The following is a 72,089-nucleotide window of genomic DNA, read 5'->3' as shown; positions in this document are numbered from 1 at the left end:
TTTCAGTAGAACTGGCTAATAAATTATTAAGTACTTGAATTAACTGATATTGTTTAAGTTTAGTGTTTTCTTTTTTCCCTGGCAAGAGAAATTATTTAGTCTGTTGAAATTCTAATGAAACTTGAGTGTTGTTGACCTTTGAGAAAACAATTTAAATCTGGAAATGACGTCCCAAATGAAACCTGAGTATTGTTCCTAAATATTCACTGCTTACTGGTATTCTTTTGCGAGCAAATCCTGGGCAGCAAGCCTGAAAGTCAGCTACGAAATTTGAGTTAGTCTATGACACTCTATCCTAGTCTTTCTATGACTCTTTATCCTAGTCTCCTACGATTCTCCTTGTATATATATATACCTATGAGCTGTACATTTGTAATTATATTCATTCAATACAATTCTATAAGTTCTTATCAGAAACACATATAAAAGTATTCTTTTTTATTATTTTTTGTTTATCATAATTATCATTTTTTTTATAATTTTTAAATTTAAAATCTTATAGATAATAGTATTTTCTATATATATATATATATATATATATATATATATATATATATTGGTTCCTGTACGAACAGGTCTTCCCATGCGGTCAGTGCGGCATACACCATTAGGTATGCATAAATGCATCATACAGTGTTCGAGAATACACCAGAATGAAATGCCAAAAAATGCACCGCATTTATGCATACCTAATGGTGTATGCCGCACTGACCGCACGGGAAGCCTTGTTCTCACAGGAACCTGACCCTATATCTATCTACTATATATATATATATATACTATACTAATAAGAGCCCAAGAGAGTTAGGCCTATAATGGGTAGAAAAAATGGCGGTCACAGATTTTAATTAAATGAATGGCTCAGATTGATTAAAAGATTGATAAGATTTAAATTTTACACTAAAATTTCCTAAAATACCCACACGCCGTTACTAATTCCGTTAAAATTTTAAGAATTGCCGTTAGTTCACCGTTAACTTACTCATTGATTTCAATTAAAAAAAAAAAAAAAGGTCTTAGGTTCGAACCTCATCCCAATCAAAGTTGGCATAATTAGTACTCTATTTTACTCTTATTAAATTATATAAATAATAATTTAGTAGCTACAACAAAAAATTATAGATATGCATTTATTTAATTTAGAATTATGTGTCCACAATGCCTTTATTCAAAAAAAAATTATTCATTATCAATAAATTAAATAAGAGAAATAATTGTATTAGTTATATTGTCTTTATTTTTTTACAATATAAAAATTCTTTATATTCAAATTTATTAATTGATTATATTCGCTACATTGTCCTTACAATGTCTTAATTCAGTGAAAAAAAAATTATTCATTATCAATAAATTAATTAAGAGAAATATTTTCATTAGTTATATTGTCTTTATTTTTCTCAAATGTAAAAATTTTTACATTCAAATTCATCAATTGATTATATTCACTACATTGTCTATTATCTTTTTTTGTGCACTATTTTTCTAATTAAATATCAAAGTTATAATACAAAATAATGCTATATATTTATTTACCAAGTATTTTATTAATACCATGAAAAAATTAAAAAAAAATATATAATTAATAAAGCCAACCATATTAACTACTTGAGAGATTTTGTGATAAAGAGAGTATTCAAATCACACAACAAATTGAAGTGAGAACTACCTTGCAATGTCCTTGTTTGACAATTAGCAGTTAGCGCGCGGATTATATTAGCGGATTTGACCAACGAATTTATTTAATTATTAACATTGGGTAGAAAAAAGACCGCCAAATTATTAAATCAAATGAATGGTTCAAATTGTTCAGGTTTTAAATAAATCACTTCAATTAGTAACTACCACAGTTTTTTGACACGTTGAACTAGCATTATTGTCCTTGAATCACAATCTCGAGTATTCTCAACCACACTGTTGGACTACACATGCATAATTAATTTATGTCGTACTGATGCTACACACCTACTCATATTTGTTTATATCATTTCTTTCTTTTTAATTTCTCTATAAAAAATCAATATATGTAACATGAATTTTATTCCTTAGAAACTGCATATCATTTTACTTATGCTATTCACATTCCTGAATGCAATACTTGTAAGTTAATAAGTCATGTTGATTCAGTGCATTTAAGAATAATTAAGCGTATTATTACTCTTTAATTTTTATTTATCGAAGTAAAAGTGAGATAATAGAATTTTAAAGTACATTAATACAATTCTATATTGAATCTCAGCTACACATATAGCTATGAAAATCAGCACGTGCTCTTATTATTATTTTTTTGGTGTAAACTGCAATGTGGTTCGAGTCTTTCTCTGTCCGTATAACAGTTCAGGTCCACCTAGTTCGCTTCGAAAGACACAGAAGTGACCCAAAAGAAATCATCACTTGTGAAAATTATACCTGAGTTATCTCAAAATTCTTTTTTCACACAAAGAACTCATTTACCATTTGAGCTGCACTGTTGAGTTACACGTGCTCTTTAAGCAACCAAAAGTCACTCCATCCATTCATGTATGAGTTGGCACTCAGCTCGACAAAATTATTTAATTATATGTACTATGATAATGACAATTTTTATATTATTTTAAATTTAAGATAGTAAAAAATCTAAATATATTTAAAATGATATAAATTAGTAGTAGATATCACTCCGAATAATTCTTCAAAATAACTATTCACACGTCAAGTTTTCAACGTATATAATATGTATGTATAGTAGCTCACTAGCTCCCAGTTCTATCAGTACTATAATAATATAATGGTATTTAATAATAATATAACACTTATATGCGCGTATTTCACAATTAAATTATTCCCCAACACTAATATTAAAATAAATAAATATTTAGTATAATTTTTAAATATTAAATAATTAATAAAAAATATTTATTTTTAATGTAATTAAATTGAGTATTTTCAATTTGTAATAAAAGTAGTCATAAAGATGAGTATTGTTGTAGATAATTATAATTGACAATAAAACGATGTCGTAATAATTTCATATTATAATAAATTAAGTGTTCTTATTTAATTCGATATTGATGAGTCAGTAAAACTTAACTTATTTATTTTTTAAAAAAGTGGCATGATTATAATAGGCTTACTAATGTTGTCGAATAGTAACTAAAGTGCTATGCAATTAAGTTATAACATATGAATCCATAAGTTTTTCATGTGTATATGATTATGACCTCAATTGTTGTTACATATGAACTCTCATTGCTCTTTTGCAATTTTTTTCCTTATAAAACTGATTAGATAATAAAATTATTGCATTTAAATTCCTAAATAGAGAGAAATTATTTTATCTCATACACAGTATAGATTAGCTTGAAATAAAATGTACATTTTAATTATAGAAATATAGATTTGGAATAAAAAAAAAAAAAAATTGTGCTACAACAATAAACTTTGATTTATGTCAAGAGAAAACAATCTATTCCTAGAATAATTATAGTAAGACATTTATATTCTTTTAAGATGAAGATTTAAAACATAAAAATGTTTACTTAATTTGATTTAAATCAAACTAAGTAAATATTTATTTTGTTTTAATTTTTGCCACAAAGAACAAAAGAGTTGAAAAATAGAATAGAAAAAATTGACATGAATATAATTATTATTATTATAATATAAAAATAAAATCTCCATCATTATTGTTGTTATTATTATTATTATTGTTATTAAAAGGTTAGAAAATATTTTGCAATGAGTAATTTAGAATTATAAATAGTTAACTTTCCAATTGTACTTAGAAATTAGAATGACCCATAAATTGTGTTAATGGACTTATTTTGGGCACGTTTGCACTTTGAATGGGAAAAAGGACCATTTCAAGGGTAGTTTGGTCAAAATGGAGTGAAAACGAGAAGGAGACCAATTTTGTTGTTGTCTCGCATAAGTGCACGAGCATGCTAGGTTTCGTACTGGTGATTCCAGAGAGTTGCTTCTGCCGGAGACGAGCAACTGCACGAGTGTGCTAGGTCTCGTGCTGCCAATTCCAGAATGTCTACTTTTTATACCACGAAGGTTGCATGCTCATGGTAGGTCTCGTGCTGCCAATTCTAGAATACTATACGAGCCGACGTCGTATTTAATTATTTTTTTATATTAATAATAAATAAATATATACGGCGTCGGCTTTTACCTAAAAGCTGACGCCGTATGTTAATTAATTTAATTTAAAAAAATATACGATGTCGATTTTTTAATCGACGTCGTATCATTTATTTACGACGTCTTTAAAGTTGACGTCGAAAGATAACCGACGTTAAATGGGGTATTTTAACCGACGTTAAAACTGTTTTTTGTAGTAGTGTCTGCCGCAATCATGGCTTTTGGGAACCACTATCTTACCGACTCTCCTACTGGTGGCTAAGTGAGAATCCACTACCAGTCAGTTCGGTATGGATTCCGAGTGCCCCTCCAACTTTCTTGACCTTATTCTTTTGTTACTTCAGTATTTTGCCCCAAGATCCACTCCGCTTGCTCAATTCCACGCCACAGCATTCCCCTGGCCAGTAGAGGAACAACTTCTGCTGCTAGCCTGGCTGTCGTCGGCCGAACATCGCGCCCGTTCGCTCCCTTAGGCTCCAAGTGCTTTGCTGAGCCGACCAACGCCCCACCCACTAAGAAGATTAGGTTGGGGTTGGATGCCACCGTTGACGCTCCCTTAGGCTACAGTCAGTCGCATACCACACCTACTAGGTAAGCCTTTACTTTGGTTCGCTTACATATTTATTTACTATCTACTAATGCATTTTCAGTATTAAAATAATGTACTTTATATATACACAAATAATATACTTTTTATTTATTGTCCAGCTCCACATAGGCTCTATGAAGACCTTGGGCCCTGCTTCACTACCCACGTCTTATCATCTATTTTCGTAATGCTTATAAGGGGGAGAAATGTTTTAGTTTCTGGCATTAGGTGGTGGCAGGTGTTATACTGTGGACCATGGTGCACAGTTCTAGGTGGACCATTGTCGTCAAATGAAACTATAGTAGAATTAAAATGCTACTTTAGTGTTGCTATAATGAAACTAGTATGTGTAGAAAATGAAACTAAAAAATAGACCTCATTCAACAACGTATATTGTCAAATGAAACTGTTGTATAATTAAAATGATCCTTTAGTATTGTTATAATGAAACTAAAATTCAGAGTCAATACAATAATATATATTGCTAAATGAACCTAGAGTGTAATTAAAATAGTACTTTAATATTACTATAATTAAACTAGTGTGTGGAAAATGAAACTACAAAATAGAGCTCATGCAATAATGTATATTGTCAAATGAAACAGTAGTAGAATTAAAATGATCCTTTGGTATTGCTATAATGAAACTAGTGTGTGAAAAAAAAACAAAACTGAAAAATAGAGCAATATTGTCAAATGAAACTGAAGTGAAATTAAACTGATACTTATTTCATGGACCACATTGCTACATGCACCATGGTCCACATTAAAATTTGCCAGGTGGTGCTACAAAACTTGTTAATGTAAATCCTTTGTGATATGATTTTAAATTAATGGTATAAAAAATTATGAAGTGAAACAGTCTGCGAATCAAGTTTTCTATAGCATTGCTAGGGAGGTTGTTTCTATGTCTGACTGTAAGGAATGTTTGACCATTCCATCGATCTTTACTGTAAACGTTTCAGACTATGATTAATGAATTAATTTCTTTATTTTAAAAAAAAATTAAAAAAAAAAAATGAAGTGATATTTAAACTTTGATAAATTCTATCACTTATTAAACTAGTTTTCTGGATAAATTTTTCTTTTGAATTGAAGTTGATCTAAGTATCTATTATTATCATTCGGTGCTCATATATCACCCATAGACGATGAGCACTAGTATGAATTTTGAGTTTTGACTTTCGAATGGTACGATAATTTTGTCAAAATTAAAGTAGTTGTATTTAATTAATGACTGAACCCTTGATCTTATTTATTATTACAACACTCATTACAAGAGCGTGCTTACATTGGGATGATGATTTGATAGATTTTGATGATACAACAACTCATAACATTATATTATTGAGCAGATGAGAGGTCAAGGGATAGTCTGCACGCATTTGGTGATCTACGAATTCAGCACACCGCGGAATGAAAGGTGGTTCATTTTCTCCGGCGCTGTAACCCAAAGAAAAAGAAAGAAATTAAAGTAAGAGTGAGGTTCAATTCCACTGCAGTTAACACATTAATTTCTAGCTTATTAGCACTTTAGTACATGAAGAAAACTTACCCGGTGTTACATTCTTTATTGGTAAAGTGACAATTGAAGGGCATTCACCTGAGCTTGACTTAGAGAGCATCCCACTTTCAGTAGTTGGGCAATCTTGAGGCTGTACATAATTAAGAAGATTTATTATATTATATTATATTATATTATATTTTCATGATAAAAGACATAATGATCTGAGGTCCCAACCACGAGCGTCTTATTGAAACATAGTTGAACTTCCTTCACAGCATTGCCATAGCATGACACTACTGGGGTTGCCCTATAAGCATTTTTAATGGCTGAAGTGATGCCTTCCAATGGATATTCAGCGGAGTCCGATGCTACATATCCAGATCTCGACAGAGTTCCCTATTAATTAGTTAAACTCAATTCTTAATGAATAAGGTAAGGTAATATTGTAATAATATAATATAAAATTTAATGTTTTTCAAGTAATCCGAGCCGAGCCACATACTTATATGTTTTATACAAAACAGCAACAGCAACAATATTTATGTGATTAACTTACCGTAACATCTAAAGTGGCGTAAAACAATAGAACCGTGGAGAAGTAAGTATATTGGGTTGATAATACTGGGGAGGCACATGTTCCGTGTTTCACTGTAACAATCAAATAGTACTTGTAAATTAACATCTTGTACAAAATAAAGTATAAGTAATGAAAAAGAGTGAAATTAGGATTGTTAATTACCCCACTGAGCAATTGTTTTCCCAATCATCCAATCAAATGGCAAATTAAAGGCAAGGAGATTAAGTTAGATTCATACTCAATATAATTAATTAAGAAATTAAGCTATAATATAATGGTGGAAATTAATTAATGAGAATTAAAACAGTAGACGGGTAGGGTATTAGTACCTCATAAGCCCAAATTGATCCTTTGGGACTGCCACAAGCAGAGGATAAAGTGCAGTAATACGATGGCCAATACCTTTCCAAGTGTCGCATTATAGGTGCGATCTACATCATGGAACAATACAAAATTATTAACTCTTAGCTTACCATACATATATAAAACATCACCATATCCGGCCATTATAATTGAGCGAGTTCATTACTTTATTTGTATGCTTAAGATGTGTGATTTTGTGATAACTGTATAACCGCACGAAAAGTTATCTTTACACATGATTCACTCATTACTGGAAATTATGCAATTTCCGACCACTTGAAAGTGATCAGTTGAAAGAAAAAAATGGTCGGAAATAGCAACAAAGTTTTTTCCAAATACCAAAAGTGATCGGAACAAGACTTTCGACTGATTTAAGATCACTTTCAGGTGGTCATAAATTCCATAATTTCCAGTAGTGGTACTCCCATATATATACCTCATCATTTTCGTTAAATGTGGTACCATTACAGCAGGCGGGCCAAGTCCCATCATTGTAATCCGGCCAGAATCCACCTGCATGCATGCAAATAATGAAGCTAAGCTAAGTACCTCTAATATAACATTGAATTGCTATAATACAGAAAGTATAAATAAGGAACAATTGCGCGGCTTACGGATTGTGAATTCACTTCCAATGTCGGGGCTGCACAAATCCACGCCAAATGTTATTTTTATTAGAAAGCAAGAAAAGATAAAAAAATAATTATCTAAGTACGTTTTTATATATCTAATATATGTTTGTGGGGTAATTAATTAATATTAATTACTTGCAGCAGCCATTGGTGGGACAGCACTCCTTAACATTCAAACACCTGGTGCCAGACCAAGAAAGAGAGAGGGTGAAGTAATCAAACTCTTTCTTGGGTTTGGGTTTCAGGGTCTGGGCTTTTAGTGGCGCAGCTGCAATGCCGAGTAACAGTAGAAGAGAGAGGATGAGTTTGGCGGGGAGAGAAGCCATGGTAAGAGAAAAGCAACAAGTAAAAGATTGTTATGCTTGGGGATGGGATGGGAAACCAGGTTGCATAAACACCACTATTTATACTGAGTTAGAGATAACCACCTGGTCCCGCCAATCGTTATACCCTAAACCACGGTGCACATAGCACTGTGGATCCCGCGCCTCCCAAAACGACGTCGTTTTGATAAGTTGTGTGAGAGGTTGACGCGACAGGGTGTATGTGTATTATGTTATATAATTATGTACATTCTGGTATACAATTATGTACATTTTGGTATACAATTATGTATAATTTTTTATACAATTATGTACATTCGAACATGCGATTTTTTTTTAACAGTTAAAAGTTTATGTACATTCTCATATACAATTATGTACATTTTAGTATAAAATTATGTACATTTTCAAAACATAATTTTTTTTTGAGTAAATACCCAAAATGGTCCCTCGACTATAGCTAAATTCACAAATTGGTCCTCAACTTTTAATTTCAACCAATTAAGTCCTTAAATTTGTAATTTTAACACAATTTGGTCCTCCGTCTATTTGACCGTTTGTTGACCGCGATCTTTGAGGATATATATGTAATTTCACGTACAAAGCTTAAAAGAAATTTGACCGATTCAGCTTGCCTACATCGCTTGGAGTCACGGCTTTCTTGAAGAGCCGCTCCAGGGGACTTCGTCGATCTATCTATCAAAAGCTATAATCTCTCCGGCATGGGGTGCAGCTCCGGCCTGATCTCGATCGATCTCGCACGTGACCTCCTGTACGTGCACCCCAACTCTAACGCCCTGGTGGTTAGCACGGAGATGATTACGTCCAACTATTACTAAAGGCGACCGAATTTGGTAGATTGCTTTCGGCAGTGGATTCAAATGTAACATTGCGATCTGAGAATGCAACCGGAACCTTAAAAAAACAACGATGGACCGTGAAATTACTTATATATCCTCAAAAATCACAGTCAACAAACAGTCAAATAGACGGAGGACCAAATCGTGTTAAAATTACAAAGTTAAGGACTTAATTGGTTGAAATTGAAAGTCGAGGACCAATTTGTGAATTTAGCTATAGTCGAGGGACCATTTTAGGTATTTACTCTTTTTTTTAAACAAGTTAACAGCAAACACGGAAAAACAAAATTTAAAAAATATATATAAAACGACGTCGTTTTGTACTAAGACGCACAATGCAATGAGCGTCCTGGTGCATGATATAAATTGCCGGGTCCCGCACTCCTGTTGTCTCTATACTGCTGTTCACATATATTATTCAACCTCAGCACCACATATAGCTAGGAAAATCAGCATGTGCTCTAATTATTATGAGCAAAAAAAAGTCACTCCATTCATGTATGAGTTTGACACTCGACAAAATTATATGTACTATGATAATGACAATTTTTATAACATTTTAAATTAAAACTACTGAAAAATCTAAATCTATTTGAAACGATCTAAATTATTAGTAGTAGATATCACTCCAAATAATACTTCAAAACTTAACTTATTTGTTGTTAAAAGTGACATGATTATAATAGGCTAGATTACTGATTTTGTCGAAAAATAACTAAAGTGTTATGCAATTAAGTTATAACATATGAATTCATAAGTGTTCCATGTATATATGATTGAGACCTCAATCGTAGACCTCAATCCTTGTGAATTCTCATTGGTATTTTGCAACCAAAAAAAAAAAAAAAAATTCTAAAAGACTGATTAGATAATGAAAATTTTGCATTTAATTAAATTCTTAAAATATATTGAAATTATTTTGTCTCATACATATTATATTAGCTTATAATAAAATGTACATTTTCATTAAAGAAATTGAAATAGAAAAATAAAATTTGTGCTACAACAAATAAAGTTTGATTTACGTAAAGAGAAAACAATATATATATATATATATATATATATATATATATATATATATATATATATATGTGTGTGTGTGCACTAATTTAATTATAATAACAATAATAATATAAAAATAAAATCTCGATCATCGTTATTGTTTTTGTTGTTGTTGTTTTTGGTATTATTATTATTATTATTATTATTATTATTATTATTATTAAAAGGTTAGAAAATATTTTGCAATGAGTTATTTGTTCGAAAAAATACCATAAAATTGTATTTTAAGTGGCTATTTTGTGGTATAATTATTAGTGAAATTCACTTTCGATTTGGGTAGAGTCAAAGTGGATTCGGGTTCTTCGTAATGAGATGAAGAGATTGATGTGGTGTACCCTTAAAATGGATAATGAGTGAATGAGATATTGATTCTCAAAGTAGACCCATTTGAGTTGGAAAATGAAGGGAAAATGATTTAAAGTAGCCTTTGTCCCACATTGGTTTGGAAAGTGGGTTTGCAACACAATTTATACAAGAGCCTTTCTAATGTTTATTGAATTATATATCATAGATGCTCTCTTTCTTGACTCATATATGCTGACCCTACGAGCACGAATGTTTAATGTCATCTCGTATACGGTGCGGGCACGAATGTCATGGCAACATTCGGGGTGCGGGATCTACCTTGACTCGTATACGGTGCAGGCACGAATGTCATGGCAACATCCGGAGAGGTGGAGGCAAATCCAGAATTAATCTACCTTACACACACATATATATATATATATAATTATTTTATCAAATTAATTATGTTTCATATTTTGTTATAAATATTTCTATAAAGTTTTGATGTGCTTTATTTTTCGCTTATATTTAACAATATTTATGGCTAACTTCTTTTGAGTGTTTCACTTTTTTTAACCTATTCATTTTGTTTTAATGTTTCGCCCCCGCTGAGAAAATTTTCTAGGTCCGCCAATGTATATATTTATTTATTTATATTTCATTCTCTACAAATAACTAATGCTCCATAATTTGTTGGAGTTGGTAGAACATATATACAAGGAAAATTATGTATAAAACTACTCTTAAAAATAAAGCTCTCTCATATGTCCTTGTTGAAAGAAAAGGAAAGGGAAAAAAACTATGCTTTGTAGGATTGTACTTTATTCTTAAAATATAACTCCTAAAGCACAACGTACAACGCCGAATGCAGATTAAAATACAATATTAGTATTCTAAAATTTTATTAAAAATTATAATTAATTGAAACATGTCGTGTTATTAAATGGCAAAAATGCACTATTAATTAAGAATAGTGCTACATGTCCTTACAAAAATCATCTATTTTTATGACACGTACATGATGAGACAACTTGTGTAGTAAGTTGAAATTTGAAAAGAAAAAAAAAATACTCTCTCCATTTTATTTGTCTAGTTCAATTAATGAAATTTGACTAAAGTTACTTTTAATCTAATTTTTTATAATATTAATTTTAATATTAATATACAAAATTTATATATTTAGAGACTACATTAAAAGTACTATTAAACACAAAAAATTAAAATTAAAAATAAATAAAAAATACTAAAAAGATAAATAAAAAAATTTAAAATTAATTTAATCAATAAATAGTAAGTAGGACAAATAAAATGGGACAGATGGAATAATAAACTAATCTCGTAAAAATAGTCACATCTGTGAGTAACAAAGTTTGGTTGATTTTTGTATGGTGGGTAACATTTCTCATTAATTAATTAATGAGTGTCGGTAAGAGTTATTGAGGGGGGACACGTGAAATGCATGTGAATTAGCATTGTCCAAATCATCAAACTTAATTATTTGTCTACCTTCCAATCTACCATGCATAATTTATCTGTCTTCTTTAATTCTTTGGTTCTTTTCAGCATTTATTACATATTTTGTTATCTTCCACAATAGTATTAAAATGCATTTTCGATTATCTCTTCACATCAATAATGTAGTGTAAGAGATGTTTTAAAAATTTATTCCATCCATTTTATTATATGCATCTAATTCAATTATCGAGACTTAACTATAATTTTTTATAATTTGTTATAATATTTAATTTACTGTTACTATCAATATATTTAACCATTATATTAAAAATATTATTAAGTACAAACAATTAATTTTAAAAATATACGAAAATATGTAAATAAAAAATAATTTATTTGACCAACCTGTACCTTTTTTTTCTGAATGCAACCTGTACCTAATTAAACATAATATTATGATGTGTCATTTTTAGTAGAGTAGATATACTAGAAAATAATATTATATGTCAATTATTACTATGTAATATGATGATGCCTATGTTACTATTCCAAATAGGTGGTCACAAGATCCAATCCCGATGATATGAGTTTTAGATTCTTTGAACTGAAAATAATTAATAAAGTATAGAACAAATATTATCCTGTAAAGAACTATCTGAGTATTAAAAAAATAATATAAAATATAGAACTTATGAATGATTAATCATTTGGCTGACTTAGCACCGCATATTTGTTTTGGAAGTTTATTTCGAGTGTTGAGTAAATGAATAAATTTTCTACTTAATCTCAATTATGATAATATTTTAATTAAATTTAGAAAATATATTTAAAATACTATTAACTATCAAATGTTGAATTAAATGCTAAATAAAATAAACCAACAAATTATTTTTTTACCAAAAAATAAAATAAAATTACTTCATATGTCTAAGTTTATTTGCCAAACTTTAGTTCATTCTAAACTGATTTCTACTTTTATAATTTAAATACTATTACTGTTGTACTTTAGGGGATGTTTAGAAATCTGGAAAATAATTTTTGAAATGCAATCAAATATTAAAAATGAAAATCTTTTTTTAAAATTAACTCATGTTTTAGAAATCATTTTCCTGATTTTCAACACACCCTATTAAATTTATCATTCGTTCTTTTTAACTGTTATATGTGTTTCTAAAATAATGACAAAGTAATTCATTCTTCATAGTGTTTTTACATGAGATTTTATATTCCCCAATAATCATCCAAGATTAACCATCCTTAGGTTTTAACTTTTAAAGGGCTCCATATACCATTTTAATAAGCAAAATTTTGAAAAGGATATTACATCTTATATGTTTTCTTGAAAAGTTGAAATCATATCTATTCGTAACAAAATTGAGTGAAACATATCTATTCGTCACAAAATATAAACGGAATAAATAATAACTGCCCAAATTTTTCAGACATAATATTATATTCTTTATCAATCATCCAATACCAACCATATTTTAATCGTAACTTTTTTAATGGGTGCAACAAATTAAACCTTCTTTTAGAAGGATAGTTTTAGACGATGTGAAATATGATTTATTTATTAAAAAATAGATGAAACAAAACTACCCATCACATACTAAAATGGAACTACCCCACTAGACTAGCTAGGAGAGTTAGTTCAAACAATCATTTTAAAGTCATGTTCAAGTGACTATTAAGAATTCTGGACTAATCAAAGGAGATGAAGACCCTTTGTCCGCAGAAAAATAAAACGGAGTTGTCTTATCTTGTATGTCATGTTTAATTTATTATTAATTCGTCAAACTAACATTTTCTTATTATAGTTAAATGGAATAAGGTTCAAATTGGCCATTGAACGTAACGTGAAAATGCAATTAGGCCACTGAACGGAAAAAAAAAAAAAAGTGTAATTAGGCCACTGAACACTCCAAATCTATGCAATTTCACCTAATAGCAGATTATCATCAATTTTAGTAGGTTACCTGCTTACGTGGCAGCTGAATTGGCATTTTTAATAATTTTTAATAAATTTTAAAAAAATGATAAGGGTAGCCGGCGGCCACCCCGTCGTTTTATTATTATTTTTTATTTTTTTATTTAATTTTTTTTAATTTTTAAAAAATTTATTATTAAAATTATTAAAAATTTCAAGTCAGCTGCCACGTAAGCAGGTAACCTGTTATCCGATAAAATTGCATACATTTGGAGTGTTCAGTGGCCTAATTGTACGTTTTTAAAGTGTTCAGTGGCCTAATTGCACCTTTTTTCGTTTAGTGGCCTAATTGCATTTTCAGGGGTCACTATATCGTGGACCGCGGTCAAAACGGCGTCGTTTCTTTAAGTAAAGAAACGGCGCGCCGTTAGTGTTAATGGAACGCGCATTTTTTGTATGTTAATTACCAACTGACACTACAGTGTATTTAAACCGACACTGCCTCATGTATTATTTTTATATTATCAAATGAAACTACAATTATATCAAAATGATACTGTAGTTGTGCTGAAATGAAACTGCAGTGTATATAAAATGAAACTGGATAACATTTCACATATTTGAGTGTATATTGTACAATGAAGCTGTAATTATATCAAAATGATCATGTAGTTGTGTTTTAATAAAACTATAATGTATATAAAATAAAATTAAATAACATTTTCACATATTTGAGTCTATAAATATCGAATGAAACTATAGTTATATTGAAATGAAACTGTAGTTGTGTTGAACTGAAACTGCAGTGTATACAAATTGAAACTGAATAACAGAGTTAATTTTTGCGGAAGGGTGCGGAACAACACAAAACGGATGCCGTTTCTTTTCATTAAACAAAACGACGTCGTTTTGATGCGCTGTGCATAATCAATTATGCACCGCGGTGCACGATATAATTTGCCCAGTTTCAAGTTACGTTTAATGACAAATTTGAACATTATTCCTAATTAAATTTAGTTTTTGTATCAAATATTATTTTTTATTTAGTTTCTTCATATATAAGTTCTTTACATTAATACTAAATTGGAATAAGGGTCAAATTAGTCATCCAACATAACGTGAATATTGAATTGGGCCACTCAACTAAAAAAAAGTTCAATTAAACCATGCAACATTGTAAAACCATGCAATTTGTCCCAAATAACCTGCAATAGCAGGTTACCAACCGGTAATTAGTTAAAAACTTTAAAAAGATATTAAAAATTATTAAAAAAAAAAAAAAAAAAAAAAAAAAAAAGCAGGGTCTCCGACCAGCAGCTCTGGTGATGGCTGTTCGTGCGGCCTTCTCCGACCTCTCTTCCACGATCCCGCGATGCATACAGATCAAAAGCCTCCTCTCGTCTCTCTTTCTCTCTCGACCAACGGCGGCGGCCTTCTCCGACCTGAGCCTCCTCTCGTCTCTCTTTCTCTCTCGACCAATGGCGGCGAACTGCGGGAGTCGGCAGCAGCAGGTGTCGGGCTCTGGCTGTCTGCGGCTATGGCTCTCTTATGAAGGGATTTTGAGGGGATGAAGGCAGCAGCTATGGCTGTCTTCATCCCTTCAAAGCTGAAAAAAAAAAAAAAAATTATGAAGGGATGAAGGCAGCGGCCATGGCTGCCTTCATCCCTTCAAAGCTTTATAAAAAAAAAAAAAAATGAAGGGATGAAGGCAGCGGCCATGGCTGCCTTCATCCCTTCAAAGCTTAAAAAAAAAATAAAAATATGAAGGGATGAACGCAGCGGCCATAGCTGCTTTCATCCCTTCAAAGCTTTAAAAAATATATATGAAGCAGTGGCCATGGCTGTTTTAGGATCGGAGACTTTTTTTTTTCTTTTGATATTTTTTATTTTTAACTAATTACCTGTTAGTAACATGCCATTGCAAGTTACTTGGGACAAATTGCATGATTTATTAGTGTTGAACGGTCTATTGCATTTTTTTTAGTTGAATGGCTTAATTGCATTTTCACGTTACATTCGATGATTAATTTGACCCTTATTCCTACTAAATTTAGTATTATGCAAAATTGAATTGTAAATAATTTAATCAAGTCTCGTTAAATAATTAATCATTCGTGAAGTAAGATGAAGTAATAAGTAATAATTGTGTTGATTGAATGGAAGTTAGATTGGTTCAAAATTATATTGGCATAATTTATTTTTCACGGACCTGCATGTGAGGCTAATTTATAGAGTCTAAGACATAATCGCATGAAGCTGAAAACTTTAGAGTATCATCAATAACAACAATAATAGTCCAGAATTTTTGGCACATGATTTAATACTTATCATTAATCATTCAAACTCTACCATCTTTTGTAGTCGTTGTACAACACAAACAGTTTACTTTTTTTTTTTTTTTTTTTTAATTTTTTTATCATTGCTCACCGCTGTGAAATCAATCTTATACCATGGACAGGGTCCACAATGCATTGTGGACCTTGGTCCTAATCGACGTAGTTTTAAATTTTAATTTTAACAGTGACCGCTTGTTGTTCAATTAACGTTATAGCTCTTTTTTTCTTTATTTTTTTTTTTTACTGTAAAACATGTGTATGTGTCTTGTGTTATGTGTTTCTTGTCGCATGTATACAATTCTGTACTTGAAATAAACTAAATATAACATGCGCTTTTGTGTCTTGTACTCTTGTGTTATGCATTTTTGTGCCTTGTGTTATGTGTTTTTGTATCTTATATTATGCATGTAAGATTTTTCCTAATAATATATATTATATCTTATATGTTAGGGCCTTAGTTAAGTGGTGCAAGTTGACTAGGTTTATTAAGTAGTTTGGTTGGACTAAATAATTAGAAATTGTTATTCAACTAGATTCTGTGCATAATATAAAATTGGATTGATGGGGTACAGGATATTCAATTCATTATATAGCACATTCCGCTACCGTACTCATACTGATCAGTAGACACCAATACATCATCTGTGGTTCTGAGTGAAGTATCGGACAAAAAAGGCTAACGGTCTACCGTTCAAGAGACAACACAACAAGACATCAACTGTGGCTGGAGATCAATGTTGCTTCCGCTTTCGCTTATATGAGATCATGTTTCTCGTACACTATTATTCAGTATCGTTATACTATTTAGATCTAACAATGCAATTATATATGTAGCTAAATAAAATTGATTCTTTTTTTTTTTTTTGAAAACTTAAGAATATTGATTTGGTAGCTGAACTAAAGTAAATATAAAACATGTGTATGTGTCTTGTGTTATGAGTTTTTGTGTCTTATGTTATGCAATTCTGTAACTTAAGCATATAGATTCTGTACCTGAAATAAATTAGTAGTTGTGTAACACACAACATATTGTGTGTCTTATTTTGCGAATTTATGTATTCTATTATGAAATTATGTGCATAGAGGACATATATTATCGACATAAATCATATTTGAGACTAAGTAAATATATAACATGTGTATATGTCTTTTATTGTGAATTTTTGTGTCTCGTGTTATGAAATTTTGTACCTTAAAAAGAATTGATTTTATACCTAAAATAAATTAAATTTTGTGTTGAGACATGAGAAACGAGAAACTACAGAATATGTTAAACCTTAAATATCAAAACGTTACAATATCATTTTGATTTAGAATTTACAATACTATATAGATCCTCGTCCACGAAATAAATTGCCCTATCAAATGCTGCTATCTTCTGTATGTGAACATCACATCGTATGGCACTAGATAGTCAGGAGAAACTAATTAATAATTTAACTGAGATGCGCCACATATTTGCAGCTACTATACGTACTAAAATACTAAATAAATCAATTATGGAATAGCAAATATCAGAGTTATATAAATTAAAATTATTGTCCTTTAACCACTCAAACTGATCCCAGGTATTCTATAGCTAATTAAATTATCTATGTACGTAAAAGTGTAAAATAGCCTAAGATTATGTTTGACAAATCTAGTTGAAAAGGTAGTTACAAGCTAAAATGCTATAAGCTAGAAGCTGAAAACTGAAGAGCTGTTAACAGGGACGGAGCCAAAAAATATGTTGAGGGGGGGCAAAGAAGTAAGGATGGATTCAATGGCGGATTCAGAAATTTTTTTTAGTGAGGGAAAAAAATTAAAATAAAAAAGAAAGTTAAAAAAAATGAAATACTTAAAAAGTATAACAATAAATATTGTTGGATATAGCGAAAAATAAAACATATTAAAACTTTATAAAAATATTTATAACAAAATATGAAACATAATTAATTTGATAATACAATTCGAATATAAAACACATTATAAATTACACATTCGAAAATGCTATAAGCTAGAAGCTGAAAACTGAAGAGCTGTTAACAGGGATGGAGCCAGAAAATATGTTGAGGGGGGGCAAAGAAGTAAGGATGGATTCAATGGCGGATTCAAAAAAAATTTTTAGTGAGGGAAAAAAATTAAAATAAAAAAGAAAGTTAAAAAAAAATGAAATACTTAAAAAGTATAACAATAAATATTGTTGGATATAGCGAAAAATAAAACATATTAAAACTTTATAAAAATATTTATAACAAAATATGAAACATAATTAATTTGATAATACAATTCGAATATAAAACACATTATAAATTACACATTCCAAGACTTGAACCCAGGCCATTCCGACACTCAAACACATTAGCTACCACCTTGTCTATCACAACTTTTATTTTCATAATCCGTTTTATAATACTTATATGAATAATGTACAATATATACATATTACTCCATATATACAATATAGGGTAGGGGTGGGGTGAGGGGGGGCAGCTGACCCCCCTGCCCCTCCCTCTGGCTCCGTCTATGGCTGTTAAGCTAATCCTAGATGATTATGCTTAAAAGTATTTGGTAAAATTAATTCTTTAAAAAAATTGATAAATATAAAATAACTAAAAATGATATCTTCACAAAATTTAAATAATTTTAAATTTAAATAGGTGTGTTTATATATTTAAATTTTACATTTTGAAATAAAACTATTAATATTTGTTGAACCCATATTGCTAAATTCGAAATAATAATAATAATAGTAATAATAGTAATAATAGTAATAATAATAATAATAATAATAATAATAATAATAATAATAAAAAGTTGCAGTTTAGGAAAACATTGATGTCAGATTTCACAAGCATTTCTTCTTATTAAAGAGGATTCTGAAATATCACAGAAGAAGCTGATAAGTGCCAAAAATGATATCTTTGTGGAGTATTTGGGAGACATATTGTGCTATAATGGAGTCCTTTGAGCCTATTGTTGGTGATAATGAACCAATAATCGATTTAATATCGTAAAATAATATTTATATATATATACACACACAAAGTATATAAAATATTATTCGATATATATATCCAATATATATATATATCAGACCACCATGGTTATATGCATGAATATCTACAGAAAAGATATATACATATCAACCAAATGGAATTTATAATCCACAGATTATAATTCCAACCAAACTAAAAAAGAAGAGGAGGATTTTTGCTTAGAAGCATAATCCAAAACTGAAAGAAGGAAATATGGCTTATGTTTGGGTAAGGGTTTTTAGCGTGAGTCAAGAGACCACTCTTTCCTTAAAACCTTATTTGCCACCTCCCAGAAGTGCTAGGAGCGTCGTGGCCTAGGTTTCCCAGGATAAAACGAGCTACGGTTCGACGTTCAAGCACCCAAACGAACGAACCCGGCGAACGGAGCAAAGCCTTGAACACAGTTAGGCTTAAGAAAGGAGTAGAAGCAGAAGTGTTTTGAAGCTGAAAAACATAATTTCGTGTTGTGTGTTCTGCTACTTTGAGCTTTGAAAAACTGCCCCTTCTACCCCTTCTTATATAGGGATCAAAGAATGAATAGCATTCATCATGGCATTTAATTTAGTGTTAAAACCAATTTTGAAACTCCTGAAACAGCAAGCCATTACCTGGGGTTTAAATTCAAAAATTACATCTGGAATTAAATAAAAATTAATTCTGTAACTGAAGAATTTAATCTCACTTCTGTCTGTTGGCATTCACCCGTGGTTCAGCCCCAAGGCCGAACCCAGACTGGCTAAGTTTCGGCCCGAGGCCGAAACTTTAGTTCAGTTTCGGCCTCACTGGCCGAAACAAGTTTTGGTTCGGCCTGGATCGAGCTCATCTCGGTCTTGGCCGAACCCAAGTGACTACTAGTGTTGGAAAAGGATACCGAAAGTTGGCATAACTTAGCCATTTCCGGACGACATTCGTGCCCGCAAGTGCCAGCGCACACGAGTTCGGGCTTGAATCAAGCCTTTTTCAATCTCGTCTAGTTGGAATTTGATTTGCACCCCCCCCCCCTGCGCGAGAGAGCCTCTATGCTATACAATTCTACAAGCTTCAAAAGAGCTCTTGTATATAAGGGGGGAAAATCCTCTTTACAAACCAATGTGGGACAAAGCTCACTTTTCTCCTTCATTTTCCAACTCAAATGGGTCTACTTTGAGAATCAATATCTCATTCACCCATTATCCGTCTTGAGCGTACAATATATCAATCTCTTCGTCTCACTACGAAGAACCCAAATCCACTTTGACCCGACCTAAATCAGAAGTAGACCCCACTGATAATTATACCACAAAATAGCCACTTAAAATGCCATTTTAATGCTATTTTTCCAACAATCCCCCAAATGAATGAAAATTGATTTTCGCGGTATTTTGAAATCGGAAACAACTGTGTTCAAAAGGTCGATCTCTGCATAGGATAGGTAGGGAGTCACTATACCCTTTGAACCTTCCCTTGTGAAGATGTGTTTACTCTACTGGCTGTACGGTAGAACGCGATGTCTTTGAACCGACTGCCGTTTGTGTAGACGATGACATATCTCACACAGGAACCTCCCAACCATGCACTGTTCTCATGAGTGTGCCCATTTTGGTCATGGGTCACCGTTCCTGGTTCTGCGAGAGTTTCTAAAGAACTGTGCCCAACAATTCTCCTTTGAAGCGACCCTCACTTCTCTCTTACATAGGTGATTCTTTCTCGAGTATCCCGTATACTCAAGAATCATTAAAGCATCAACGTGCTAGCCTCGTGCGGGAGTCACTGTTTCTAACGAGGAGTGGTAGGGAGTCCGAGACCCCCACAGTGACACGCTCCGTTTCATAATTTAGTTGTCCCATTGAACCTAGGTGCCAGCTAGGTTGGGTATCCAATATAGAACTTTTAGTCCAAGGGCTTTAGACCCATTCCTCGTTCCAACTTCTCCACAACCATTTGCTTACCCTCGGGTTAGCGAGTTAGCGGCCGCTACGTTATCTTTTGACATCACGTAGTCAATAGAGATAACCCCTGTTGTGAGAAATTGTTTAATGGTATTATATCTACGACTTATAAGTCTAGACTTACCATTCCACATCTAACTCTGTACTTAACCAATTTTGTCTTGACTATCGCAATGCACACAAATTGGAGGTACGAGTTCACCACTAAGAACATTCTCGAAATAATGGCATAGTCATTCGGCCTACTCGCTCGCGACACGAGTCTAAGGCTCTCAGCTTTGATCCCGTCATGGATCTTAGCTATCACAAATTGTTTCGAGAATTTCCATACAACCAACTGCAGATGGCCTACGTAAAGACGCAGCCTTTAATGGACTTAGCATCCTTTGATATCCGTTCTATACTTTCCAAGTACAGCTAGATATCCCACGTAGTGCAGTCTAGAGTACGAGCATACCTTAAGTATCTCATAACTCATGCTATTGCCTTCTCGTGCGCAACACTAGGGTTACTCGTATTTCTACCGAGTTCGTTAACCGCTAAGGCAATATCCAGCCTAGTACAACCCATTAGATACAGTTAAACTACCAAGTAATCTGAATGTATTCTCCGTGAGATGTACAATCTTCGTGATTATTGGCTAGTTGTACGTTAGTATCTAACGGTGTCCGAGCCACTTGATTAACATCCTTTGCAAGGATTTAATCAACACAATGAGATTGGCTTAACACGAGACCATACGGTCTTCTCACAATTTTAATCCCGAAGATTAAATTTGCCAAACCCACACATCTCATGTCAAATCTCAAATTTAACATGTTCCGGGTAGATTTGATCAACCGATCGTTACTACCCACGATGAGTTTATCGTGTATAAACAAATAGTGATATCACCGTCTATTGTATCCATTACATAGACACATTTTTCACTTTCATTTATACTAAACTCGTGACACATCATTGTATGATCAAAACCTACATGCCAAATACTAGGCAATTGTTTCAAACCAAACAATGATCTCACCAATTACACACTTTCTTTCCATAGCGCGGAACCACAAAACCCTCGGGTTGTTCCATGTCTATTAAGAAAGCGATACATCCATTTCGATAAACTTCCAAGTCTCGCCAAACGGCTATTGGCAAGTATCATCCTAATGGATTTCATTCTCATCACAAGAGAATATTTATATCGAAGTAACCGTGGCACTCGCGTTGCATGTAATCTACAATTACAAGCCCGGCCATTTTACTCCAAAATAACCAACCGGTTTTATCTTCCGACTGATGATCCGTTTAGGATCTAGAGGTTTTACAACCCGAAGGAAGAACAACCAATTCCAAGTATGATTCTTTAAGATAGAATCTACTTCACTCTCGATAGCCTCTCTTGGGTTGGTCCATCTGTAGAAGTCACCACTTCTACATACGTTCGAGGTTCGTTTTCTAACAACCATGTCAGAAAATTCAATTTATTTTCTAGTAAACAAGTTAGAATATGCGCGTCACATTCTAGCATGTACGTCAGAAAATCTGGACCAAATGATTATTCGATCCTAGCTCTCTTGCTACGTCTAGCTTTGAGCTCGGGTTCTCTTTCATACCCTTCAACCATAGCTACGTCGAAAGTTCATTTCAATGTGCTAGGTCCCTTATTGAACCTTCACAAAAATACATCTTCAAAGAACGATGAATTTCTTGATTCCATTTATTGTGTTCTTACGTACATCCGAACTATAGGACTCGTGTACTAAGAACCAATACACACATTTGACAAGACACCCCCACATTTCAGGCATTAGTAGGAAAATTTCCTACGTACCCACAATTCGTAAGAATTTCATGTGGGTAACCTTATTTAAAAGGTATTTACTTGTCCAAAGTATTGTCTCACCCCACATACTTTGAGGTAGACCCGAACTTATCAACGTCTTGATATTTATGTTCGGCAACAACGTTCGATTGAGGTGAATACCGTACCGTACTCTCGAGTACAATACTAACGCTTGCGCCGATTCACCAATAGGTGTTCCATATTCACTACAATGATCGTTCGTAACCGCATTTATCCACGATTAATTTGGTTATTCTCTTTTATTCTTATAACGAATAAACATGTGTTACATGTTAACACATTTCGTTGAAGCTAACAGATTAGCCTTTACAAATCCATTCGGTTTTGACCGAAAGGCCACAAACCTGAATCAGTGCTTCCGAAATTGAAGCACGAATCAGTGCTTAGTAATGAAGCACGAAACATGCTATACATAGCATGAATCATTGATCCCAACTAACGCACCAATTCCAAAGCAATCTCTATTGCTTTAAATTATAAACTCACAGCAACACATAGTTGCTTAATTTATAATTCCAGTGCTACTTGGCACTAGGATTATTAGTTAATTACACAATTAACCAAACCTCCTTTCGTGCTAATCACATAGCACTTTTACAATGCTAAATTTAATTAGCCTTTTGCATAGTGCTAATTCGACATTTTAGGATGTCCAGTGCTGTTAAGTAGACCTGGCAATTCGTGTATACGGGTTCGTTAACGGGTCAACACGATAACGACACGAACACGATAAGACTAAACACGGACACGACACGTTAAGGTTAACGGGTTAAAATTCTGAACACGAACACGAACACGATTTGTAAACGGGTTAAACGGGTTGACACGATAGACACGTTCTGTTAATAGGTTTCGAGTCGTGTCAACACGATTTGACACGAAACCCGTTTAAACTCACTAAACATATTCAATTATTCAATATATATATATATATATTTAAAAAAAATAGAACCTACAATTCAATACATCAAACAAACTAACAAAATATTCAACTCATAACTTTCATAAAATGATGAAATAACATCCAAAAATCACAATTAAAGAAGTCCATAATAATATTTTAAAACAAAATTAAACACAATAAAATTTAAATTACATATTGTTGAACATCAATAATTCATCCTGATGTAATAAATTCTTCCACAATCATATTCATGATATCTTCTGTAATCTCGTTCAAATCGGTTCTGTGATCTCAACTTCCTTTTGCGTTTCAATGACTTTTGTGGATCTTTTTGTTCTTCTCCAACTTCTTCAACTTCTACACAATCATCTCGATCTTCAATTTCAACATTCATATTAGTAGTATCTCCAATTTCCATTTGTCCTAACCTGTGAAATATAGTATAAATTTATAAACAGTAGCAGAAAGCATGTAAAATTCTAAAACTCTAAACATGTAAATCTATAATATATAATATAAATTATATACGGTAGCAGTTGGTAAAATTCTAAAACTCCCAATATTTAAATCTATAATATATAATATACATTTATACACAGTAGCAGGCAGATTTATTACATATTAATGTTATGATATTATTTGTACTAAATATATTACAGTTCGCAAATGCAGACATAATAATATATACAATATAGTTCGCATACATATAATATATACAATACATTTTGCAAATGCAGATGGCAACTTTATAATATTATACACAAAGAAATTAAACATAAAAGATCACAAGTATTATGAACTTACCGTAAGTGACGATCAAAGTATTAGATTATTTGTTAAGCTTCAACCTTCAAGAAGTATTTGGTGATCTGGACTCTGGAGTAATGGTTTGACAATTTAAGCTTCAACCTTCACGCATTCTTTAAAAATTAAAGCCTAAAGACTAAAATCTGAATTGTGAAAGCATCTAAATCCCTCACGTGAATAAATTTTTTATAGAATAAAAATAACTAAATAAAAATAGAGCATCAGAACTTTTCAAATTCTAAGTCTTTTAGGGTTTTAATTTTTAATTTCCTTTTATATTAATTCTTAATAAGTAAAATAACATTATAAGAATGGTTCTTAGCGGGTTATAAACAGGTTCGTGTAAATGGGTTCGTATAAACGGGTTAACACGATAACATTAACGGGTTAAACGGGTTCTTAGCGGGTTCAACGGGTTGACCCGTTAAGACACGAATCATAACGGGTCTATAACGGGTCAACCCGTTAACAACCCGGGACATGTTAAGACTAAACACTAACCCGTTATTTTCGTGTCCGGTTTCGTGTCGTGTTAACGGGTCGTGTCGATAATTGCCAGGTCTACTGTTAAGCACTCCAATTAGCACTTCAACAATGCTAAATTTAATTAGCATTTTTCGTTAAGCTCAAGCTTAATTTTAACGTCCCAACAATTTGTCTCAAATTATATTTCATACTAGTATAATTTGGATTTTTGATCAAGTTAATTTTAACATAATTAACATTATCAAATCAACCAAAATTCCGACTAGTTGAATCAAACTCATATAATCGTTCTTAGAATATTATATAAAATATTCAACACTTGAGCTGTGACGCTCACGATTATATAGTTATTCCATTTTTTTTGACAAATTGATGCTTGAAATCTGTATCGTTCTACATGAACCTGAACCGAAGTTCGTTACGGGATTTCAACATGTAACACGCTTGTTACATTTTGTTATGGCCGTTAAGCCATTTTAGCATTTTCCACATAATGTCCCGTGATGCACTACGCACCCAGATTGAATCATTTCATACGTTTGACATTATTCTAGCAAATAATTCGTATGTACTAAGATTCAACTCAATGGAACAATTATATTTTTATTCAAATAAAAATATTATAAGGATACTACAACATTTATTCAAAAAAAAATAAATAGGAAAATACATTGGAAACTAATTTCTATTATTTTTATCTCGTAGTAATCCTTCAACCCGTGTGCCTTGTTCCATTTTCCAACCGTCCACTCCATGAAGGGTGGTCCATTACGCACATCGGGGGTACCTCGGTTGTGACCTCACTCGTCCAACCATCCACATGTTTTAAACATAGCGAAGTTGTCCTCAACCTTTTCACCAGGATGACGATTCGCTTCATAGTGGCATTTCTCCTTCTTCTCGTAATCTTCTTGAAAGCTAAGCTTCCGCTTGAGTTTCCTTCGATTACGGTTGAAATCATTGGTAACACTACCATAGTCCTCCGACCATGTAGTCATTACACCATCATAGGATCCTTCGTGGCTTTTAGCCGATCCGTTAGGCAACACAATAGGTACCAATTGTGTGCCATTAGCAATAGGTCTACCGGATCGTGAACCAAAGTTCTCCGGAGCACCATCGTGTGCTTTTGCAACTCCCATGGAAATATAATTTCCAACGTTGCCGCCGTCAACCGGCATCACAGAATGTGCAACATCGTTGCCGTTCTGACCATTTGAATGTGCACCTCCGGCAACATTCACGGATCCAACACTTTTGGAATCCATCGATTTGTTCATTATCAAAAAAAAAATAAGGTTTTAAGATTGTTGGTGATAATGAACCAATAATCGATTTAATATCGTAAAATAATATTTATATATACACACACGAAGTATATAAAATATTATTCGATATATATATCCGAAATATATATATATATATATATATATATATATATATATATATATATATATATATATATATATATATATATATATATATATATATATATATATATATATATATATATATATATATATATATATATATATATATCAGACCACCATGGTTATATGCATGAATATCTACAGAAAAGATATATACATATCAACCAAATGGAATTTATAATCCACAGAATATAATTCCAACCAAACTAAAAAAGAAGAGGGGGATTTTTGCTTAGAAGCATAATCCAAAACCGAAAGAAGGAAAGATGGCTCGTGATTGGGTAAGGGTTTTTAGCGTGAGTCAAGAGACCACTCTTTCCTTAAAACCTTATTTGCCACCTCCCAAAAGTACTAGGAGCGCCGTGGCCTAGGTTTCCCAGGATAAAACACGCTACGGTTCGACGTTCGAGCACCCAAACGAACAAACCCGGCGAACGGAGCAAAGCCTTGAACATAGTTAGACTTAAGAAAGGAGTAGAAGCGGAAGTGTTTTGAAGCTGAAAAACTTAATTTCGTGTTGTGTGTTCTGCTACTTTGTGCTTTGAAAAATTGCTCCCTCTACCCCTTCTTATATAGGGATCAAAAAATGAATAGCATTCATCATGGCATTTAATTTGGTGTTAAAACCAATTTTGAAACTCCTGAAACAGCAAGCCATTACCTGGGGTTTAAATTCAAAAATTACATCTAAGAATTTAATCCCACTTCTGTCTGTTGGCATTCACCCGTGGTTCAGCCCCAAGGCCGAACCCAGACTGGCTAAGTTTCGGCCCGAGGCCGAAACACTGCTGCTCAGTTTCGGCCTCACTGGCCGAAACAAGTATCGGCCTAAGAGGCCGAAACTTTAGTTCAGTTTCGGCCTCACTGGCCGAAACAAGTTTTGGTTCGGCCTGGACCGAGCTCATCTCGGTTTTGGCCGAACCCAAGTGACTACTAGTGTTGGAAAAGGATACCGAAAGTTGGCATAACTTGCCCGCAAGGCCAGCCAATTTTCGGACGACATTCGTGCCCGCAGGTGCAGGCACACACGAGCTCGGGCTTGAATCAAGCCTTTTTCAATCTCGTCTAGTTGAATCTTGATTTGCCCCCCCCCCCCCCCCCTGCGCGAGAGAGCCTCTATGCTATACATTTCTACAAGCTTCAAAAGAGCCCTTGTATATAAGGGGGGCAAATCCTCTTTCCAAACCAATATGGGACAAAGCTCACTTTTCCCCTTCATTTTCCAACTCAAATGGGCCTACTTTGAGAATCAATATCTCATTCACCCATTATCCGTTTTGAGCGTACAATATATCAATCCCTTCGTCTCACTACAAAGAACCCGAATCCACTTTGACCCGACCCAAATCGGAAGTGGACCCCACTGACAATTGTACCACAAAATAGCTACTTAAAATGCCATTTTAATGCTATTTTTGCAACACCTATTACATGTTTAGAATAGCTTATTTTGATAAAAGATAGGAACAAGGACTAATTGAAATTGCATTTGTAGAATATAGGAAAACATTATCATTTTCAGGGTATTCCAGGACAGTTTGGTATTTTGAGCATATCTTGAATTAGGGGTGTCCAAATGAGGTGATTCAAGTGACATTGGAACGGAAACTTAAAGGGCTACAACTTTTATGAAGACCAAAAAGGAAGATTCAGACTATGTCCCGGTCACAATCGTGGATCAACTCGTGACAGGGAACCAGAAAGTGTCACGGAAATCTCCACTATCATGGGCCACTCGTGACTGGAGCACTGAAGCCATATTTATGGATTTAAATGAGACTTGACAACTCTCCTTGATTGTAGAAGATCTCCTCTCCAACATCGTGTAATTGAATATTGCAATTGTGGATTCAAGTTTGGTAATCATTCTTCTTCATCTTTAATTTCATATCTTGATTTCTCCATTTCATCTTCTATAATTGCTAGACTTGATTTCCTACAATTGTGTTTCAATTCATGATGATGATTTGTAGCTAGAATACCTAGGAGTTGGATTCGATGAACCTTAGTGATTATGCATTGATCTTTCAATGTTGATGAGATGAGATGATTGTAATTATGTCTTTGAATGCTTTTGTTGTGAATGATGTTATATGTGGATCCTTTCTTCATTACCGGCAGAGATGAGTGAGGAGTTTGAGAGAGTGGAATTGGCAAGAGATTGCAATTCCACGGAGTCTTACATATTTGCATTCCTCGTCCTTCGATCCGAGAGGGCAAGGCCCAGGAGAAGGCGTAAGCAAGGTGTTTGTTGAAATGCCTTAGTCACATTTAGGTGTGGTCTAAGAGTCTAAGCATGGAATGGCTTAGTATATGCATAACGGCTCCCAAAAGTTAGCCATGATTTGAATTACATCAAGTCCACTATAGCTAAATGCATGTATAAGATCTAGTGATTTAATCCAACTCCCTGCTTTACTTTTCATGTTGTTGTTTTACTTCCTTGTTTTGATTTTTTCATTTACATTCTTGCAAATGTTGTACTCTCCACCTAGTTGTCTCTTGTTGACACACTCCCCTTGAAAGCATTGCACTTAGCTTACTCCAAGTTGTCATCCTTGTGAGATTGAAACTCGGGGATTCCATCCTCGTTTACACTTTTCCACAACACTAAACTACATCCCGTCAAAATGGCGTTGTTTCTGGCGATAGCAAACAGTGTTAAATAAAGTGCCTTTACTTGCTTTCAAAGGAAGTGTTTTGACAAGATATCTTTGTTGTGCATTTACTTTTGTTATTCTCTTATTTTTGTACATATTTGATACTTGTTGTTGACTTGGGAAGTGAGCACACACACATTGTATATCATATATATTTGCTCACAAGCAACTACTTGTAGTTGCAAAGTTCTGGTTTGGTGAAGCTTTGTGCGGGAATATTTTTTTTTTCTTGTAAAATATATCCAATAAGCTCATCAAAGAATGAGAATGTACCTCCTTATGGGTAACAACCCCATAGAGGAGAATCATGGAGACATCTTCTATCTCACACTTATGAACAACACCCTCATTACTCTCCCTTTACACATACTTACCCACCACTCCCACATAACTATCCACCTCCACCGCCATACCAATTGGAAAAAGTTCGTGCTACATATTCATACACATCCCAACATACTTATCCACCCAAAAATACACCCCACTCACCCACCCCATGGCACTTTGATGAAAGAAAATCCTATGAGCCACACAATTATTCAAATTGGAAGGAATCACCCCATGTTACTCACCCACTACCCTACTTGGTTGGTGAATGGTGAATATGAATGCCTAGAAAGAAGGTTGCAAGAGTTTATACATGAGGCCATGGAAGAAACGGCCAATCTCAATGCTGCAATCATGAAAGAAATTGAAGAAAAATTCACGACCTACCGAAATGAAACCTTGCAACCCTTGAAGAATATGGAAAACAACTTGGCATTGATGATGGGAGAAATCACGAGAAGAATCCAATTTGAGACCCAAACTATCACTTCAAGGAGTGGTAAAACACTCCTAGAATCAAAAAGGGTCAAGAATGATCCCATGCTAGATGACACCCCCATGCTTCAAGAGATCCCAACTCATGAGTTGGAAAATCAATAAGGGGTGACTGAGGAAAATGAGAGTAATGAGAAGATTGAGGTACTATGGGAAGATGAGAAGCCAAATGGTGACACCATTGATTCAACATATGGTAAAACTCTCGATCCTACTTGTGTTACTACAATTGAAAATACATGTGCTAAATTTTGTGTTGATAATACTTGTGATTCTTATGAGGATGACTCCCTTGACTCTTGTAATGATCTCTTGATGCTTTTGCTAATAATTATCTTGATGTTTAAGAGGATGATTCCTTGGATACTTGTGATAAACTGATAATGATTCTATGGGGTCTTTTGGTGATTGTCATAATATCTCTTTTTATTCTTATGATGAATTCTATGATTATGAAGATTTTGATTGGGGGGATGAGGAGCTTGTTGAGTGTGTTGATAAGGGTGCTATAAAAGTTTGTGAAGTTGTCACTCTTGGCAACAATGTTGATATAGTCAAGGAGGTTGAGGGTGGAATGGTTGGAGATGATGTAGATGAGATTGGGAAAGGTGAAGGAGCTGAAAATAAGAGTGAGAAATAAAAGAGGGAGAATGGAGAAGTAGATGGTAAAGAAAAAATTGAAAATAATTTGGTTGTTATTGTAAGTGATTTGAGTGATAAAAATAATGAGGGTGGAGGAGAAAAAGAGATGAGAAAGAGAGTGCATGAGGGAGTGAGCTTCATTCTTTATGTGATCCCTCTTTTAATTTAGAAAGAAATGGTGCATTCAGTTCTTGATGGTGAATTTGAGAATGCCCAGCATCAAGGGGCATATCTCAAAGCCAAAGTAGATGGGACGCATGGCAAGGTCCCAACCCTTGTGTGCTTCAACACATGAGGGAAAGTTGCGTATAGCCAAGGACGTAAAACGTGACGCTTCTTGGGAGGCAACCCAAGAAAATAAATAAATAAATAAATGCGTTTTCTTTAGATTTTACATTTGTTTTGTTATTTTTTTAGTTTTGTACTTGAGCTAACCTTGTGCAGGAACATACTTGAGTGGAGCACCATAAGGGAATTTGTGCATAAAAAAAAAAGTTGGAAGTCTTTCGGGACCCTCCTCATGAACGTGGGAAAGGTCGTGACCGGGTCTGATTCCCAGTCATGAACTCATCACGATCGTGAAGGAGGTCGTGACAGGGTCTGGATCCTGATCACGACCCCATTCACGTTCATGACTGGGAGGCAGTAAGCTGCGAAAAACTCCCTCAGTCTTCTTCAATGTTAATAACAGTTAAAATCTAATTGGAAAACTACTTCAAGAACATGATAATACAACAGCCAATCAACCACCTAATGTTAAGTGAAAAAGTTAAGATGTCTTTGTATCTGCAGGTTACAGATTGCATCACCCGGTTTCAGGATATTTCGTCTAACCCTGCAACTTTTATTCAGGTTCGTAAGTCAATTCAAAGTGTTTCCTTTAGTCAAATTTTTTCCATTATTTTACCATTTACTTGATCTTATTCTTTGTTTGCTATGGAGTACTTCTATTTAGAGCTTCTACTGTCAAATGTGTCAATAGAACATTCTGTTGCAGGTAGAAACCGGCACAAATGTCATTATTTGCCACAAAAATCTCTTATATTATGTTGATTCCAATCCTTAAAACAACTTAAAAGAAACATTATAGTGGAATCCAGATTGTCTACCCAAACTCCAAGAGTTTAGAGAATCCTTATAAACATCTGAAGTGCTTCTCCGACCGAGGCTGACTACCTACATGCCCCCGAGCGCCAAACCATATGATTATATGAACCAACTCCAAATTCTGCTACTAAGTCCCTCAATGGGCGAGGCAGACTACCTACGAGCCTTTAAGTGCCAAACCAAATGAACTAACTTCAAATTCTGCTAAGTCCCTCAGAGGACGAGGTAGACTACCTACGAGCCTCTAAGTGCCAACCCAAACGAACCAACTCCATATTTGGTTGTCCCTCAGTGGGCGAGGCAGGCAGCCTACGAGCCCTTGAGTGCCAACCCAAACGAACCAACTCTAAATTATGCTAAGTTGGAGGGGGGACTTCTCCTAACTTGCATGCAGCGTGAATGCCCAACCAAGCTTTGATAGGAATATTTTTGTAATTAAGTTTTGATGAGTTAAATGTATTTTTCATTCATTTTAGTATAAGCATCATAGTGCAAAGAGTCAAGCCAATAACAAGCTAAGTATAAGATCTACTATATGTTTGTGAATTATGGAAGCACAAAATTAATTTTCCAAATTAATTTTGGTTCTACAAGCATTCTCAGAGAAAATATGTTGATAATCATTGTTTAAATAATGGTTAACTAATAGTAATGGCGGGATGGTAGAAAACCTTGGATTTGTTGAAATGCTTAGGTTCAAATTTCCTTGTAAATATTTTTTAAAGATTCAAAATCTGAAGTAGTACAAAGGCTCAAGCTACGGTCAAGGAAGCAAAAAGACGATAAGCACAATGTGTATGCTAACGAATGATCAAATTGGTTAAGATTTTTAAAGTTGAGGGACTTAATTTGTTAAAAAAAAATTAGTCAATGACCAAATCAGTAATTTCGTTATAATCAAGTGACCTTTCATTAATTAGCTCCCATCCAAAATGTAACCTAGCTTGTTTTTGGCTTAATTGGGATCTTCAGCTCTTTATTTTCTAAATAAATAAATTCTTACTAAATTTAAAACAATATTTATAACACCACAACACCTCAAATATTATTTAAACTTTTATGACAGTACATCTCAAACATTAATTACTTATTAAGTTTCCAACAATACAATTATTTGCATGACACATAATGATACAAGTTTTGTGAATTGGGGCTGCAGAATACTTTGCATGAACCCTTGATCCTAATAATTATTTTAGGACATTTTTACAAGAGTTCACATTCCAATGATCATTTGATGTATCCAGATCAAAGAGCAACTCATACAATTGCAATACAAGAATGGGAAGACACTGAAATTAGGCCTCCCTGACTCTCTCTATCAATATAGGCTGTTCACTGGACTGAGAAATGACAGCTTCATTGCTTTCAAGCCCTGGAACCCAAGATAATGGAAGAAAACATGAGATTCAAAGCAACACAGTAAAGCTCTCTTTGGCACGCCTAACTGAAAAGCTAGTTGAAAGATGAAAACTGAAAAGCTGGTAACTAATAAGCTAACTAGTTTTTGAAAGCAGTCATTCTCAAAGCAATACACAACTAACATGACTCCGTCATTAAAAGAGAGGAAAGGGGTTTGGGGTGTTTGGTGCAAAGCTGGGTAGTACACCTAGCCACTTGAATGATGCGTTCTGTCTCGACTAAAAGTCTAAACTAATAGTTGGACTACACATTTGTGCGTGAGCCAATCAATGACTTTGTACATGGGGTTGGCTCGGATACTTAATTGAATGGTGTGTTCCATTTCAATTAAAAGCCTAAACTGATAGCTAAACTGCACATTTATTATTATACATTATATGCTCAACATGAACCTCATCATCTTATCACCACCCAATGTTGCAAAAGGCAGTAGGCACTCCTCGAACAGCCGAGGGGTGCCTAGCACTTAGACCGCCTAGGCGCCGCCTAAGCGGCTGGAAATATATGCAGGAAGTATATGTGCCGCCAAGGTCTAAGCTAGGAGACATATATATGCATATATATATATATATATGTCTGATGTCTCCTAGACCCATGTGCCAAAAATTGGGATTAAATATAATCCCAATTTCCTGTGCGGCATAGGGCTCTAGGAGACTCCTGGATCCATGTGCCAAAAATTGGGATTAAATATAATCCCAATTTCCTATGCAGCATAATGACTTATAATATGGAAAGTTTTGTGCAGTGCCCCACCAGATGTACCTAAAAATTCATAAATACATAGAAATGAAGACTTACATTGTGATTTATCATATATTGGTAAGCTGACATTTGAAGGGCATGACGAGCTTTTCAAAGAGTTTATGCCACTTTCAGTGTTAGATTCTGTTTCACAATCACGGGGCTGCAAGAGAAACCAGAATTAGAGATTCCCCCTTTAATAGGCAAATCTAAGGATATAGAAACCTGATCTAAATGGAATAAACAGTAACCAAGACATCCTTTCCTCCTTATTTGTGAATTATGCTATATGTAGGCCATTTTGACAAACTGATTAATTGGCTATAAAACTGGTTTCTTGGACAAACATCAAAATGTTGAATGGTGAAGTCATCCTAGCCAATGAACAAAAAATAAGTGGACTCTTGACTGAAATAGAGTTTCTACAGAAAATGTAGGTGTCAAAAATGTTTGAGAATTCAGACAATCAGCAGTTCATTGAAGGGTGAATATGTATAAGGGCCTAACCTCAAAATTCTTATCAAAACACAGCCGAAGTTCCTCCAGGGAACCACTAGAGCATGTTACTTCTGGAGTCATATGGAAAGCATTTTGAATGGCTGAAATGATGCCTTCAAGTGGGTACTTTTCAGAGTTTGATGGTACATACCCAGCTCCAATCAAAACCTCCTGTTATTATATGTTGAATAAGTAAGTTGGCAGCCAAGCATTCAATAGCAATACTTCTCCCATAAGGTTGAATCCTCAACCCCAAGGGCCCCCCACACCCCGGTCTGACAGAGCATTTGGGAGAATGTAAATCACAGTAGCTCAAGCCGATGTGCACAAGAGATCTGCCCACTTTGGGCATAATCCCCATACTGTTTCTGCTGAGTTTCGATCCTTGGTCTCTTCTCCCAAATATTGCCTAAGCCCATGCGGGCTTCAATAGCAATACTTATTCTCCCAAAATGTTGAATCCCCAACCCCAAGGGTCCTCCACACCCTGGCTTGACAGAGCATTTTGGAGGATATAAATCACGGTACTCAAGCCGATGTGCACAAGAGATATGCCCACTTTGGGCATAATCCCCACACTACTGCAACTGAGTTTCGATCTTAGTCTCTTCTCCCAAACACTGTCTAAGCCCGTGCAGGCTTCAATAGCAATACTTGTTTCTAACAAAAAATGCATTGCAAAAATTGAAAGGAGGAAAGAAAAAAGATGAAGGTTGACTCACAGTAACATTGTATTTGAAGTAAAGATCCAGAGCATTCACAAAGTATTCATATTCATTTTTAATAATTGGATAGGAACATGTTCCATGTTTTTCTGCAAAATTCGAAAAGAAGCAAAGTTAAACAAATAAAATTCCAAAAGCACCAGAGTTTTCTTTAATAAAGGTTATGCATGCACTAGTAACTCATATGACATTCTCATAATTGATCTCAGACAAGATAAAGTAAAAACAAGAGAAAGATGATTACCCCACTGTGTGGATGTTCCCCAAGGCAACCATAAGGGGAAGGCAAAGAGAATAAGTCAGTTTCATTTAACATATAATCAGACCATCTAGTAAGCAATCTAATGTTCAGAAAGACAGAACACCTCATGAGCCCAAAACAATCCTTTGGTCTTATGGCACGTTTTGGAGGAACCGCATCTATAAGATGGCCAATACTTGTTCAAGACATCAAGCAAAGGTGATATCTACATCAATGAACAGCAATAGACATACATAGGTAAGTATCAGGCTTGAGAACTAAAGTAAAAACAAAACAATAACAAATGTTGGAATATTACGGTTCCAAAAAAACAAGCACAAAAACGAAAGGTCACGGGTTTACAAGTTTGAGTCTATGTGACACTCACACTTAAAACCTTATTTACTACCTCTTTAGGTCCTAGGAGCGTTGTAGCCTAGGTTTCCTAAGATAAAACGAACTTCCAATTTAAAGTTTGAGCAATCAAACAAGAAATTTGGCGAACAAGAACACTAGTAAAACACAGTTTTTGGAGGAAGGAAAGCAGAGGCTTCTTCCAAGTCCACCTTTGTCCCACACTAGTGGGAACCCACTTCCCATTTCCAATGTGGAACAAAGGTTCTTCCAAACCTTTCCACCTTCATTTTCCAACTCGAATGGGTCTACTTCTAAACTCAATTTCTAATTAACCCATTATTCGTTTTGAGTGTACAATATATTGATTTCTTTGTCTCACTTCGAAGAAGCCGAATCAACTCTTACCCGACCTAAATAAGAAGTGGACCCCACATATATTTGTACCAAAAACCACTTAAAATGACAATTTATGCTATTTTTTCCGCAACAAATACACCATCCAAACCAGGTCAAAAAGGCAGTCAGACCATGAAATTCCATACAAAAACAACTAGCTTTGCTAACTAAACAGTACCACAAGTATACACTAACACCAAACAAGATTGCGATTTGCACATACATACCACATTTTCATCAAATTGGGAACCTTCACAGCAGGACGGCCAAGTCCCATCTTCGTAATCTGCCCAGAGTCCATCTGCAAAGCAATGAACCTTATACAATAACACCTCCTACATAACATAAAATTAAGATATATAACGAACAAAAAACTATATGACTTACGAATTGTGAATCCAATAATCGCATTGGGGCTGCACGACAGTGATAATGTTTAATTAAAAAGCAAGAAAATGAAAAAAGGTGTCATCTTTAACCAATCTAATACTAAAGTAACAAACATTCCACTTGATTTCTAAATATCTACGGAAATTACCGGCAACAGCCATTGGTGGAACAGCACTTGGAAGTACCCTTACACTCGGTGCCAGGCCACTGGAGAGCGAGCTTGAACAAATCGAACTCTCTCTGATCTTTCTGCAGCTTCAGAGCTTCCGCATCTTCTCCGCCGCGGGTAAGGGTGGAGCAAAAGGACCCAAATAACAGTAAGAGGGGGAGGATGAGCCGTGCAGGGAGAGAAGTCATGGGCAGATCTTCGCTATTATCTCTTTTGGGTCGAACTGCTCGATTGCTTGAAGAACTCAGAGAGGAACTCTTTATAACGATCACTGAGAAGTTAAACTAGTTCCCCATTGGGCATTGGTGGTAGGTTGAGTGAGTGAGTGTGTTGCTTGTGGATACTTCTATCTACTGTTAAAGCTACCTTCGTTGACTTTAAAAAATATATATATATATCTCCCCCATTTTACATATTTTATTATTTATTGATCAAATTATACTTTTTTTTTATTTTTTTAAGTATTTTTAATTATTTTAAATTTAAATTTTTGGTCTTGTAGTTTCAAAATATATAAATTTTAACCTGGAGGGTGTGGTTGCGTGGAATGGACTAATCCATCATTAATCAAAGGTCAAGGTCAATGGTTCGATCCTTAACTTTGTGAATGGATCGAGGAACCCTTATTTGACGGTGGAAAGGATAAATTTTATATACTAAAGTAAGAAAAAAATATAATACTTTTGAAAAAAAATGTAATACGTTTAAATTCTGATGTAAAAGTATTACAGTTTTAATTTTCATTAAGTATCACATTTTCCCTTATAAGTAATGTTGGCAAGTGTTTGTCACTTATAAAGAAATATAATATAATACTTTTGAGAAAAAACGTAATACTTTTAATCAAAATGTAAGAGTATTATTTGGTATACTTTTTCTAAAAATATTACACTTGTCATTATAAGTAATAAATATTTTATTCTTTATTAGTATTACATTTTCTAATATAAATATTGCATTTGATCTTTATCCGTCCCGTCTCACAGGCAAGGACCGTGAGATGGTTTCACGCAACTTATATGGATATATTAATATTAAATTTAATCTTATTAAAATTTGAATTAAAAATAATTTCAGTCAAAACTCGTTAACCGAATTAGACATATAAAATAGAACGGAGGAAGTATCATTCATTTCATTTTGTCTTGAATAAAATAAAGCTTTCTAAAAAATAAAGGATATTGTGATGGAATATCCCGTACATTATATGCCAAATGATTCCTTTTCGTGATAATTCTAAGGCCCCTCCCAGTCTCCCACCGGCCACCGTATTATTGAATTGAGTGATTGAATGTTGATAGGCCGTTTAGGCTGTCCTTATCCCTGCAAATATCTCTCACTCTAAAAAAATGGGTCCTACTTCTACATCATTCTATTTACAAATTATCTATTATTCACACTACATCCCTGCAAACTCAATCAACCTTCAAATGTGGGCTCAACATATTAAAATAATATTATTAATTATATTAAAATATTAAAAAGTAAAGAAAAAAATAAATAAATAAAATTTAAAAAAAAAAGTACAAAAGCTGCCGCGGCAGCTTTTTAAGGGATTTGCAAATTTGCTAATCTTACAAATTTGCAAATCCCTTTCAATTAAAAAAAAAAATGAAAACAGTGACATGGCCTTGCCACATAGGATTGCAAAGAGGGGTTTGGCTGGGATAATGACAGCCTTATAAGCATTTTTCTTTACCGGCCAATCATCTCTTTAGGCATTAGACTTTAGCACGATATGATGATGAGATTATTAGATTCAACTTTTAATCTCACTAGTATTGTCCCATGCAATGCACGGATTAAATATTAAAAATTTGTTCGTAATGTTAGAATAGGTAAAAAATATTTTTAATAATGGTATTTGAAGTACAGAAGAAGAAAACATGAACCACAATTTAATTGTTTAAAATTACATTTTTATTAAGTATATGACAACATAATTATGATATTGTATTTAGAATATTTCATTTAATAATTAAAAATAGTGTGATACAAAAAGTTACTATTATTAATCGCATCTAGCGGTATACATATTTGATCTTGAGTATGTCTACTCCTAGTATGCTATCCATGCGATGCACGGAATGAATATTGGACAAAATTATAATATTATTATTTATTAAAAAATACTTAACCTAATATCAACATAGTTGCAATTCATATTCATATTCACATATATATTACAATAATAACACTAACACTAACACTAATAATAATAATAATAATAATAATAATAATAATAATAATAATAATAAAGAAAAATAATAATAATAATAATTAATAATATTAATAACATAAATTAATAAGTAAATAAATAAATTATATATATATATATATATATATATATATATATATATATATATATATATATATATATATATATATACCATATGGTCTTGTGAAAATTAAATGTTGTTAATATCAACATTTAACCATTAATATCAACATTTAATTTTCACAAGACCATATGGCTTTATTATAATTAAGATTATTGTCACATTCGGGCATTTAGGTTCTCACTTTCAATTTGGTTACATTTAGTCTTAACAATTCTCCGAATCTATATCTATACTATATCTACTATATATACTAATAAGAGCCCAAGAGAGTTAGGCCTATAATGGGTAGAAAAAATGGCGGTCAAATTATTTAATCAAATGAATGACTAAGATTGATCAGATTTTAATTTTTTCTTTAGGAAATTTTCCGTTAACTTTTCTGTTAAATATTATTTTTTCTGTTAATTTCTGTTAGTTCACCGTTAACTTACTCATTGATTTCAATAAGGTCTTAGGTTCGAACGTCATCACAATCAAAGTTGGCATAATTAGTAATCTTTTTTGCTCTTATTAAATTAAATAATAATTTAGTAGCTACAGCAAAAAAAAAAAATACATATGCATTTCTTTAATTTCGAATTATGTGTCTACAATGTCTTTATTAAAAAAAAAATTATTCATTATCAATAAATTAAATAAGAGAAATAATTTCATTAGTTATATTGTATTTATTTTTCTCCAATATAAAAATTCTTTACAATTCAAATTCATCAATTGATTATATTCGCTACATTGTCCCTACACTGTCTTTATTAAAAAAAATTATTCATTATCAATAAATTAATTATTAAGAGAAATAATGTTATTATTTATATTATCTTTATATTTCTCCAATGTAAAAAATCATTTACATTCAAATTCATCAATTGATTATATTCATTACATTGTCTATTATCTTTTTTTGTGCAATATTTTTTAATTAAATATCAAAGTTATAATACAAAATAATGCTATATATTTATTTACCAAATATTTTATTAATACCATGAAAAATTTTAAAAAATATAATTAATAAAGTCATTCATATTAACTACTTGAGGGATTTGTTGACAAAGAGAGTATTCAAATCACACAACAAATTGAAGTGAGAATTACCTCGCAATGTCTTTGTTTGAAAATCAGCAGTTAGCGGATTATATTAGCGAATTTGACCAGCGAATTATATCAAAGGTTGGTAAAAAGATATTTGAAAAAATTAGCTGTTTAGATTAACATGTGAAATGACCTAAGGGTATACATATATTTAATAATAATAATAATAATAATAATAATAATAATTGTTTTAAAAATAATTAAGCCAATCATATTAACTACTTGGAGAATTTATTGACAAAAAGAGTATTCAAATCACACAACAAATTAAAGTGGGAAACTATCTCGCAATGTCCTTGTTTGACAATCAACAGTTAGCTCTTCAATATTAGTATATATTTAATATTTTATGCCCTAATTTTTATTTGCTCTCCCTTATGTCGCGTATTTGGTTTCAACCATACCTATACAATTATTTTATTGACAATTATAATCAATCTTAACTATATTATCTTGCATTTGTAAACTTAGAATTGTCTATTTAAATACGCAAATTTAACATTCAATTATTATGCATGAACAATTCCAATATAATCTTGCCATGATATACTTTAAAGTACTTATTTAAAAAAAAACATTGGGCATTATCTCAATCGCGCAATGCCCGTAAAAAACTAGTATAAAAACAAAATCCTTAATTTTAACTTTCCGCCTAATTCCTAAAAAATCTCTCTTCCTAATAAAATATATTATTTTCTACTTTCTCATTCGCACTATAATTCTGGGTTAAAATTCTATTCAAATATTATAAAATTGTGTAATACAATCTATCTATACTATATATAAAAACAAAATCCTGAACTTTAACTTCCCGCTCAATTCCTAAAAAATCTCTCTTCCTAATAAAATATATTATTTTCTACTTTCTCATTCGCACTATAATTCTGGGTTAAAATTCTATTCAAATATTATAAAATTGTGTAATACAATCTATCTATACTATATATAAAAACAAAATCCTGAACTTTAACTTCCCGCTCAATTCCTAAAAAATCTCTCTTCCTAATAAAATATATTGTTTTCTACTTTCTCATTCGTACTATAATTCTGGGTTAAAATTCTATTATAATATTATAAAATTGTGTAATACTATCTATACTATATATAAAAACAAAATACTGAACTTTAACTTCCCGCCCAATTTCTAAAAAATCTCTCTTCTTGATAAAATATATTGTTTTTTATTTTCTCATTCGTATTATAATTCTGGGTTAAAATTCTATTCTAATATTATAAAATTGTGTAATACAATTTATACTATCTATACTATATATAAAAACAAAATCCTGAACTTTAACTTCACGCCCAATTCCTAAAAAATCTCTTTTCCTAATAAAATATATTGTTTCTACTTTTCATTTGTACTATAATTCTGGGTTAAAATTCTATTCTAATATTATAAAATTGTGTAATACAATCTATACTATATATAAAAACAAAATCCTTTAACTTTAACTTCCCGCCTAATTCCTAAAAAATCTCTCTTCCTAATAAAATATATTGTTTTTTACTTTCTCATTCGTACTATAATTCTGGGTTAAAATTCTGTTCAAATATTAAATAATTGTATAACAACCCAAATATTTTTAATATATTACAACAAATTAATTCCGTGCTACGCACAGGTGAAAATACTAGTAAAATTATTAGAGCATACACTAATTGACTTAGCTAGCTTAACACAATTACTCAACAATGGTAGCCCCAAATACTTGTCCAAGTCCTCAGTCTGTGCGACTCCCAAAATGCTTGCCATGTTTTCCCTATCCACCGCATGAGTGTTTCGACTAAAGGATATGCAAAAGACTTGTGCATATTGACCAACTTCCCTAATAGTTTCCCATATGCCTTAAGACAACGTTTCACTTTTGTGGCCTCCTGGGCATGGGATTTGAAGAACAAGGGACTGTCATATGCAAAGAAAAGGTGCGAAATTGGAAGTGCCCCACGACTCCATGAGCCACACGACACCTATGAATCAGTTGTTATATTATAGACCGCGGTGCATAATCGATTATGCACCGCGGCCCATATACGGCGCCGTTTCTTTAAGTAAAAAAACGGCCCGCCGTTAGAGTTAACGGAGTCCGTTTGTTTGGTGTATTAAACACCAACTGACACTACAGTATATCCAAACCGACACTGCAGTTATATCAAAATGATACTGTAGTTATAGTGAAATGAAACTGCAGTGTATATAAACTGAAACTGAATAACATTTCACATATTTGAGTGTATATTGTACAATGAAGCTGTAATTATATCAAAATGATCATGTAGTTGTGTTTTAATAAAATTATAGTGTATATAAAATAAAATTAAATAACATTTTCACATATTTGAGTCTATAAATATCGAATGAAACTATAGTTATATCGAAATGAAACTGTAGTTGTGTTCAACTGAAACTGAAGTGTATACAAAATGACACTGAATAACAGAGTTACTTTTTGCAAAAGGGTGTGAAACGACGGAAATAAACACTGTTAATTTTCATTTTAAAAAAAAGACGTGCGGTGCATAATCGATTATGCACCGCGGTGCATAATATAATTTGCCAAGCATGAATCGCGCCCCTTAATTGGGCCTCTTGTAGTAGTGATAGCCCCACGAGCAACACGACACCTATGAATCGCGCCCTTTAATTGGGCCTCTTGTAGTAGTAGTGATAGCCCTCAACACATATGATTAATGGGTAGGGAGACAGGGGTCACCCTACCTTAACGACACGTGTACAGTTATACAAAAACTTTATGCAAAGGAGCAGTAAATAAATAAAAAAATATTTTTGAGTTTTGACCTTCAAAATTAGCTTTCGGGGCAACGAAACCGACATACGTTGGTTAAGGAGTCATTTTCTTTTTACAAAAATATAATGTAATATATAAGCAACCAAACAGTCCTTAATGGTATGTTTGGTTCATGGAATAAGTTAGAAATGAAATAACATTTTCTTGGAATAGATCTATACTATTATTTAGTTTGATCATTTTATCATGAAAATAAGATTCCTGGAAATGAGCTATTCTCTTTACAAGAGGAATAGTCATTCCTATGGGGCCTTGATATTAGCTATTCTCATGCTCTTAGAAATAACTTTTATATTACAAATACCAAAAATACCTGTTATATATATATATATATGTGTGTGTGTGTGTGTGTGTGTGTGTGTGTGTGCACGCGCCAAGGACTTGTAGTCTAATGGCACCAAGTTGCTCCCTCTTAGGAAATGTTGTGGGTTCGAGCCTCGATGGAGGCAATATTGGCTCTTTGTGCTTCATTGGTTGAGAAAGTAATTATGAACCCAGTCCCTCCCCTTATGTGGAAGGTAGGCATAAGTTGTATATGTAGGTATATCTCCCTTCCTTTGTAATAAAAAATATATATATTTAAATAAATTATTTATTAATAGATAAAAATTATAATTAATTAAATACTCCGTATATATATACATAAAAGAAGACAATACCAATAAAAAAGGTAATTTCTTTAGTACTTTACATAAAAGTATCCACCTTTTTTTTTATATACCCAAGATTTTTACTATCGGACAAAGTGACCAATACCCCCGCTGAGTTATAGGCACATAAAAGTATCCACCTTTTTTTCTAGAGAAAAGTATCCACCTTTTTAATTCTACATATTTTTGTCTTCTTCCCTTGGCTTCTGCACAAAAAAAAAAAAAAAAAAAAAAGTCATCAACCGACATTTTTCCTATACAATCTTCCCTTTCTTATAAGACATTTTATAATGAGTAAATACTCAAAATGGTCCCCCGACTATTGCTAAATTCACAAATTGGTCTTTGACTTTTAATTTTAACCAATTAAGTCCTTAACTTTGCAATTTTAACATGATTTGGTCCTCTGTCTATTTGACCGTTTGTTGACTGTGATTTTTGAGGATATATATATGTAATTTCATGGTCCATCGTCGATTTTTTAAGGTTTCGGTTGCATTTCAGACCGCACTGTTACATTTGGATCCACCGTCGAAAGCAATCTGCCAAATCCTGTCGCCTTTCTTCTTCCTCCCTTTGGATTCAATGTAGTTGAGTTCGTACCAGAGTGAAGAAGACAACGTGTTTTCGAACCGGTGCAGCGTCATCTTGGAGGCTCCCATGTGCTCCGATGAGAGCTGCAGGTTCTTCTGGAGATCGTCTATGACGGCGCGGGCGCGGGCGTTAATGCAGAAGTGTTCGAAGGACCAAATCGTGTTAAAATTGCAAAGTTAAGGACTTAATTGGTTAAAATTGAAAGTCGATGACCAATTTGTGAATTTAGCTATAGTTGAGGGACCATTTTGGGTATTTACTCTTTTATAATTGAACAATCAACTTTCATTTCTACTATCTACTATACTAATAAGAGCCCAAGAGAGTTAGACCTATAATGGGTAGAAAAAATGGCGGTCAAATTTTTTAATCAAATGAATGGCTCAGATTGATCAGATTTTAATTTTTCCTTAAGATTTCCTAATTTATCCTTAATGAATATGATTATCCGTTAACTTTTTCGTTAAATATTATATTTTCTGTTAACTTCTGTTAGTTCATCGTTAACTTATTAATTTCAATAAGAAAGGTCTTAGGTTCGAACTCCATCCCAATCAAATTTGCGATAATTAGTACTCTATTTTACTCTTATTAAATTATTATTAAAGGGATAAGAGTCAAATAGACCCTCTAACTATAAACCAAAGTGCAATTATACTCTCGAACTAAAACAACCTCCAATTAGACCATTAAACTTGTTAAATTTTTACAATTAACCTATTTGACCTATAATAGTATGTTACTTCTAGGTCACATGCCACATAGGATGCCACTTAAATTAACATTTTTAAAATATTATATTTTATAAAAATTAAAATAATAATATTTATTTATAAAAATTTAAATTAAATTAAATTTAAAAAAAACTGTCGTCCATCGCAGCTAGGCTGCCATGGACAATAAGTCATGGGGCAACTCCATGGAAGCTGCTGCCATGGCTTCTTATCCATGGAAGCTGCTGCCATGGCTTCTTATCCATGGACGAAGAATCCATGGGGCATCTCCATGGCAGCTGCTGCCATGGTTTCTTGTCCATTGCAGAAGTTCGTACGTCATGGTAGCTAAGCTGCCTGGCAGTCGTCCATGACAGTCAAGCAGTTTGGCTGCCATAGCAGCTCGAAGAAGCTTAACGAAGATGAAACTTTTTTTTTTAAATATTAATTTTTAAAAATTTTAGTTTTAATTTTTTTTTTTAAATAGAATTTCACAAGCCATGTAAGCAAAATTTACATGTTACCTTTTGGTAACCTATTAAATAAGTTAATTGCACAAATTTAACAACTTTAATGGTCTAATTGAATGTTTTTTTTAGTCTGAGGGTCTAATTGAACTTTGATATATAGTTGGAGGGTCTATTTGACCCTTATTCATAAATTAAATAATAATTTAGTAGCTACAACAAAAAATAATACATATGCATTTCTTTAAGGGAAAATCAACGATTTGGTCCCTCAATTGTTAGCGAAATATCAATGTAGTCCCTTAATCGCGTAATCATCGATTTAGTCCTTGAAAATAACTATTTTTAGTTGATTTAGCCCCTCCGGTCGTAGCCCGTCCAAAATCCGGCGATAGCTCCGATTTGCCATGGGTAATTTAGTCATTTCGCTTGTTAGTCTTCTTCTTACATTGTTCTCTTTAGTTTCTTTAGTCAGCAGTTAGCTCTTCAATATTAGTATATATTTAATATTTTATGCATTAATTTTGATTTGCTCTCCCTTATGTCCCGTATTTGATTTCAAATTTTCAACCATACCTATAGAATTTTTTTATTGACAATTATAAACAATCTTGACTATATTATCTTGCATTTGCAAACTTAGAATTGTCTATTTAAATACGCAAATTCAACATTCAATTATCTATGCATAACAATTTTAATATAATCTTATCTTGATATACCTTAAAGTACTTATTTAAAAAAAACATTGGGCATTATCCCAATCGCGCAACGTGCCTAAAAAACTAGTTAACTTAATGGTGGAGTTACTCAATTCATAGGCACCAATAAATTTAAGTCACATCATCATGTGGGAAAATATTAGGGGAATGATTAGGTGGGAAAATATCATTATCCTTAATTTAATTATAAAATGTAAATTTAAGAGATAAAATGAATTTTAGTGTCTCTTCAAAAAAAAAATAATAATGAATTTCCGTGTATGCTCCTCTCCAGGCCACCAACCTGGTTTGGTTGGAAATAAGAACCTCTATTCTAATCATCCATTTCTTGTGAATTCTTCCTCGGCATCACCAGCTACATTTTTCTTTCAAAAATATCATAATCTTAGTGAATATGGAGAGGACGTGTTATCATGTTATGAATGGGAGCTGGAATAGGCATAAGGCACTAACCACTAATTATTTTAAATTAAACTCTGGCGTTGACCAACGAATTCGTCTTTATTTTCTTTGTATAATTCTTCTTAGTTAGTTCTGCTGATCAACAGACATACTCAAATGGCTTACGCTGCTGTAACTTCGCTTATGGAAACACTATCTCTAAATTTCTTGCAATCAGAACCACGCTTGGCTCTTGAAGATTTAGAGGCACAGATGAGAGATGGCAATGAAAATCTTGGCTTACTGCAACAAATTCTTGAGGATATGGCTATGAAAGATGCAGAGGAAGCGTGTTTAAAGGGTTGGACGAAGCGTCTCCCCAGGCTTCATGGAATCTTCAATAATAAAGCAGTAAAACAGAGTGATTACCCCAAGAAGAAGAAGTTGATTAAAAGTGAAAATGCTTGGGACAGTATACTATTGACTTCTCGGCTCAGAGAGGTAGCGGAAGCCAAACAGAAGATGGTTTCTCTCCATCAAAATCTTGGCTTGCTGCAAGACATTATTCTTCAGAAATCTGAGATTTTTGCCAATGATGAGATCAAAGATGTAGAGGCAGAGATCAGAGATGTCTCGTTCGAAGTGGAAGAAAGGATTGAGATGGAGTTGAGTGCCATTTATCTAGCAAAGGATAGTCTTCATATAACAGCTTCCCTGCTCAGGCTTCATGATATCTTCAAAGAAGCAGAAAAACAAACTGGTTACCACATGAATGAGTTGATTAGGATTAAAAGAGAACACCACCAGCAGCAGCATCCAAAGGGTTCATCACAAAATGCAAGAATCAGTGATGATGTTTAGCTCCTTGGTCGGATCCGACGAAGAGGACTACTGCTTGTGGAAGGATCATCACTGCATGATCTTGTACACAAGAACAATATTGTGAGTAAATTTTTCAAAAACTCTTCAAAGTTCGAGAGTAGAATGGTCGGATGCGAGGAGGTGTTCAAGAAGATATTGGATCAGCTCACGCAACAATCAACTAAGAGGAGACAAGTTGTTTCGGTTGTTGGCATGGGAGGAATAGGCAAGACCACTTTAGCGCACAAAGTTTATGAACATCCATCAATTACTTCTCATTTCGACAAGCGAGCATGGGTTAGTGTATCCCAAAAGCATTCAAAGGAACAAATGCTCCAATCTCTAATTGGTGGTGTTATTGGAGCATCAAGAGCTGAACTCCATAAACAGAGAACTGACCAATTAGCTGAGCGTCTGCGTAAATACTTGAAGGAACAGAGATATTTGATAGTGATAGATGATATATGGAGTGAAGAAGCTTGGGATAGTGTGCAAAGGTGCTTTCCAGATGATAATAATGGAAGTCGTATACTTTTGACTTCTCGACTCAAAGAGGTGGCTAAATATGCTAGCTCAGGTAACTATATCATTAACATGCCTTTCTTAGATGCTGGTGAAAGTTGGAGTCTGTACTGCAAAGTGTTTGGTAAAATTGAATTTCCTTCGAAGTTTGAGCAAATTGGTAGAGACGTAGTGAAGAAATGTAATGGATTACCTCTAGCTATTACTATAGTAGCTAGTCTTCTCTCCAAGACAGAGCAGAACGAGGAAAAGTGGAAGAATGTCGCAAAAAGTGTAACTGATGGTTCTAATGATGCATGTTCCAGAATACTATATCTGAGTTACAATCAATTGTCTCATCACTTAAAAGCTTGCTTTTTATATTTTGGAACTTTCGAGGAAGACTATGAGATCCCGGTGAAGAAGTTGGTTAGGTTGTGGGCAGCAGATGGATTTTTGAGCACTGTGAAGCATGTGAATATAGAGAAAGTGGCCATGGAATGCTTGCAAGATCTTGTTGATAGAAGTCTTGTTATAGTTAGCAAACAGAGCTACAATGGGAAAATGAAGAGAATAAGGATACATGATCTGTTGCGAGATTTGTGCTTGAATGAAGCTAAACGTGAAAATCTATTGAATGTGTTTGGATATGAAAAACTTCCATGGAAATCACAGCACCTGTTTACTGGTTTCATTACTCAAATCAGGTCAGTGGATAGTCTCTGTCACGAATCTAATTCCTTACACTTTGCTGGTTTTTACTTTCATAGCTTTGATCATCTATTTTCACACTTCAAACTGCTAAGATTAGTAGACATTGAATGTGGATTATATTCTGATCAATATGTGGCTCTAACTGTGCTTACCAATCTTGTTCATTTGAGATACTTTGCTTTGACCGTATTATCAAGCTCTATTGGTGACGATGCTTCTTTTCGTGTAAAGCTCTTTGAGCATAGGAATATGCAAAGCTTTATTGTTCGTGGAAAATCTGTTAGATGGGATTCCTATGGGGCATTTAGAATTTGGACAATGCCACTATTAAGGAATTTTTGTGTTGAACAAATTTATTCATTAGAAACTCGGTCAATTGTTCATAGAAACTTAGAGAATATATCTTGGTTGAGTTATGGGATTTGTACAAAAGATTTGCTCGCAAGAATTCCGAATTTAAAAAAATTAGGGATTGAAGGTGGATATACTAGTAGTCCAGATTGCTTTTATAATTTGGGGCACTTGGGGCAGCTTGAGACATTAAGCATCAGAAATTGGAATTATCTCAGAAGTATTCCATGTAATGGCATCCCATGGGCAACTAGTTTTCTACCAAATCTTAAGAAGCTCAAATTCTTTTGGACTCCATATCTCCTATGGAGTGCTATGAAGCCTATTGGTATGCTACCAAATCTAGAGGTTCTAATTTTGATACATGCTTGCAAAAACTCAAAGTGGGAGCCAACTGAGGGAGGATTCCGTCAATTGAAGAGGTTGGTGATTGAAAGTAGTGATCTCAAATATTGGAATGCTAGTGGTGACCATTTCCCTGTACTCGAATGTTTGGAGTTACGTAAATGTAAGTATTTACAAGAGATTCCTAGTGGTTTTGTGGATATCACCACACTAGCATCGATTCAGTTAAGCTACTGTCAGTATTCACTTTTGACTTCCGCAAAGTGGATTCAAGATGAGCAACTCAACAACTATGGAAACACCATCCTTGTTCGTTCCGAAAATATTAGGTCTCTTTCTATCCATCTAATATATCTTTGAACATTTCATATTTCATTCAACTTGTATATTTGCAAGGAATAGTCATCCGTTTTCTCTCACAATCATCTCATTTTTCTCTATATATTTCCTTGCCTATCTACTTGATGTTTGTTCACCAATTTTTTTACTTAATTTACTATTTCCAGCCTAAAAGAGTAAACATCTCAGAGGAAGAATGTGATGAGGATGAAGGGATCAGAGTGATGAAGGAGAAATTGTTTGAAGACAAATTTTGAAGGCTATGTCCAGGGTGACTACTCTGTTATAGTATATATTGAGCTCATATATATATATATATATATATATATATATATATATATATATATATATATATATAGGGACGCACTCAGGTGCGAATAAGTGCCCAGGAAGGAAATGCGAACAAATCAGCGCGTGACACGTGTCCAGATCTAATAACTTAAAAAAAAACGCGGTGGCATTTTCGTAAATAATTGAACATCGAAGTGCAAGTAAAATCTCTTATAAGTGCACCTATTTTCACCTATAAGTGCATGTAATTTTGCCTTGTTAGCATTCACTTTCCGCAACCATTCATGCACCTGGGTGTGCTTATAACTATATGTGCAACTATTTATAACTATAGGTGCAACTACTTATAACTATATGTGCACCTACTTTCACCTATAAGTGCATGTAATTGTCTTGTTAACATTCATTGATCTGAATTCAGCGGGTAGTAATACTCCTAAAAACCACTCGCAAACATTCATACACCTAGATGCAACTACTTATACCTATGTGTGCAACTGCTTAGAACTATAGGTGCAACTACTTAGAACTATAAGTGCAACTAAGTATTGATGCTCAGTGTAAACTTTTACTTGCACCTATAATACATTTTACATGCACTTGTAATACATTTTACTTGCACTTCGATGTTCAATTATTTACGAAAATGCCACCGCGTTTTTTAAAAAAATCAGTGTTTCTCATCCATTAGATCTGGACACGTGGACGAACAGAATCCATTCCTATTTCGCGCCTGGGCGAGCCGTTCGCACCCGAGTGCAACTCTATATATATATATATATATATATATATATATATATATATACATATATATATATATATATATATATATATATATATATATATATATATATATATGTTTTATTTGTTGTTTCGAGTAAGGGTATTTTGTCATTTGACCACATATTTTTTTTCAAGTTCTTAACGAACCAAACATTTGAATAAATTTCTAAAAGTCGTGTAAATCTTCAAACATGATAAGAAAAGATGGGTCAAAGTACTTTTTATTTTTCCCGTTAAGTCTGTCCACGTTGTAAAAACATTGCCATGTCAGAAAAAATTAGAAGTTGGTTTGAAATCTTCGGAGATAAGAAACCTTCACAACAATAAAATTAGAAGTTGGGTTTGATATGGAGCGCCTACGGGGCTGTAGAGGCACGATGATGATTTCAAAATTAGAAACAACACTAATTGTGGTTAACTATGATTTGTTATAATTTGTTATTCCCTGCAGTTGTGCACAAGTTCCCATAAAATTTGTTACGGAGTATTTCCCATACATACATACATGTAATTATAATCCAAAATTTGAAATGCACATTATCCTTGTATCTCAAATCCAAGACACAAAAACCTACACCAAATTTCACATCAGAACAAATATTCTTACACCGAATTTTATTCATCCCTACCCTATTAAACTAAATTTTACACCAAATGTTATTCTACACTAAAATAATTTTGATTTTAAAAATTTAAAAAGTTATTAGCTTGAATTTAATTAGTTTAATATACAATATAATCTGTGATAAAAAAAAATAGAAATTATTTTAGTACAATTTAATTTTTAAAAATTATGGTATATGTAATTTAATTTTTAATTAATATATATTCAATATTAGTCTTGTTTTAATCGTCTTAATATATAAAATCTTTCAAATGATATAATTTATGTTTAATAATATAAAACATAGTTAACTTAATTCATTGAATCCAAGCAAGAACATCAAGAACGAAAGGAGGGGCGACATACCACTTCCTCGGATTAGACAAAGAAACAGCCTTCTTAGCAAATGCATGGATAGCCCAATTCGCAAACCTTCTAGTAAAATTGAAGCACATCGCTAAATTGCATTGGAGCTTCTTTAATGTCAGAAATAATAATACCAAATTAAGAAAGAAAAACGTCAATATGTAAAGCTAAATTGAAAAAAAGAGTTAATTCCTTTTTTGGTCCTAGACTTATTAGGGGTTGGACACTTTTAGTCCACTATAAAAAATTTTGCCACATTTTGGCCACTCTTATTGTGTGAGTGCCAATTTTGATCCTCCGTCTAATTTTCTGTAAGTTTACTGTCAAAATGAAGGACATTCTTGTCATTTCATGTATTTTTCTTCTCAACTTTGTCTTCTCTTTCTCCACATTGAGTTTCCTTCATAGATACATGTAATTAACCACGATGATGAAGAATTTTTTGGATTTCTTGTGGGGAGAACTGTTTCGGGCTCAACGGAAGGGGGAGGAGAAGAGGAATTTTGGTTGCACGGCGGCAATGGGCCGCCGCAGAGATCAATGTTTCCAGCGAAAGCAGACGCCGAAAACTTCGACAATGTAATGGTGCACTCCCTACATTGAAGCAATTGGTTCCTTGATTCTTCAGACAAACCATTTGGAGGGACCTTTGGAAATGGTAACCACCATTTCTCTTCAAGCCTAATCGAAGGCCTATGAGAGGACAGAGAACGAGGGCGTGTTTCAATCTGTTCTCCACCTGCAACAACTATTCCTCGGTCAACATAATGAAATTCAGAGTTGTGAAAGCCATCCAAGATGTTTATAAGAATTGCATCCAGAATCGTAGCTTATTTAACAATAATACAACGCATTTCATCCTAAACTCAAACATGAGATGCAGAATTGAAACCAACTGCTAATTAAGTAAATCAAATGTACCAGCAAGATTTGTAATTGCATTAGAAATAGTAGCAAGAGCAGTGCACACTCCTTTTCCTCCACCAGACATATCTTCCCCTAACAACAGCTTTGCAAACCGATTTTTCATCAATTCAACTTCTGCAAGCAGCAGAATAAAACATAAAATAGTTACATGCTGAGTTGTGCCAAGCTCTCAAGTCTTAAACCAGACAATAAAAACATACTTCCTCCCTCCCTCTATCCTATTATCGGTGTTGCTACAGTCTCCGTTCATGTCTGATTAACGCAAAAAGTCAGTTTAGTTGAATGAAAAGAATGCAGCTTAGCTTAATTAAGCATATCGACTTTTTACCTGACATCCCTGTTTCAGATTTAGGGGGGCTTCATGGTGGGAATGAAGGGGTGTCTGCCACCGACGGCTGCAAGAAACATGATCGGAGCCGGCGGCGGATAATTAGAATTGGAGAAGAAGGCGACGAGTGGGGTGGTGGAAAGAGAGGAAGAAGGGGCGTTGCGACCGCAGGAAAAGGTAGTGGCATTCTCACATGTATCTGGAAGGAAACTCTTCTTACAGGAAAAAAAAGGACATAAAGTTGAGAAGAAAAATACAAGAAATGACAAGAATGCCCTTTATTTTTGACAGTAAGCTAACGGAAATTTAGACGGAGGACCAAAAGTGGCACTCTCACAATAAGAGTGGCCAAAATGTGGCAAAATTTTTTATAGTGGACTAAAAATGTTCAACCCCTAATAAGTCTCCCGCAATAACTTCATACTTATCCTTGTGAGAATTCCTACCTAGTCATCTCTAGGGTTTCACGTCGATTTCTCGACCTTTACGTACGGAGCAACTCTTCGGTTAATCAATTCACTTTTCCGACGCAAGATCGTGCGAAGATGGCAGCGAACCAGAATGGAAGCGGCGTAGCAGGTTTGACAGCGAGATGGGCTGACCTAGTTTTGGAGGAGGAGGCGGCGACTTTTATGCCGACGGTGGACGTAGGCGACGGCAGTGGTGGTACCGATACCGCGCGTGGAGGAGGAATGGGCGGTGGTTGGACGGTTCCTAACACGGAAACTAGTTAAACTGGAATTTATGAGCCAGGTTATGGCATCTGTATGGCAACCGTGGTGTTGAAGCTACGGAGGTAGAGCCTGGCCGATTCTTATTTATCTTTCATCATGTGACGGATATGCAGCGTGTTCTGAATGATGGCCCATGGTCTTTTGATAATAGCACTTTAGTATGCAAGCAGGTTCCGGATGGAATGTCGCCGTGTGATGTTGAGCTTTATTCGGTGGATCTATAGATACAACTACATGGGTTGCCAAAGGGGTATGCGTCTGCTGTGATATTAGAACAGATTGGGAATTTCTTGGGAAAGTTTGTCAAGGTGGATGATCGCTTCGATAATGCACCGTGGAAGATTTTTCATCGAATTAGGGTTTCGTTGGCTGTTGGCAAACCCTTGAGGAGGCGTATGAATTTTATAAAACGAGATAAGACAAGCTGCTGGGTGAATTTCAAGTATGAACGCCTGCACACATATTGCTATTTTTGTGGTCTTTTGGGACATTCATACAAATTCTGTCGCGGGGCGAGGGATTCGGCACTACCGGTAGAGGAATATTTGTATGGACCGGAACTAAAGGCGGGGGGGTCTCGTGGTCTTCGACAGGTCGGAGGGAGCTGGTTATTGCCGACCGGCCGGCAGATGGTGGCGAGGCAGATGGCGGATGTGGCTTCGGGTGGTAATTGTGCGCCGGCGGAAGGTAGTCGGGCCGGTAACGCCAGGGAGGCGGAGCTGGTGGCGGTATCTAAGCGGCGCCGTGAGATGAGAGACGATGGTGGGCGGGAGATTGTGGGGGAGGATGTTGTCATGGCAGAGCAGTCAAAAAACTTGCAGCAGGCGGGTTCTGGTTCCCAGACCCGCCCGACCCAATGAGTACTTTTAGCTGGAACTGCCGTGGCTTGGGTAATCCACGGACAGTTCGTGAAGTTCTGGACTTTGCGTCCCGTAAGAAACCTGACTTTATTTTTTTGATGGAAACTATGGTCGATCGGTCACATGCTGAACGTTTACGTGTCAAATTAGGTTTTGATGGTCTTTTCTGTGTGGATAGTGATGGTGTGAAGGGTGGTATAGCTTTGTTGTGGCGGAGAAATAATACAGCTAGTCTACTCAGCTATTCGGATAATCATGTGGATATTGAGGTCAGTATGCAAGGTTTCCCTAAATGGCGAGTGACTGGTTTTTATGGGTTGGCACAGCGGCCCAGACGTGAGGAATCATGGGGAATGTTACGGTCTTTGGCTACCAAGTCTAACCTGCCTTGGGTGGTAGTTGGGGATTTTGATGATCTTCTTTTTCAGCACGAGAAAAGAGGAGGAAATCCACACCCTGATAGTCTCCTACGCGGTTTTGGGGAAACTATTAAGGAGTGTGGCCTATCCCAAATGGCTATGCAGGGGTATCCGTTTACATGGGAAAGGGGAAAAGGAACGGCTGACTGGATAGAGGAATGTTTGGATAAAGTTTTGGCCTCGGATGAGTGGCGCGAGATTGTTGCAGGAGCGAGAGTATCTAATCTATTAACTCGCAAGTCTGATCATTCGACTCTCTTTCTAAGCATCCATGACTCTGTAGGGAGGGGTGGGGCTAGTAAGAGGGGCTTCCGTTTTGAGAATGCATGGTTGTATGATGAGGGATGCCGGAGTGTTATGGAAAAAGCATGGGAATAAGGAAAGGACCGTGGACTGCAGGATTGCATTGAGTTCTGTGGGTCTCGGCTATCTCGGTGGGGGGGGGGGGGGTGACATGTTTCATATGTTCGGGGAACAAATTATGAGTTTGCGAAAAGAGCAGCTGCGTCTGAGAGGAAAAACGGATCCCGCCTCGTTAGCTGAATTCCGATCTTTGGAGGAACGTTTATGCCGAACGGAGACACAGGAGGATGCCTTCTGGAGACAACGAGCTAAGCAACACTGGCTCAAGGGTGCCGATGCCAATACCAAGTTCTTTCACAGGTATGCCTCTCATCGTATAAAGAAAAATAATGTTGATAAGCTTATGAATGATAATGGGGATTGGGTGGAAGGTGAGCCCATGAGGGGGATTATTTTGCAGTACTTCCAAAATATTTTTGCCTCGGAAAACCCGGAGAATGGGGAAAATTTCTTTAACAGCATTACACCGCGTGTCACTCCAGCACAAAATGAGTCCTTAATTCGGCCTTTCACTATGGATGAGGTGAAAGCTGCTCTTTTTTCTATGTATCCTGATAAGGCACCAGGCCCGGATGGAATGAATCCTGGCTTCTATCAACATTTTTGGGATGTGGTAGGGGGGATATTTCATCTTTTATGGTCAATTGTTTGGATAATTGCAGCTTCCCAGTTACTCTAAATGAAACAGATGTGGTATTGATCCCGAAGAAACAAACCCCGGAAAGAGTATCTGATCTCAGGCCAATTGCGTTAAGCAATGTGATATATAGGGTAATGGCGAAGGTTATGACTAATAGAATGAAACCCTTGATGGATGAGATTATATCGGAGTCCCAGAGTGCGTTTATACCCGATAGACTTATAACTGATAATATATTGATAGCATCGGAGGTTGGCCATTATTTGCACAGGAAACAGTGTGGTGCTATTGGATGGGCTGCCCTAAAATTGGATATGGCAAAGGCATGTGACCGTATGGAGTGGTCTTTCTTACATGGGATGCTCATAGCCATGGGTTTTGATAAAAAATGGGTGGATTTAATTATGTTATGTGTGTCTACTGTATCGTACAGGTTTTTGATAAATAGCTCTCGTACTGATTCAGTTACACCTACTCGTGGTTTGAGACAGGGAGACCCATTGTCTCCGTATCTATTTATTATCTGTGCAGAGGGACTCTCTATGATGTTGCAACAAGCACAATTGAATAATAAAATCCATGGATGTAGAGTGGCTCGGGGAGCTCCCCCAATATCCCATCTATTTTTCGCGGATGACAGTTTGTTATTTTTTAAGGCCAATTTGCAGGAAGCAGGGGTGATAAAAGAATGTCTAACTGCATATGAGAAGTTGTCAGGACAAGCAGTAAACTATCATAAATCTAGTAGTTGCTATAGCAAAAATACTACTGAGGAGAATAGGGACATGGTGGCGCAGGCGCTAGGGGTGTTGCAGGCCCCGAATTTTGGTAAATATCTTGGACTCCCGTCTTTTATTGGTAGAAATCGAAAGGCAGCTTTCTCGTATATTGAGGAAAAGATTAAACAGAGAATTGGTTCATGGAATAAGAAGCTACTCTCTCAGGCTGGTAAGGAAATATTGTTGAAAAGTGTGGCTCAATCTATGCCTACCTTCTCAATGAGTGTTTTTTTACTCCCTATGAATGTTGTTTCTTCTATTGAGCGAACCATGAATAGGTATTGGTGGAACTCAGGCACTAATCAGGGGATACATTGGAAGGCATGGGATAAATTATGTATCCCTAAAAAATATGGGGTTTGGGTTTTAAAGAACTCAGAGCATTTAATTTAGCAATGTTGGGGAAGCAGGCATGGCGTTTACTGACAAAGCCAGAATCCCTAGTGGCACGTGTTTATAAGGCCAGGTATTATCCGAAAGATACTTTCTCAGAGGCATATCTTGGGAATAATCCAAGCTTTTGTTGGCGAAGTATTATGGCAGCAAAAAGCATGGTTTGTATTGGTGTGCGGCGGAGGATAGGGAATGGCCAGGATACAAGAATACGGGATCATCCCTGGCTGCAGGATGAGCAGGATCCAATGATCCAAACAGAAATGCCACCACAACTGGCTAATGCACGAGTGTTTGGTTTAATTGATCAGGATACTGGGACATGGGATACTTCCATTTTAACAGATATTTTTGTACCAGAAGATGTATCCGGAATAATGAAAATTCCAGTATCACCGGAGTATGAAGACACGTGGTATTGGCATGATGATTCAAGATGATTATATTATGTGAAAAGTGGATATAAGTGTATTGTTGGCAGATATGATAATACGATTACCCCTTTAATAAGTGGCAAGTGCTATGGAAACTCAAAATCCCCCCAAAATGGAAAACCTTTCTATGGAGAGCCTTGAGTGACATTCTCCCCACTACTATGAATCTGCGCAACAAGAGAGTTGATATTGAGCCTAATTGTGCTATGTGCGGAATGATATATGAAGATACCATGCATGCGCTGGTCACGTGTGACTATGCCAAGGCAGTATGGGGGCAAGCTAACCTCCCAATCCCTGTTGTTCAGACGAATATTTTTAATGACTGGTTTAATATGATTTTGGATAATTTAGACACTGATGGTCTGGTGTATGCAGCTGCAATCTTATATCATATTTGGAGAGCAAGGAACAACGCGGTTTGGGACGCCTACATACCAATGCCGAAAAAAACACTAAGGACGGCCACCATCACGATGCAAGCATGGCGCGCTGTGCACCATGTAACCGAATGCCATGCCGCATCGTTTCACGCCAATGCAGTCACAGCCACATCCGCCGTACCCCATGTACCGCCTCATCCGCCGGGGCAGCTCACTCGCAGGTGCTATGTGGATGCGAGTTATCACCACGCCACAAATACGGCCTCGGTAGGTGCAGTTCTTTTGGATGGAAACGGACAATATATCTCTGCCTATGTTTCTTCACTTCCAAGTTGTTTCTCGTCTCTTATGGCGGAAGCGTTTGCATGCAAGGAAGCTCTGCCTTGGCTTAAGAATCGTGGTGAGGAAAGTTTGGAACTACTCACGGACTGTTTAACGGTCAAACAATATCTAACTACTTCAGCTCGTACCGATCGATCATATGTTGGCTACGCAATAGATGGTTGCAGGAATTTAATTAATTCTTTACATTCTTGTTTAGTTGTTTTTGTCCCTAGATTAGAGAACTATATAGCACATGCTTTAGCTACTTCAGTTATTAGTCAAACTACAGCTATGTACTGGGATGCCATCCCACCAGCTTCAATCTCGCATTACTTTGAATAAAATGCCACCCTGGCTCCTTTCAACAAAAAAAGGAATTAACTCTTGAAAAAAATTAATTGAGCATCAATTCCCAAATCCACATGATCATAATTCATCTCCTTGAGCCCGCTCATAGCTTCTCGAATGTTTACTACTTCCGCCACCTTTACCGGAAACATCCCACCCACGAGATTGATTTTCCCGCTTCAAACGAACCCACGAGATTGACTTTCCCGCTTCAAACGAACCCGAGCTATCACGAATGATCCAACTACTAAGAAAGAATAAAGTCGCATTAACCGTATACCGGCTGCAAAATGTGACGCCATTCCAGCAAGCTTCATTTCTTCCTCTCCAAATGCCCCAACATACCATTGCAAATACACAGAATTCCTCATTCGTCATATTAATCCCATGTTCATGCACCCATTCTACAATACTTGCACCACCATTAAAATTAATATTCAATCCCTGGGTTAACAACCAGAAAGCTCTGGCCTTATCACAATTTATTTATAAGTATTTAACAAAATATATAAATACATAAAAATAAAATAAAGGATATAAAAAGAATTGACAAAGAGAAACATAATATTTTATTATAATTTAATTTTGTTAAAATTAGGGTTTAGGTAATTTAATTTTTAATTAAAATATGTTCAATATTACACTTGTTTTAACTGTCGTAATAAAATATTTCTAATGATATAATTTATATTTAATAATATAAAATTTTATGTATAAGTATTTAATAAAAAATATAAATACATAAAAAATTAAAGGATATAAAAGGATCGGAATTAACAAAAAAAAAAACATAATATTGTAGTATAATTTAATTTTGTTAAAAATATGGTTTAGGTACTTTAATTTTTAATTAATATATATTCAATATTAGTCTTATTTTAGTTGACTTATTAAAATTTTTTAAATGATATAATTTATGTTTAATATATAATATTAAACTTACATATAAGTATCCTTTATCAAAATATATAAATACACAAAAAAAAAAAAAAAAAAAAGAAAGATAGATGATAGGGAAATGACACTTTTTTCCCCTGAGTTATATACTTATAGCACTTTTCCCCCCTCAATTATTTAGGTAAGCACATTAGCCCCTTCAATTATTCTAAAAGTGGTGGTTTTCCCCCTAATATATTAAATTGACATTTATACCCTTAAAATAAACATTTTATTTATTTTACTTCTCCAACAAATTATTGCGTATACGTAGGGATGACCACGATTCGGTTCGAACTGAATCGGACACTATAGCAATCGAATTAAAAGTTTCCGGTTATGATTCAGATCTAGCACCCAATATTTGGATTTCAATTTATTAAAATTATGAATCAAAGAAATTGGATCCTGAACCGTGAACCAGCGGTTCCGGACCCGATTCGCGATTTTGAACCGTTTTTATTTTAAAATTTTATTTTTATTTTAAAAATAATCTAAATTCAACAATAAATGTATTTTATTTTTTCAGTTCGGAACATGAACCGTCCGTTCCGGGATTTTAATAAACTCTAAATATCGAGTTTCGATTCTAAATTGTAATTGGAATATTTCGGTTTGGTTGCTATAGTGTTTATTTGGTTTGAACCAAATTATGGTCATAATTTGTTGGAGAAGAAAAATAAATAAAATATTTATTTTAAGGGTAAATATGTCCATTTAACATTTTAGGGGGAAAAACAGCCACTTGAATAATTGAGGGGGGAAAAGTGCTATAAGTATATAACTCAGGAGGGAAAAAATGTCATTTCCCTAGATGATATTAAAGGATTTTTAAAAAATACATAATATGACCAGAGGAGTTGAAATAATATTGGTAACATGTAATTGTAATAATATCATCAAAGGAGTTGAAATAAGATTTGTAACTTGTAATTGTAATAATATGACTAGAGGAGTCGAAATAAGATTTGTAACTTGTAATTGTACTAATACGATCACAACAGTCGAACTAAAATTTGTAACTTGTAATTGTAATAATATGACCATAGTAGTCAATGTCCGCATCGGTAGCTCAACTGGTCATAGAGGTGAAACTTTGGAAGAATGACCATAGTAGTCAAAATAAAATTTGTAACTTGCAATTTTAATAATATAACTAGAGTAGTCGAAATAAGATTTTTTATTTGTAATTTTAATAATATGACCAGAGCAGTCAAAATAATATTTTTAACTTGTAATTGAAAACTTTTTATTATTTATTAAAAATTTAAAAATAAAAAAGTAAAAAAAAAAAAATAGATGAAACAGCCACTAGTGGGACAACCGATGGTTGTTGCTGCTTTTTCTTCTTCTTCCCCCTCCTCTAATTTTAAAATTTGTAATGAGAGGCGACATGTGTCAGCCCCATAGTGGACGGCAGAACGGAAGCGATTAACATGACTATTCTACCTCGAAATTAGTGCAACATCATGATCAAAATGGTGTAACTGGCAAAGGAGTTGGTCGAGAAGCCCATCGGTCGAAAACGTCACAACATCACAACACAATCCCTACAATAAGAAAGAATAACCCAACAAAAATTCCCAAGGCACTAAGTCAACAGAAATAGTGAGTGATCGGACATTAGGAGGGGCAATCTCTAAGATACTTTCCTGAGACATTGTCTCCGCGAAATCTAAAGAAAATGAGGGACTAGATGATGGATGGTGTGTTATAATAATATTATAGTATATGTTTAATCGACTAGTGGTGATAGTTTAATTGACTTAGCCTAGCCTATTCTATAGGAGACTATTATGTTAGTTCTCCCTATAGGACTCTACTGTTTGTAATTGAATTTCAATCTATCGATTTTGAACATGTTACGCTCATCTGGTATCAGTTAGCCAAACCTTCTCTCTCCTAAAAATTCTCCCTTCCCTTCCGATGTCGACGAATTCCTCCGAGAGGACGGTCAGTGCCGCCGCCGCTCCTTCTCCGGCCACCACCAACTCCCTAAGGTGTACCAGGTTGACTAGTTGGACCACCCGAGGACAACTGGGTTGACCAGTCAACTATGAGATTTGAGTCGCAGAGATTGGCCCAGAAGGATAATTAAGAACGAAAGAGCCTAGCGAATAATATCCACTGCGAAACAAATCAATTTAACTAGGCTCATTTTGCATTATATTAGGATTATGCCCGCTACTCATAATATAAAAAGGATAGGGTTTCCCTATTCCCGAAATACAACAATGACTCCCAATTTGAGGCAGTTTAAAATTTTTATTCTTTGTAGGACTGCTAGCCCAAAATATGTATAAATAGTCCCCTACCCTATATGATGAGTGAAAAGAAAAATTTTTATGCATTAATAGAATGGAAAAATTGCTCAAAATGTGGAACAATAACTTGGTAAATTTCCCCTCAATGCCTATTCCAGATTCAAGTGCCAAGTTAGTGAGTAAGAATCGATTATTATATGCGGAATTGTCGTATGATTGTGATGATCTTAAGAGGGCATGATTGCTTGGTTAGCCAATTAACTAATGAACAAAAACATGTGTACGACACTATACTTGGTGATGTTGAGTCTGATGAAGGTGGATTATATTTTGTGTATGGTTATAGAGGTACAGGAAAAAATTTGTTTGGAGGACGTTGTCTGCTTCTATACGTTTTGAGTGATATATTGTGTTAAATGTTGCCTCAAGTGGTATTGCTTCTTTTCTTATGCCTGGTGATAGAACTCCACATTCTCAATTTGTCATATCCATTGAGATTAATGTGGATTCAATATGTAACATATCGCATGGTAGTGATCTTGTTGAATTAATTATAAACTGCAAACTAATCATTTGGGATGATGCACCTACGACGCATAAACACTACTTTGAAGTATTAGATCGAACAATAAGAGATTTGTTAAGGTTTACAAATCTCTTGAGTTCAAGTATGACTTTTAGAAGGAATACAATATATATTAGTGATGATTTCTGACAAATATTAAATGTGATTCCAAAGGAAACAAGACAAGATGTTGTTGGGAAAGCTTCAACTCTTCTTATCCGTGGAGTAGTTGTAAGGTTCTAAGATTGACTAAGAACCTAAGACTACAAACAATTGATAGTTTTGCAAAGTGAATAGCTACTACAGGTGATGGTCAGCTTAGTGCAGAAAATGATGGGCATGCAGAGATAGAAATTTCAAAAGATAATTTGTTAAAGCCTCAAGGTGATCCAATTGAAACAATAATTAAGAGCACATACCCTATGTTTTATGTGGGTGTTTGTGATATGGAGTATCTGAATGGTCGAGGTATATTGGCACCAAAACTAGATGTAGTAATGAAATCAATGAGTATATAAATAGTTTGAATCTTGTGGATGGTAGAATGTATTTAAGCTCTAGCGTTGTTTGGCGGTTTAATATGTGTACAGATACATTTGCTGAGTTGCACAACCTGGAGTTCCTAAACGAATTGCAATGCTTGGGCATTCCTTACCATTCTCTTGCTCTACAAGTTAGATCTCCACCGATGCTTTTGCGAAACATTGATCACTCTCTTGGGTTGTGTAATGAATCGAGATTGGTTATTACTAGATTGACAAATCATGTTGTTAAAGCTAATATATTATCCGGAATGAGTGTGGGTACATGGGTGTTGGTTCCTAGATTGTCAATGACGCCGTCAAATCCTCGATTGCCGTTTAGGTTTGAAAAGAGACAATTTTTACTAATGTTATCTTATGCAATGACAATAAATAAGAGTTAAGGGCAAAATTTGTCTAATGTTAGGTTATTTTTAAAAGAAACATATATTTGTACATGGACAACTTTATGTGGCTCTATCTAGAGTTACAATCCTAACGGCCTTTAGAGTAATAATTTTAGACGATAATAAAAATTATTATTCTTCAACATCAAATATTGTATACAAGGAGATTTTTAAGAATTTGTAACTCTAATACTTAAATTGTAGTATTTCGTTTCAGAACTTCTGTAAAATATTTATGGAATGTATTTTAATACAGAGTAATTTTGTATTACAACATATAAATTTATGTATATATTAATTTGTATATTTTCTTCTAATTTTTATTTTTTAATATTGATAATATTCGTACTGTGCATCCCACATGTGACATACTAGTATATGAAAAAGGGACATGCAATATTTATTTTCTCCATATTTTTAAATACATATTAATTTTACAGTAATTTTAGCCAACTGTTGACTACCCAAAAGTCATAAATCAATAGTAATAATAATAATAATTTAAAAATTAACTTTAAAAAAGAACAGAGTGAATAAAAAAGATATTTTCAAACAAGTTAGATTGCTTTCGTTAATCAACATGAATATTTTTCTAATTCATTTCTAGAATATCCAAACATTAAAAAATCTAAAAAATAATTTTGAAAAGTTATTTTACAAATTTCCCATACAATTTCTCTCTACCAAATCTAAAAAATAATTTTGAAAAGTTAAGGGACCTGCGGACGAGTGGAATATACACAGTGCGGCTTTGACGATATCTGAATTTTTGGATATACCCAATCAAGAAACATTACCATAACAGGACAGTGTGTCCTTATTTCTCTATCCATCCAATTCTTTTTCAACTCCCAGGTGCGCGGGGATTAGGGTTTTGCCCAACCGGAGAGCGCCAGTCAGGATACTCACCACCACAACCCTAACTCTCCTTCAGCTTTGTCTTCCCCACTCCGATTTGCTCCTTCAGGAGCATATTCAATTAAATTGAACCAAAGGACCGGAGAATCCTTGTTTTACGGAGCCGAAATTTCTGTGTGGATCTCTCGTTCCAATCCGGTAAACTTGTTTTACTTTGGTAAGTTGAAGTTCTCTGCATTTCAATTTTCAATCTTGTGGCACAGAAGGTGTCTATGGTATTGAATTTGGAGATCAGGCCGTTTCGCGGGCATACAACTGTTGGAATAAGTGGTAATTGTTTAAATATAGGAGTTTAATTCGTTCTAGTAACGTTATCTGGCGCCTGGAATGAAAGGAAAGCTAGTGAAATGGCTTCTTTGGTACATTTTATTGGTGGAATTTTTTAGTATAGTTTTAGATATGAAGTCAAGGTTAATTACTTTTATTTATGTATCCGGTATACCCAACTATAATTATTGGGTTTTGCATTTGGTTTGGGGTTTCACCACCGAGTGTTTGTGTCTGTTTAATTGTTTTAGCTTTTTCAAACAATTTTTTAAAAGTAATTTTTGTTTAGAGTGCAACTTTGTCCCTCTCTATAAAAGTTATTTTGTGTAAAGAACTTTTTCATGTTCATTTCACGAATTCAGAGTGTGGATTGATTGTTAGCATAATTGCATCGTGTCATGTTATAGCAACTTCTAGTTAGTGCCATATTTGACTTTTTGAGTTTTGATCCATGCAGAGTGCCCCATTGCATCAAAGGTGGATTTTTTTGGGAGAAGAGAAAAGGAAATCTCATAATAAAACCCTTAGGCTACAGGCTCTTTCTTGATCTGTAATGATCCCACTCTAATGTTGTATTCTTTGAATGTGATATTATTTTTACTTTTTAGATGATTGTGTTGGTAAATCCAACCCAAGGAGAATTTCACTGCTGAATTAGAGTTTTAGACTATATATACATACTTTTTATTTTATTTTATTAATCTCAGGAAAGAATTGTCTTTTCATTTACTTGATGCAAATAGATGGATGCAGATAACAAGAAATTTGGGAGAGGTAAGACATTGATTACCTTTCTCCTAAATAACTGAGACATTAATTAGCACATCTTTGTATCTTATGTGGTATGGATTGTGGTGTTCAAATGGCTTTGTTCAAGCTCTTGCTCTGTGTGTCCCCTTGCTTTTGACTCAAAATCAAATACCCCTTCCTTGATATGGAATAAATATTTATCCTAAGAACGTACATATACGCCTTTTAGTTTTCTCTGTTTTTGGTTTATTTCGTAACTGAAGAGTATGCTTTAAATTTATTGCTAGTCAAAATTTTCCAAAAATGTTCTTGCATTATGAATGATTCATTTTTCTCTAGGAGTGGCAATGTGGTTTTAAATCATTTAGACCTCAAAGCGAGTGTTATAGAAATGCTTTCATAAAGAACTGAGTTTTCTGTCAATTCATCTATTGCTGCCAGATTAATGCTCTTAGGGGTCAGAGATAACCTGTGTATTGATAAAGCTGTTTTATAATAAATAATTTATAGGTCCTTTTCTGTACAGTATTGTGTGCGTGGGTTTTTGTTGTAACTTATCTTTCTTTGATCCTTCAAAGTGATGTTAACTTGGTTCCATTAAAATATCAGGTCCACGTGAGCTTTCAGGTTCTGTGGACCTTATACGTCATTTCAAGTTGCAGCGTCATCATGAATTCTTCTGCAAGAATTCACTTCCATTGTCAGTATCAGATACATATTATCTGCATGATGTAGTGGGAGATGCAGAAATTAGGAAAGGGGATGGAATGCAATTGGATCAACTTATTGAGGATACTTCTTCAAGAGAGACAAATGCTCGGATTCAACCATTTAATCTAGATGTTCTGGTAGAGGCCTTTCAACTGAGGGAAACAGCTCCAATTGATCTCCCCCCGGTAATGAACTGCTTAGACTTTTGTGAGATTAGTTTTTCTGGAAAGCAAATTTGCCCTCCTTTTCCTATTAGATTCTGAAGTTGGGACCTACTAATTGTGGTTTTACAGATGTACTTATCATTAGGTCTCTCTTGTGGTATTTTGTAGTCTGAGAAGGGCATTCCAACTATAGCGGCAAAATCTAAGAGTGAGTCTAAAGAGAAGGATAAAAAGCATAAAAAACACAAGGACAAGGACAAGGACAAGGACAAGGAGAAAGATAAAGAGCATAAGAAGCACAAGCATCGCCACAAAGATCGGAGTAAAGATAAGGACAAAGATAAAAAGAAAGACAAAAGTGGGCATCATGAGTCTGGTGCTGAGCATTCAAAGAAACATCATGAGAAGGTTTGATAACGCTATGCTTATTTTTCCAAAATTCAAATAGCTACAAGCATGAAACCCTTGTTTTTTTCACTTGGTCCAAACATCATATAGTACTCATGTTTGCATGATTTAATTCTGGAGGATATATCCCATAGTGTCCAAAGTGATTCTTTTTAATTATCAACGCATGAGGATTTTTATATTATATAAAGAAAAGTATATGTGGAAAATATCTTTTATTTTATTTATCATTAGGTTTATTGATGTCTTGCCTTTGCTCAAAAGTTAAGGTCCATATTGCAGTCACTCTATTTCATCTTGCAATGTAATTTTGTCAAAGTATTTTTAGTGTAAATGTAGCAGTTCCACATGACGGGGGATTATGGGTATTAACTCCATTTTTGCAAGGATATTTAGTTTCCTATAATAATATTTAATTCTTAAAATACTGCATATCTTATAGTTTTAATAAAATGATAATTTGTTGCTCCTTATGTCATTCTAACTTTCCATTTTCCTTTTCAGGCCTTGTAATACTATTTTTCATTAAGAAGGTTTCTTTTATTATATATTGAAAATTTGAAACAAGATAGTGTTTTTGCACATATTGCTCATCTTTGGTATTAATTGTATGTCCTTAATGGAAAGTAAACATATTAAACCAACTTTCTTGGGAGTTGCCTAGTGCTTTTTCATCTAACTTCAATGCTAAGTTTGTGATCACATGCAAATAAATTTGTGCATATATGTCTAGATTTATACTGAAGATGCTACAGATGGTGAATAATAAATTTCTCATTTGAGTTAAAGAGTCTACCTTTCTATTTGCATCACTTTCTTGATGCAGTGGTTTATAGAATTATAGGTGCTGAGCTCATTTGTTGGTCACCTTTGAAAACTCTGAGGCCAGATTTAGATAATTGATCTCCATAGCCTGGCAGTTGTTGCTTTACCTTTTGTATTGATGCATCTACTGAATATGTATCTTTAATGACTATAGAAAAGGAAGCATGAAGGAGACGAAGACCTCAATGATGTTCAGAAACACAAAAAAAGCAAGGTAACACTGAAGTGTTTTTTTTTTTTTTCAAAAGTTTTTCCCCCTTCTTAGTTGGTACATCTTAAAACTATATTTTGAACTTATTGTGCAGTAAGTAGGGGTGGGCGTTGTTTGGATTAACTAAATCAAGACCCAAAATCTGAACCAAAATTTGGATTATGGGTGAACCCAATTACTTTTCAGGTGTGAAATTTATCCACACCCAAACCTGAAACCCAAATTATGTTTATCAAAGCATTTTAATTATTATGATTTTAACCTTAAATTATATTAAATGTAAATATAAATGGTTAAAATCAATGGATTAAAGTGTTATTATATATATCTAAATTATAGTTTGGTTTAGATATTGGGTCTCAAAAACACCACCACAAGTGTTTTAGATTATAGATTTGAAATATCACCCGAACTGTCCTGGCGCCCACCCCTATGCAGAAGGCATTTTGGTTAAACTTTATGTTTTTTTTTTTTTTTACTAATTTGGCTGCCCTCTTTATGCACTGACTTGCTGCAGCACAAGAGCTCAAAGATTGATGAAATGGGTGCAATAAAGGTAGCAGGATAAAGTGGCATGTGGTTCTATTGTTTAATTTGTCCTCAGATTTTGAACTTGAGAGTTTGGAAGGATCCTTTACTTACTATTATGAAATTATCTGAGGTACAAGTTTTAATGCATGCTACCCACTCTTGGTAACCCTTACTGCCTGACCTTTTGTTTCCATTTGTATTCTACCTGTGATTTATGTGCATTCTGTAGGACCATGGCTTCTCGTTCATGGATGTCTTTTTTTTTTTTTTTTTTTTTTTTCCCCTTATGTTAATAACCATTGTGATTTGAACTTTTCTTGAGTGAAAATACAAAGCTTGAAGATGTAAGTGTAAGTAACCAGCCTGTAACTATGAAGGACCAACATCTATAGATGGATATTATTGGGCTAGGTTAGACCGTTAGACATTGCATGTAGTCTTCTCTTAGTCAGTTAGTCATCTATTAAGCTGTGTGGAAAGGGTAAATATAGGAAGAATAGAGTAGGACCTGATAAATCAAAGACTGCCTAAAGAATCATAAGGTAAACCAGCAAAGCTATTTGGAAGCATGCCATGAAGGTATTAATACCTTCTCCTGCTGTATCTGAATGAATTAGGCACCTCAATAGTTATCATTAGTACATGTCCTTAATTAGTGATGTTTACCTGATTCTGCTATGATAGTAGTAGATATGTGCAAGTATGCATTTGCATTGTGTTATCAATTTTTGTTGTCTATTGAAACTTAACCAAGTAGAAACAATGATTTAGGCTGGTCATGTGGCCAAATGAGGAAGTGATAAAATAAGTCATAAATACTAAAAGAATTCAAACTGTTAGTCATTTGTTGTTACTTTTTTTTTTTTTCCTACTAGTGATTTTTTTAGGTTAGAACATTACATGGCAATACTTGAGTGTTTGAGCTCAATTGCTCAAATATAAAAAAACATGACTAGATTCTGTTTGTTAATTGGGATATAATTGTCTTATTGAATTTTCTCTACCTGTTTACACTGCAACATTGGGAAGTGGGTTGTGCATAAGTTCAGAAGTGTGTTTAACTTGAAAGCAATTACTAATTTCCTAATGGAATATTCTTGTTGCAGATCTGCATTTAAGACACTTAATGTGCCATCTTTCACGCAGATCTTCATTCATCCTTATAAAGAAAATGTTTATGTATGTATTCACAATGAGTGTGTCTCCTGTGAGACCGTCTCACACATCCTTATTTGTGAGGCATCAAAATGTAATATTTAGGGTTGAATAGTTATGAGAAAATGTAATACTTATAAAAAACCTCACCCGTCTCACGGATGAGGATCCGTGAGATGGTCTCATAGGAGAATTTGACATACAGTATAGGCTTTTCATAGTCACTAGACAGACCTTATTGAGAACAACAACAACGATGTCTTGCTAGTCCTAAAGAACATGTATTAGAGATCAAAATATATGATTTGGTAACCGAGTTGGCTTACAATATGTTTGGTTCATGGAATAGGTCAGAAATGGAATAACATTCTTGAGAATAAGCCTATTCCACCGTTTATTAAGTCCTTTTATTCATGCAATTGAGCTATTCCCCTTGCAAAGGAAGTAGTTATTTTGAGGGGTCTTCATATTGGGCTATTTTTAAGTTCTTAGGAATAGTTTATTTTTGCAACGCCTAATTTTCCCTTAACTCTTTTATTATATATTAGGAATGTATTTTATAATAATAATATGATTATTATTATTATTATTGTGTCGATATATATATATATATATATATATATATATATATATATATATATATATATATATATATAGGGCAGATTCAAATGAGAATATATTTTTCCGTAAAAAATACAAAATAATCTCAACCATCCATTTGGTATGATCAAACAGACAATGGTTGAAAATAAGGGGGAAAATGTTGTTTCATTTTCGTAATTATTACAAACTTTGGTCGTATACTGGAAAAACTTGAGAGTGCATCCCGTTTATAACTAATAATGTACTCAAGATTTAAAACGAGTTCATTCAAGTTTGTTATACTCGTATGTTACAGTGCAACAAAGTTGAGTGCACTCTTTATAGATCTTGAGTACATTGTTAGTTATCCGCAGGATGCAATTGCAATAATTACAAAAATGCAATTGCAATTTTCCTTTTCCCCTTATTTTCCAACCGTTGCTCAACCTAAATGGATGATGAGGTTATTCCACATTTTTTTATGATAAGACATGTTCTCATAAGATCTTAATTCTATATATATATATATATATATATATATATATAAAACTTATTTTGTTAATGCCTATTTTTCCTTAATTAATACTCCCTCCTCATTTTGTGTCTGGTTCGGTTAAAGAGACTGAAGTTATTTTTAATTCATTTTTTCATAATATTAAGTTTAGTATTAATATACAAAATGTATATATTTAGAAACTACGTTAAAAGTACTATTAAACACAAAAAATTAAATTTAAAAATAAATAAAAAATACTAAAGAAAATAAACAAAGAAAAACGAGCTGGTTTGACCAATAAATAGTAAGTAGGACAGATAAAATGAGACAAGGGGAGTATATCCATTAATTATAGAGGGTATTTATATTTTTTGACTATTTATTCCGTTTCTATTCCTTAAACTAACCTAACATTTAAATATAATTCATTAAATCTATTACTTTCACAAACCAAACAATGGAACAAAATTCATTTTCTATTCCTTGCATTTTCTATTTCCCATGGAATAAGATCCTATTTTTCCAAAATTCATTTTGTGGACCAAATGTGTTGTTCACTTGTTCGTGTCCAAAGTCATAAAAAAGGACTTACATCTAAGGTTCACTGTTAGGACTTCACTACGTGAAATGCCAGACCATTGTCCTTGTGGTGGCAATAGAAAATAGGAACAATAAACGATTGTAAATTAAAATATTTTTTGGAAAAAGAGTTATTTTCGGGGTTTCCAAACGGACCCTTAGGTCTTCACTGATGAGTACATTAATTTTAGTATTTCCTATGCTGTAACAATACTTAATTAATATCAATTGCACAAAGATCTATACAAGGAGGACATGGTTCTATTTCCTAAAACGCTACAATAAAACAGATTTAGTTATCAATTGCAGAGAGATCCATACGGGTCTGATCTGGTATGCACAAATCTTTTATAATGTACTGTCTAGGGAAGGAAGCATATACAGTTATGTACAACCTCTCTTGACTCTGTTTTTGCAGAGGTTATTCTACATAGAGCCTGTAATAACAAGTAATTCAGCATGGCGCACTGCTATGAGAGCTTCGAATAGTTAGTTGCAAAGAATTCCACATTTAACTTGTCCATTTTCTTACACTTTCTTTAACAAATGTGAAGTAAAATAAAGAATGAGAATAAAATTGGAAAATGGTAAAGAAAGGTATGATTTCTCCGTAGGAGTTTTAAAGATGTGAGACATAACTCAGGAAAGAGAAACTGTATAGCCATATTTGAGGATAATTTCTGAAAGATGGGCTTGTGTAGTAGCTGAGTGCTTAGCTGTCAGGACTGTCAGGTTATGTCATAAAACACAAGATCTCTGAAATCAAGGTATTCTGTTTTTTACATTTTGTAGCTGAATGCCGATACAACCCTCTTTTCTCATCTACATGAATCTTATTGCATATTTGCATTATTAACTACAATTATAGGGCCCTAAGTTTAGAAGTTGGTTTACTACTGTTTTATTTCAGCTTGCTTGGTCACTCAAAAACTTCTTATATGACCATCATAAGATATAGCTGCTAAAATATATTGTATCATTTGAGTGACAACTCTGATTTCCTGCTTTCTCTGCCTACTTTTAGAGATTGACATAGTTATAGATGACCCTAAGGGGGCGTTTACTTCATGTACATGATAATCTTGTATAACTTATTTAGTTCAAATTATGTGATATCCTCTGGTATTGTAACATTACTGATTTACTGCCGCATAAGAAAATGAGTTTATGTGAAGGTAATGTGATTATCTGCGTTGTCTTAGGTATTGTAACATTACTTTAAAATATACCAGTTTTGTCATTTATACTGCATATATCGTTTTTGTAGAAATTTCAAGATAATATTACACTCTCAGTCTTAACTA

The 72,089-nt window shown here is 34.1% G+C and overlaps 5 protein-coding genes and 1 long non-coding RNA gene across 19 annotated transcripts in view; 3 read left to right on the top strand and 3 right to left on the bottom strand.

Annotated features, from left to right (window-relative positions):
• Positions 1-5,915: 5,915 nt before the first annotated feature.
• Positions 5,916-8,171, bottom strand: LOC109182894 (ribonuclease 2-like). Its single transcript, XM_019333131.1, has 9 exons — positions 7,925-8,171; positions 7,772-7,800; positions 7,594-7,670; positions 7,124-7,225; positions 6,957-6,960; positions 6,774-6,865; positions 6,452-6,613; positions 6,266-6,365; positions 5,916-6,153 (listed from the first exon to the last, which is right to left on the bottom strand). The coding sequence occupies exons 1-9, from the start codon at positions 8,113-8,115 to the stop codon at positions 6,104-6,106; spliced, it is 807 nt and encodes a 268-aa protein (XP_019188676.1). The 5' UTR covers positions 8,116-8,171; the 3' UTR covers positions 5,916-6,103.
• Positions 8,172-25,005: 16,834 nt separating this feature from the next.
• Positions 25,006-40,485, bottom strand: LOC109182895. The gene is made up of 3 exons (XR_002054462.1): positions 40,471-40,485; positions 37,998-37,999; positions 25,006-25,112 (listed from the first exon to the last, which is right to left on the bottom strand). It is a non-coding gene; the product is annotated as an uncharacterized LOC109182895 (long non-coding RNA).
• On the bottom strand, positions 32,719-36,996 carry LOC109182893 (ribonuclease 2-like). 2 transcript variants are annotated; one of them, XM_019333130.1, is made up of 9 exons: positions 36,617-36,996; positions 36,466-36,494; positions 36,306-36,379; positions 35,450-35,551; positions 35,329-35,332; positions 35,082-35,173; positions 34,369-34,530; positions 33,919-34,024; positions 32,719-33,070 (listed from the first exon to the last, which is right to left on the bottom strand). In XM_019333130.1, exons 1-9 carry the CDS (start codon positions 36,823-36,825, stop codon positions 32,994-32,996), a joined length of 855 nt encoding a protein of 284 aa, XP_019188675.1. In that variant the 5' UTR covers positions 36,826-36,996; the 3' UTR covers positions 32,719-32,993. The 2 variants fall into 2 exon arrangements, with proteins under 2 accessions (XP_019188675.1, XP_019188674.1); XM_019333129.1 differs by lacking the exon at positions 32,719-33,070 and adding an exon at positions 33,476-33,523 and having other exon boundaries at positions 33,869-34,024.
• A 1,756-nt stretch (positions 40,486-42,241) lies between the features above and the next one.
• LOC109182640 lies at positions 42,242-47,269 on the top strand. Its single transcript, XM_019332789.1, has 2 exons — positions 42,242-42,246; positions 46,560-47,269. The coding sequence occupies exon 2, from the start codon at positions 46,586-46,588 to the stop codon at positions 47,267-47,269; it is 684 nt and encodes a 227-aa protein (XP_019188334.1). The 5' UTR covers positions 42,242-42,246; positions 46,560-46,585.
• Positions 47,270-47,392: 123 nt separating this feature from the next.
• LOC109182639 (putative late blight resistance protein homolog R1A-10) lies at positions 47,393-48,878 on the top strand. The gene is made up of 3 exons (XM_019332788.1): positions 47,393-48,477; positions 48,541-48,763; positions 48,849-48,878. The coding sequence occupies exons 1-3, from the start codon at positions 47,393-47,395 to the stop codon at positions 48,876-48,878; spliced, it is 1,338 nt and encodes a 445-aa protein (XP_019188333.1).
• Positions 48,879-63,953: 15,075 nt separating this feature from the next.
• LOC109182842 (mediator of RNA polymerase II transcription subunit 19a-like) overlaps positions 63,954-72,089 on the top strand; it is a 9,158-nt gene continuing 1,022 nt past the window's right edge. For 3 of the 13 annotated variants that reach the window (XR_002054451.1, XR_002054452.1, XM_019333060.1), the window contains exons 1-7: positions 63,959-64,263; positions 64,831-64,923; positions 65,081-65,147; positions 65,733-66,019; positions 66,167-66,406; positions 67,386-67,445; positions 67,960-67,998. Coding sequence is in view for 7 of the 13 variants with exons in the window: in XM_019333060.1 (XP_019188605.1) it covers positions 65,117-65,147; positions 65,733-66,019; positions 66,167-66,406; positions 67,386-67,445; positions 67,960-67,998 (657 nt within the window). In the remaining 6 variants the exon portion in view is untranslated. Of the gene's footprint in view, positions 64,264-64,830; positions 64,924-65,080; positions 65,148-65,732; positions 66,020-66,166; positions 66,407-67,385; positions 67,446-67,959; positions 68,104-72,052 lie in introns of all 13 variants that reach the window. The other 10 variants (XR_002054450.1, XR_002054448.1, XR_002054449.1 and 7 more) reach the window with 7 other exon arrangements.

The sequence above is a fragment of the Ipomoea nil genome, unplaced genomic scaffold (genome assembly GCF_001879475.1).
Source record: "Ipomoea nil cultivar Tokyo-kokei standard unplaced genomic scaffold, Asagao_1.1 scaffold1074, whole genome shotgun sequence".
NCBI classification, from domain to species: Eukaryota; Viridiplantae; Streptophyta; class Magnoliopsida; order Solanales; family Convolvulaceae; genus Ipomoea; species Ipomoea nil.
Note: the sequence above shows the minus strand (reverse complement) of the source record. Positions and strands in the feature narration are given on the sequence as shown.

What these genes read in the sequence shown, in the direction of transcription:
- LOC109182640 (XM_019332789.1), top strand. Translation starts at nt 46,586, where the DNA reads ATGGCTTACGCTGCTGTAACTTCGCTTATGGAAACACTATCTCTAAAT.
- LOC109182639 (XM_019332788.1), top strand. Translation starts at nt 47,393, where the DNA reads ATGGTCGGATGCGAGGAGGTGTTCAAGAAGATATTGGATCAGCTCACG. An exon ending in GGTTTCATTACTCAAATCAG is followed by an intron (nt 48,478 to 48,540) that starts GTCAGTGGATAG and finishes TTACTTTCATAG; the next exon opens with CTTTGATCATCTATTTTCAC. An exon ending in TTATTGTTCGTGGAAAATCT is followed by an intron (nt 48,764 to 48,848) that starts GTTAGATGGGAT and finishes TTTATTCATTAG; the next exon opens with AAACTCGGTCAATTGTTCAT.
- LOC109182893 (XM_019333129.1), bottom strand. Translation starts at nt 36,825, where the DNA reads ATGACTTCTCTCCCTGCACGGCTCATCCTCCCCCTCTTACTGTTATTT. An exon ending in CCCAATTTGATGAAAATGTG is followed by an intron (nt 35,552 to 36,305) that starts GTATGTATGTGC and finishes TCATTGATGTAG; the next exon opens with ATATCACCTTTGCTTGATGT. An exon ending in TTTTAGGTACATCTGGTGGG is followed by an intron (nt 33,524 to 33,868) that starts GCACTGCACAAA and finishes ACATTGGGTGGT; the next exon opens with GATAAGATGATGAGGTTCAT.
- LOC109182894 (XM_019333131.1), bottom strand. Translation starts at nt 8,115, where the DNA reads ATGGCTTCTCTCCCCGCCAAACTCATCCTCTCTCTTCTACTGTTACTC. An exon ending in CATTTAACGAAAATGATGAG is followed by an intron (nt 7,226 to 7,593) that starts GTATATATATGG and finishes TCCATGATGTAG; the next exon opens with ATCGCACCTATAATGCGACA. An exon ending in AATAAAGAATGTAACACCGG is followed by an intron (nt 6,154 to 6,265) that starts GTAAGTTTTCTT and finishes TTTGGGTTACAG; the next exon opens with CGCCGGAGAAAATGAACCAC.